Source organism: Ovis aries, chromosome 6, assembly GCF_016772045.2.
Source record: "Ovis aries strain OAR_USU_Benz2616 breed Rambouillet chromosome 6, ARS-UI_Ramb_v3.0, whole genome shotgun sequence".
Lineage (NCBI taxonomy): Eukaryota > Metazoa > Chordata > Mammalia > Artiodactyla > Bovidae > Ovis > Ovis aries.
The window spans coordinates 60,021,816-60,086,049 of NC_056059.1; the positions used below are offsets into that span (position 1 = coordinate 60,021,816).

Consider the following 64,234-nt stretch of genomic DNA (forward strand, 5'->3'; position numbering starts at 1 on the left):
TGTTGATAGCAGGGTTCTCTTGAAAACCACAGATCTGGAACACTGAGCCTACATTTGTGCATGACAGTATTATCCAGGGTGAAAGCAGCTGCCGCTAAAGTGGGGCTCTCTTGTTTGCTATTAAAAAGCAGAGATGTTACTTTGCCAACAAAGGTCTGTCTAGTCAAGGCTATGGTTTTTCCAGTAGTCGTGTATGGATGTGAGAGTTGGACTATAAAGAGAGCTGAGCACCAAAGAATTGATGGTTTTGAACAGTGGTGTTGGAAAAGACTCTTGAGAGTCCCTTAGACTGCAAGGAGATCCAACCAGTCAGTCCTAAAGGAAATCAGTCCTGAATATTCATTGGAAGGACTGATGCTGAAGCTGAAGATCCAACCAGTCAGTCCTAAAGGAAATCAGTCCTGAATATTCATTGGAAGGACTGATGCTGAAGCTGAAGCTCCAATACTTTGGCCACCTGATGCGAAGAACTGACTCATTGGGAAAGACCCTGCTGCTGGGAAAGATTGAAGTGGGGAGGAGAAGAGGATGACAAAGGATGAGATGGCTGGATGGCATCACCGACTCAGTGGAATAAGTTTGAGTAAACTCTGGGAGTTGGTAATGGACAGGGAGGCCTGGTGTGCTGCAGTCCATGGGGTCACTGACTGAGAGACTGAACTGAACTGAACTGAATTGATAGTACGCAAGCCTCTTCAGAACAGAAAGATGAAGACAGAGAAAGAAAAGGATTCATTCCAGGGAGGCCTGGAATGCTGCAGTCCATGGGGTCGCAAAGAGTTGGACATGACTGAGTGACTGAACTGAACTTGTTTGCTTCAAGACCTATGACTCACATAAAATATGCATATGCCCTTGTATCCAGGAGGCTTCACTGATTTATAGTCATATCTGATCCTTTTGTGCAGAGAGTGCTAACTTTGCCCCAATATTACAGTCTCCCCTTCTTCTATAGTGAAGTTATAGCTGCAGGCATGACTGCCCATCTAGGACTACACTTTCCAGTATCCCTTGCAGCTAGGTGTGGTCATGTGACTAAGTTCTGGCCAGTAGTGTGAAAATGGAATTGACATTTGAAACTTCCAGACTGCTTTTTAAAGAAAAGTCTCTTCTTTTTCTTACCAGCTGCAAAGTGAATGTGATGGTGGGAGCTGGAGCAACCATCTGATATCACAAGATGGAAGCTACGTGTATTAAGAATTAACAGCAAATATGCATTGGAGAAGGCAATGGCAACCCACTCCGGTGTTCTTGCCTGGAGAATCCCAGGGGCGGCTGAGCCTGGTGGGCTGCCATCTATGGGGTCGCACAGAGTCAGGCATGACTGAAGTGACTTAGCAGCAGCAGCAGCAGCAGGAAGAAACTGGGTCTCCAACATCAAGGAGTTACATACTGGCTCTGGAAAACTTATGCTCAGACTGTTATATCAGAAAAATTAACTTCCATTTTGTATCCCTTTTTCACAGCAGCCTCATCTGTATCTTACTTAACACAGCTGTTTGCAGTTGAGTCTGTGGCATGTGGCTTAATTGGAATTGAAGTCTAAAAGAAAAGAAAATGTACGATTTGGCAGATTGTTTTTCCTTATAAATGGGACCTATGTGGCCAGCATCAAGTTGCACGGAAGGCTGAGATGAGGCATAATATTGCTTTATGGTTAAATCAATATTGGAAAATCCTGGCCGCGTCTCACAGGCTCTGTTTGCAGGTGGTGCCACTTTCTGGCTGTGAATGATTTGTCCACAGGGCTCCTCAGGGGCTTTCATATCTACAGCTACACATCTCAGGTCCACAGGCTACATTCTCATCTCTTCCTTGTCTTTGAAGGCCACACTTGAGCAAGCAGCCCTCCCACCTTTTCTCGGCAAAGCTCTTGAGTGGAACAGAGTAGAAATTTCTTGGTTGGTACTATTCCGGCTCTCAGGGGTCCAAGAGAGGCTTCCTAGTGCTAAACACAAAACCACTGAGGATTCGCACAGTTTCGATTTGAGCAGACCCTGCTGTATTATGTGAGGGTAAAGGACTAGTTATAAAAATGATCTATGACAAAAAAAAAAAAAAGAACTTACTGCCTCCCCAGAGGCAGGAGCCAAAAATGACATGTGTTCTTTAGAATAATGAATAAAGGATTGAGTGAACTTTGGATAATAATAATGCTGAACAACTTAGTTTGTTGTTAATCAATCAGTTGTGTCTGACTCTTTGTGACCCCCAAGGACTGTAGCCCACCAGGCTCCTCTATCCATGGGATTATCCAGGCAAGAATGCTGGAGTGGGTAGTCATTCCCTTCTCCTGGGGATCTTCATGACCCAGGGATTGAACCTGGGTGTCCTGCATTGCAAGCAGATTATTTACTGTCTGAGCTACTTAGATTGCCCATGAGTCTCCAGACTGGGACTATTTGGGGCAACAAAGAGGGGGAAAAAAAAACTTATTAATGAGCAACAATGTGCCATGAATATTACATACATTTTCTCATTTAATTCTCAAAAATCCTATAGGATAGTATAACTGTTTTGTTTCTTCAAAGCAGAAATGCTAAGAAAAGGTAACTTGTCAAAGATTATATAGTTAGGACATAAAACAATCAGAATTTTGACATTTTTCGACCTATGTTCATTCCATATCATGTAGCCTCATGGATGCTCTGAGGCTGGCCTGATCAGGAGGAAGAGTCAAGCGTGATCACAGACAAAACTTATGGGGATGAAAGTATCTGGGTGAGGAGGGTAGCCTGGAATGGAGGCAGGCAAACAAGAAAAGGAAACAGGAGAGAGACAAGTTGGAGAGACTGTATACCTGCATCAGAGCATCCTAAGGTCCCCACAGTACAGAAGACCAAGATGAGTGCAACTGTCTGCTCCCTGAAGGAGAAGGGGTTCTGAAGAGGAAGGGTACAGATACACAAGGCGATGGATTACCTGGAAGCAAGAGGAGAAAAACCTGGAAAAGAACATTTTCTATGCTCCTTATATTGAAGGGTCTTGCTGAATAATTGGTTGGTATGTAGAGAAGGAATTACAATGTAATAGCCAGCCAGTTTCTGCTTATTTAGTGCTTTTCCCATTCCTGGCAAATTCTTTTGATTGACATATGTATCCGCCTTCTTCTTTTATATAGATGCTTCTATGTCCATTCACACTGTTCCTCAAGACCAAAAGGAAAAATAATTCCCAAAGCAATGTTCTGGGACAAGTAAAGCTATCAAACATCAAACAAAATTGCATCACTTTTTTCCTTCTTTAATCATCTCTTACCTTCTGCCTCTTCAGAGAAACAGTTCGTCTTTATTTTCATTTCGTGATAAAGTATTTTCTAACCACATCAGCAAAACTCCATTCAAAGTCGACAACTAGTTTTTTAGACATAAAACACATGCCAGTTCTGTCTGGCGCAAAGTAACTCTAACAGATCTAATATATTTTTTTATCACTCAGCCACTGATGAGTATCTGATAGTTCTAAGCTCCCTTAAAGTGAAAAGTGAAGTCACTCAGTCATGTCCGACTCTTTGCGACCCCATGGACTGTAGCCTACCAGGCTTCTCCATCCATGGGATTTTCCAGGCAAGAGTACTGGAGTGGGGTGCCATTTCCTTCTCCAGGGGATCTTCCCCAGCCAGGGATTGAAACCGGGTTTCCCGCATTGTAGGCAGATGCTTTACTGTCTGAGCCACAGTTTTCTTGCTGCTGAGTTGCTTCAGTTGTGTCCGACTCTGTGCGACCCCATAGATGGCAGCCCGCCAGGGTTTCTCCCAGCCCCCTGGGATTCTCCAGGCAAGAACACTGGAGTGGGTTGCCATTTCCTTAACATTAAGTCAATTAGTTAGATGGATAAAATTTTCAGAAGTGGAGACACTGCCTGTAAGATGTAGCTGTTTATATTTCAGAGATGGTGGGGAGGCAAACTGGGGTCACCAATGTCTATATTCAGGCTATAAGGAGAATGATGTCCTCTAACCTGGGTCAGTCAAGTTCTTTTTACAGAATGAGTCTCAGGTGACTGAATACCATTCTCCAGATAGGATCAGGGAAGGATATAAAATTGAAACATTAAGATGAAAAATGCATTTAATACCCCTAACCTAACAAACCAGCTTCCCCCATGGCTCAGCAGGGAAAGAATCCGCTTGCAATACAGGGAGACTCGGGAGACACAGGTTCGATCCCTGGATCAGGGAGATCCCCTGGAGAAGGAAATTTGACAACCCGCTCCAGTATTCTTGCCTGAAAAATCTCATGACAGAGGAGCCTGGTGAGCTACCAGCCAAAGGATTGCAAAAGAGTTGGACGTGACTGAGCACGCACAGGCACAGGCAAAATTAGCAAACATCTTATCTTAGCCTAGCCTCCCCTAAACATGTTCAGAACACTTAGATAAGCCTGCAGTTGGGGGAAAAACTCATGTAACACAAAGTCTATTTTATAATAAAGTATTGACTATCTCATGTAATTGACTGAATACTGTTCTGAAGGTGAAAAATGGAATGGCTGCCTGGTTACAGAATGGTTGTAAGTGCATCAGCTGTTTACCCTAGAAATTGAGGGGCTGATAGGAGCTGAGGCTCACTGCCCAAGCCCAGCATTATGAGGAAGGACTGAACTGCATATTCAGTTCAGTTCAGTTGCTCAGTCCTGTCCAATTCCTTGCGACCCCATGGACTGTAGCACGCCAGGCTTCCCTGTCCATCACCAACTCCCAGAGCCTATTCAAACTCATGACCATCGTGTCGGTGATGCCTCATATTGCTAGCCTGAAAAATATCACAATTTAAAGTTACAGTTTCTACTGGATGTATATCACTTTGCAACATTATTAAGTTGAAAAATCATAACTGGAACCATTGTGAGTCCAGGACTGTCTGTAGTTAGGAACTGGAAAGTACATTGACTCACCAAGTTCTTTGACTTAAGTCTTTTGGCTGCCTTGAACTAATAAAAACAGAAATGCAGCTTTTAGCGCCATGGACAATAGTTCTCCATTGCTGTGACCCTGGCCTAGTGGGGAGGAAATGAAATTAATTTGGGCAAAGACATGTCCTAGTCTGTCCTGTCCATTCTTCCTGTGGGGGCCCTGGCGTAAAAGCAAAGGGTTTTGCATGTTGAGCTAGAATATTAGGAAAGAGGAAACAGTGTCCAGAGCGGGACTTTGCGGTCACGGATTATTCAAAATATAACAACTTCCTTTTGCTTTTTCACCTTTTTCCTTTCCTTTTTCACCTTTTCTTTCTTTTATTTTTAAAGTGAAGTTCCAAGTAGAAAAGGCAATTTTTGCCAAGTGCTACAATTTACGCCGATTGGGTTCTGAACATTAAGGCCCTCTTTACTCTGGTGGTAATTTAAAATAGCAATAACGGAAGAGCCCTGAGTTATAGGTGCCTCGTTTAATGCTATGATAACCCTCTGAGACAGGGATTGTTCTCCCCTCCTGTGGATGGGGAAATCACAGCTCAGAGAGGGTATGTGGCTTGCCCTCAGTCACTCAGCTGGTAAGTGGCAGAGTCTGGGGTTTTCTCTTTCTACCGCACTGATCACTGTGACTCTCACGCAGTAGTCGCTTCAGATACACGTGAAGGTTTCTATTCCCAGCAGCCCTCTGGGCTCCATGTGATAAGCAGCTGTTACTCTGCTTCCCACAGGTGTGTTGTGAGGCTCCCCAGAAATTCAGTTCTTCCTCTCCCCATGCATCCAGAGCAAAGGGCAGGTGAATTTCCTAATGATCTCTTTAGAAGGATACAAATTCCCAAAGAGAATTTTATTGCTGACATGGAGTTGGTAGCCTTTTTTCACAAGGAATGCATTGTGGAATGCTCTGCTTTGGTGAAGAGGAGACATTCTTAGAAATGGAAGACAAAGAAGAAAAGGGAGGAAGTAGGGCAGAGCCAAAGGGAGAATGTTCATGTAGGATCAGGAGTATTGGCTCTTCTTTCTCCTCCTCTTTAGCTTTAGGGTTCTCTGCCTTCCTTCACCTGGGAGAGAGAAAGCACCACCGACTTTTAAGTCAAATAGACCATGGCTCTGTGAAAAAAGAGACAACGGGCCTCAAATGGAGTCACTTGTGCCAAGCCCATGTCACCAAATCAGAACTTAAAACTAACCTAATTACAGTTTTTATATCCACCAGGAATGTCATCTTAATTCCTGTTTGAAAATTTCTGGTGAGCACCAACGAAGGAATCTACCATGTAGATCCTTTTTCATCCCTCAGAGGAAGATAAGGCAATTGCTCTTTTCTTATCCCTTCCCCGTCTTGCCTGCAAAAGTCTTCCATTGTGTACAGCTCCTTGGAGGTCCTTTTTATACGCTAGATGTGGTGCTGTCTGATTCATGAATTGCTGGGTAAAGACATTTTGAAATTCAGATTTACTCAGTTGAATTTTGTTTCTTAAAAGTTCAGATCTCAGCTCTGGTGAAAACTCTTGTGAAAGCTATTTAACCTCAGTTTTCTCATCTATAAAATGGACTAATATTAGTATCTTCTTTGTTGGATCATTGGGGGAACTGAATGAAATAATGCAATGTTTCTCCAAGGAAAATATTTATATGGGTTTCTGATGGTACATTTTTTAATGTAATAATTAAGCCACATATAGATAACTAGCATGCTAAACCTGTCATTTCATAAGTCATATTACTTAGGGCAAGGCTAAATTTTTAAAAAATCCAATTTAAAATCTATTTCCAATTAATTATTTTTATTTTTTTGTTTTAACAATCCAATTTAAAATCTCTTTTGATACAATGTTGAATGTGTGATATAGACATTGCAAAAAGTATGTAGGGAGGGAACTCTGAGCCAGTATGAAAGCTGCTGGTCCAGCCTCCTCCCTTCAGGAAGCGACTCCTTTCCCACTAGTCTTGGTTAAGGAAGGCATCTTTGGACAAAGAAAAGCTGGAAGACTCAGGCTGGACAGGAAAGCTGAGTTACACTGGGGTCCTGGAGTTAGGTGCCCTGTGGAGTCCCTGGAATGTCGCCTCCTGCTGCTGCCCTCCCATGCTAAGTGCTGGCCCCAGAGTCCTGAATACAAGTCAAAGTTGACACTCAGCACCCCCACACCTCCCTTTCTGCCCCCTTTCTCACCTCTCCTCACCCTGCCTCTGGAACTCCCCCACCCCCATCAGTCCCACCCGGCCCAGGCCTACCCTTCCCGAAGTGTCACTTGCTCCTCTAACCTACTCACAGCTGCCCTTCCCAAGATTCCTTATAAATCATCGGAGGACGTTCTGATTCTCAGGGGTGCACCACCAAGGGTGACTTACCTTTCCTAGGGGACATTTGTTTTAAAAGAGGAACTGGTTTAGACCAAATGAAGTCAAATTGGCAGGAAGTACAGTGGCTGTATCACTATGATGGGGATCTTTCTTTGGCTCTCACCTTTCTTTATGAAACAGACCTTCTCTTTAAGTAGGCATTTAGATCCAAGAAGTAAAATCTTTTTCTTCCCAGGAAGTTCTGCCACAAACTTTCAAAACAGTTTTACTGCTGGTGTTAGAATTACAATATTTTGCTTGAGATTGAAAACCCAAAATAGCAATGGCTTAAAAAAGATTTTTGATGGCATCACTGACTCAATGGACATGAGTTTGAGCAAGCTCTGGGAGACAGTGAAGGACAGGGAAGCCTGGCGTGATGCAGTCCATGGGGTCACAAAGAGCTGGACACGACTGAGCGATTGAACAACAACAACAATAAAAGATTTAAAAACATTTCTCTCTCATGACAGGACTGATATAGATTCCTTCTATCTGTTTTTTTCACTTTCTTCAATGTTTGGCTTCCACCCTGTGGCTCAAGATGGCCGCTCCAGCTCCAGACCTTGGGTCAGCATTCCAGTTACTGGTCAGGAAGGCAGGTCCCATGAAGGGTACTCTCTAGTTCTTTAAAGCACTCACTACCTTCCTTTAAATCTTCTGGCCGGGACTTGGAAGTAAATTCATTGCACAGCATACTAGGAAATGTGATACTTTTTCCCCCTGAGCAGCCTGTGCCCTGCTAACATTTGATATTTTATTACTGAAGAATGGGAGAATGGGTTTTGGAGGCAATTACTTCTCTTCCACAAGCCTATTTCTGGGATTGTGAAATGTTCAGACGCAAGTAGAAATCCAGGACTAAAATCGGGCTCTCATACTTTTTCCTGCCATTGTGAAAATGCTGCTAGTGCTGGGATAATGCTTTAGGTCACAGCCAGGATGCTAGTTCCAGCTTTGTGCTAGCCAGTGTCACTGCCTTGAGAGAGAAGTGTAACATTCCGGGACCTCGGTGTTTCTAAAATAAGGTTACATAATTTGATTTCCAGGGTCCCTTCCTGCTCTAACATTATGACTTTATGTAACTGTCTTGGCGTCTGTAAGATCAAGCAGTTAAATAGAAAATAAATATGCTTTTTCCTTTTCTCTGTGGCCATTAAATGCTGCAGGTAATTAAGCATAGATTACCAGTCCCTGGCCACCAGGTATCCTTTTAGCCTTGCCAGCCTACCACAGGACTTCTTCCTGCAGGAACTGGCTAGAAATGGGGTTGGTGGCCAGGAGGCCCACTTTATTTTCCCATTGAGATTTGAAAGCAAGAGGGCTAAAGTGACGGAGAAGGAACTTCACGGTTGTAAAGATTCTGTTTATATCCGGTTGTAGCGGCTGCAATCGCCCAACTCAAACCGCTGGGACAGGAAGTACTTGCAGCCAATTGATAAAGAGGGTACAGTGCTGTGCTGTGAGCATGCTAATCTCGAGGAAATGGGGATCCCAAGGCACCTGGATTAGCCACAGACCAGAACGGCGCCCTTTTAGGGTTCCTTTCAGTTGCTAAGACACACTATGTTTGAAAAAACACCTCCTCCCCCACCTAGAGGGAGAAAAACATAAGCTGTCATTGCTTAATTTCCTTACAAATAATCAACCAGGCAATGGGTTAACATCCAAAATATACCAAAAACTCATACAACTCAACAGCAAAGAAACAAACAATCCAATTTAAAAATGGACAAAAGACCTGAATAGACATTTTTTTTAAAGAACACTTACAAATGGCCAGCAGCTACATGAAAATGTGCTCAGCTTCACTTATCATCAGGGAAATGCAAATCAAAGCCCACAGCGCAATATCACTACACACCTGTCAGAATGTTATTTTGAAAAGACAATAGCTAAATACTGGAGTGGATATGGAGAAAAGGGAACCCTTTTGCCCTGTTGGTAGGAATATGAACTAGTGCAGTCACTATGGAAAAGAGCATGGAGGTTCCTCAAAAAATTCAAAATAGAACTACGTATGATTTAGCAATCCTACTTCTGGGTATATATATCCAAAGAAAATGACATCATAACCTCAAAGAGATAGCTGAACTCCCACGTTCACTGCAGTATTATTCAGTTCAGTTCAGTTCAGTCGCTCAGTTGTGTCCGACTCTTTGGGACCCCATGAATTGCAGCATGCCAGGCTTCCGTGTTCATCACCAACTCCCAGAGTTCACCCAAACTCATGTCCATTGAGTTGGTGATGCCATCCAGCCATCTCATCCTCTGTCGTCCCCTTCTCCTCCTGCCCCCAATCCCTCCCAGCATCAGAGTCTTTTCCAATGAATCAATGAAGAGCATGAGGTGACCAAAGTATTGGAGTTTCAGCTTTAGCATCAGACCTTCCAAAGAACACCCAGGACTGATCTCCTTCAGAATGGACTGGTTGGATCTCCTTGCAGTCCAAGGGACTCTCAAGAGTCTTCTCCAATACCACAGTTCAAAAGCATCAATTCTTCGGCGCTCAGCTTTTTTCACAGTCCAACTCTCACATCCATACATGACCACTGGAAAAATCATAGCCTTGGCTAGACAGACCTTCGTTGGCAAAGTAATGTCTCTGCTTCTGAATATGCTATCTAGGTTGGTCATAACTTTTCTTCTAAGGAGTAAGCGTCTTTTATTAGCAATAGCCAAATGATGGAGACAACCTAAGTGTCCACTGACGGATGAGTGGATAAAGAAAATGTGATATATATGTATATATATCAGATGTGTGCACAGTCATATCTGACCCTTTGCAACCCCATGGACTGCAGCATGGAATTTTCTAGGCAAGAGTACTGGAGTGGATTGCCATTTCCTCCTCCAGGGCATCTTCCTGACCCAGGGACTGAACCTGCATCTCCTGTGGCTCCTGCATTGGCAGGCAGGTGGATTCTTTACCACTGAACCACTTGGGAAGTTCCGTGTATATGTGTGTGTGTGTGTGTGTGTGTGTGTGTGTGTGTATGGATAATTATATTATTCAGCCTTTGAAAAGAAGAAAATCTTGCTATTTCAGATTCATGTGGATGAATCTGGAAGGTATTATGCTAAGTGAAATAAGCCAGACAAAGACACATACCACATGGTATCACTTATATATGGAATCAAATAAAGAAAGTTGAGTTCAGAAAGAGGCTAGAATTGTGGTGGCCAGGCGCTGTGGAGTAGGGGAAATAGGAGAGGGATTAGTAAAAGTGTCAACTTTAGGTTTAAAAGAAAAAACAGAAGAGGAAAAGCCTGGAGACTTCCACAGAGCATAATACTAATTCCAGGGGTAAAGCTGGTGCTCTCTGTCACCAGTTGTTCCCTCTCCCAGTGAAAGTGTGGTGTGAGTGGAGTAGTGTCGATTCAGACCCACCGCTGGGAGCCCAGCTCCCTCAATACGCAGCGAGTGCACTAAGAAGTTCTGTCCATGCAAATAAGTGATGGTATGTCACCAAATGAAGTATTATGCAACTTCTACAAAGAACAGATCGATTTAGGTTGATGTAGAAAGATGTCTAAGATACAGTAAGTAAAACAAGTCGAACAATGTATGATGTCAAATAAACTAATATATACATATACTTCTATATTCATAGAAAATTTCTGATAGCAGTGGTTACTCTAGGAAGTGGTACTAGATAGACAAGAGAGGGAAATTTACTTTTCAATGTCCTGTTTAAATACTACATGAACAGGGAATTGCCTGGCAGTCAAGTGGCTGGGACTTGGTGCTTTCATGGCTGAGGGCCTGGGTTTAATCTCTGGTCCAGGGGGCTGGGGCCCCACAAGCCACACAACATGGCCTCCCCCCCAAAATCATAAATAGTTCAATATTTTAAAAGAATATTTTTAAATGATCAGGACTTTTGAAATCCTTTTTATGATTTTTATCCTGAGGAAATATATAGTAAATGTTTGTACCAACATCATCATGACAGCATTTATTATTATGCTGTAAGACTGGAAATAACCTAAATGTCCAGCATGAAGAGAATGGTTAAGTAAATAATGGAAAATGGACTAAGACTCTTGGGAATCCCTTGGACTGCAAGGAGATCCAACCAGTCGATCCTAAAGGAAATCAGTCCTGAATATTCATTGGAAGGACTGTTGCTGAAGCTGAAACTCCAATACTTTGGCCACCTGATACGAAGCACTGACTCATTGGTAAAGACCCTGATGCTGGGAAAGATTGAAGGCAGGAGGAGAGGAGGATGACAGAGGATAAGATGGTTGGATGGCATCACTGACTCAATGGATATGAGTTTGAGTAAACTCCGGGAGTTGGACAGGGAGGCCTGGAATGCTGCAGTTCATGGGGTCACAAAGAGTCGGACACAACTGAGTGACTGAACTGAACTGATAATGCAGTCATTTACAAAATCAATTTTCTGAAAATTTTAGCCAGATGGGGAAATGCTGACCCTCTACCAATGGAAAAAGCAAGCTCCATGTAAATTCAATATTAATATCAATGGGGTAAAAAATGCATCGGGAGAAAAATAGCCTAGAAGAAAACATTTCCAAATGACAATAGTCATTGCCTCTGATAGTAAGATTATGGGGGATTTTTTTCTTTCTGGACCTTTGTATTTTCACATTCTTTTCAATTTTTTTGTGCAATGAGTAGGCATTATTTTGTAATGTGAGAAAAAAGGAAAGTAAAATACTGAGAAAACTATTACATGCATTCTTGGCATGAGTCAGGAGCTGAATTTTTATGTTTAAATTAGTTTCAGAAACACAGGAGTGGTTTCTAGGCAACCTGCTTGGGAAATCATGTTCCTTTCCATTGTTGCTGGAGTGTGCGTGAGTGTCTCAAAGAAAATGGACCTCGAAGATGAACGCTTGCGAAAGCAGACTCCTGTGAGGAAAAAACAAGCTTTGTCACGGAGGCTTGAGTTTCTATGACCTCAGAGACACATAGGGACCCTGTGGTATTTTTTTTTTTCCCCTGGCCGATGAGTGCTTGATTTTAATGAGGATTGCCATAGGGAGGTAGAGTAGGACAGCTATTCAAGTCTCTGCAAGTGGTATGGGAAATTGGGGTGGGGAAACAGGGGCCAAAACCAATAACCGAGGTGGATGGCTTTGGATTCAAGACAGATTGCAGTTCAAGACGTGACAAGACTGCCTCATCATCATGTGAGCCATTTACTATCATTATAGACAATCCTGCTGAGCCAAAGGGCTTTTAATCAGAAGAAACATTGAAAACTGGAATCGGAGCCTAGAAACCCTTGGCCCAGCCTGATGGGCTGTGGAGGATGGGCTGAGTCAAAAATGATTTTGAGCCTTAAGGGAGCCGTGTTCTTTACAAAGGGTTTGTACAAGGTGCAGAAGGTGTTGTTCTCAACCCACAAGGTAGGCTTGTGGACCTCAACTACATTTTTTCAGCAAGAAAACAAAAAGCATTCTGCTTGGTAGATGGGCTCAGCTACTTGCTCCTACACCCCCTGGTGGTGGTCTTCTGTAATTACAAAAATTAAGTAAGGAAGTAAACAGCAGGCAGGGCCTCCCAGGGGGCTCAAAGATACAGAATCTCCCTGACCATGCAGGAGACGCAGGTTCCATCCCTGGGTGGGAGAGATCCCTTGGAAAAGGAAATGGCAACCCACTCTAGTATTCTTTCCTGGGAAATCCCTAGGGGAGCCTGGAGGGCTACAGTCCATGGGGTCTCAAGGAATCGGACACGACTGAGCCCACAGCACGAAAAGCATTTGGAGCAATGATAGCAGTTGACTGAGGGTTACTGCCTCTGACCTCGGCTCCCTCTAGACCTCATCAGAGTCAAGGGGGAAGCTTCAGATCAGGAGATCTGGCCTCAGGAGGTACAGATTCAATTCCTAATAGAAGGAGGAACTGGAGAGCAGGAATCCTCCATAGAGGATGTGAAGTAAGGAGCCTGTTCTGTCTCCAAACTTGTGAACTCATGTCCTGAATTCCCCCTAGTCATGGGCCACTGGATCTGGCCACCTGTCCTTTAAAGTGGCAGATGCCTAGAGGGAAAAGGAAAAGGGGGACTAATATATTTTCCTGCCCCTCCTCATGTGGGCTTCCCAGGTGGTGCTAGTGGTAAAGAATCCACCTGCAATGCAGCAGACATAAGAGACGCTCTGGGATAAAGAATCTGCCTGCCGATGCAGGAGCCGCTGGAGATGTGGGCTCCATCCCTGGGTCTGGAAGACCCCCTGGAGGAGGGCTTGGCAACCTACTGCAGCACTCTTGCCAGGAGAATCCCATGGACAGAGGAGTCTGACAGACTGCTCTCCATGGAGTCGCAAAGACTCGGACAATACTGAGCATATGAGCGCACACCTCATGTGATAGGCTTCAAGGGCAAGACCCTTCTCTTGCCATCTTTGTACTCCAGGACTTAGCACACGTGTTTGTGCAAAATGTCTGTAGTCTTGAATGATGTATGGAGTCCATGAGGTAGATAACATTACCCCTGTTTTTCCAGTGAGGAAACGGAAGTGTAGAGAAGTTCAACAATGCCCAAGCTGTGTAGCTAATAAATGGCAGAAGAGGAGCTCAAACTACAAGTTCCAAAGGATCTGTTCTTTTCTTTCTACCATGATGCCCCCTCCTGCCACCTCATGCCCTCTGGCTGGTCCAACCTGTCAGGTGAAAACCCCACTGTCTCTGTCCTCTGAGTCAATCCAGCCTGGAGGTCAACGTCTTCTTCCTTGTCTGAACTTCTCATTTAGCAGCAAGTCACCCCTTCAAGGCATATTCTTCTTATATTACTTGTTTAACTCTTTTACTATTATCCACTTTCCCTTAGAGGTTTGTCTTTTTCTCCAAGAAGTCCATAAGCATCTTGAAGGAAGAAGTAATTTATTCATTCTTCACTAAACTGTGCCCAGCATTCAGTAAATATCTGCAGGAAGAATGATTTTAGCGGCAGAATTCTGGTCAAAACATAACCTCCCAGGGCTCATTGGTACTAGGAAACTAGCAAATGATTTTAATTTTTATCTGAAAACATTCTTATCAAAACACCTAATTAATTGACTTTTTACTGCCCCACCCTACACACACTGAGGGGCTAACTGCCTAAGATAAGTTAAATCCAGATCTCTTTTTCTAGGAACTTGGCATCTTGAGCACACGCGTAGCTGTGCTGTTGCAACACTGGATTTGGGTCAAAGGTGGAATCTAAATTCAAATTCACCTCTTCCATTCTAACTGGAATCTGTTGGTTCCCAGGCCAGATACAGGATTCTGCTCCAACAAGCTGTGACACAGGTGGTCCTGGGAACAAGTAGCTGGCTTCCCTGCCAGATGCATTTATATCCAGATTTGTTTTGCCTTCCTCTTACGGCTGCCCTCCAGGGAGCCAAACCTGGCACAGGTACACACATAGTCAGGTTAAGATCCAAAGCGCTCAGCCCTCAACATCCTTGCACGGTGGGCAGCAGGCAGCACCAGTCCTCAGGGGAAGCAGGCCAAGACTGCCAGGGGCAAGTGTGGTGTGGGAGGCTGTCAGCTGGCATCCTGACAGGCTCTGGCCTCTCCAGTCATATATTTCATGAACATTTATTGGACACTTCTTGTTTGCCAGACACTGGGGATACAGTGACAAATAGGGCATTTGAGAGGTGTTAGTCTAACACGTATCCATTGTAAACAAACAACTGGATACCGATTAGATTAGAAGTGTGTGTGAGACAGTGATAAGAGAACAGACTCTGTAATTTCAATACCTTTAGATCACAACACTTTTGCACCCCATTTGATGTCCCTGAATATGTTCTGGTGTCTCCTAGCTTATAGTCTATGGAAACTTGATTAGAATTTGTATCCTACTGATGTGTGAAAATTGTATAAATCTTAGTTATGTTGAATCGGTTCATGGTGCTCTTCAGGTCTATCCTACCCTTCTACTTTTCTGTATATTCATTACTTTTTGAGAGTTTGATATTGAAACTCCAACTAAGAATCTGAATTTATCTGCTTAAAAAATGATTGTAATATATAGTGGAACTGTAAAAAAAAAAAAAAAAAGAAGAAGAAAAAAAGAGAGAGAAAAAAGTGTGAGAAACCTCAAGAACACAGAGGGAATAGTACAGAATTCTGCCCCAGGAGGCTGGGAAAACCTTCATTGATTAGGTGATTCTCAAAACGTCTTGAAGGAGAAGTTGTTCCTGGTTGGGTGAGGCAGGATGAGGGCTCCAGGCTGAGGAACAATACGGACAACAGCAGAGAGGCGACGAGGAATGTAGGGAAGGCGCCTCGGTATTAACACTGGGTGGGATGACCCAAGGTGAGAATATGAAGGTCCTCTTCGACTTAAGGCAGGTCTCCATCCTATGGATGGTGGGAGAATGTGGAAGGATTTCAAATGGTGAGGAGCTGTAACATAGATTTCAAAATATCTATGTAATGACAATGAGGGTTTCCCTGGTGCCTCAGATGGTGAAGAATCTGCCTGCCATGCGGAAGACCTGGGTTCAATCCCTGGGTTGGGAAGACCCCCTGGAGAAGGGAACGGCAGCCCACTCCAGTATTCTTGCCTGGAGAATGCCATGGACAGAGGAGCAAGGTGGGCTACGGTCCTCAGGGTTGCAAAGAGTGGGGCAGGACTCGGCCTCTGACACGTTCACTTTCAATGACCATGTGGGGCTAGAGGAGGCAGAGCCTGAAGCAGAGGGCCCAGTGATCACAGGCGGCCAGGCCACACCACCCTGTCTGTGCCAGGAGAGATAAGAGGGGCGCTGTGGCCTTAGCTGACGGGACTGAGGAAGCCTGGCTAGTGACCGGTGGGCTATGGTGGTTTTTGTGGGGAGTCTAGGACATGCCCAGTCTTGGCATGGGGAGATGGCAATGGTGGCCCCATTCACCAAAATCAGGAACACATGGTGGAGGTCAGGGAAGAAGAGCAGGGTAGTGGGTGAGTTAAATTTTGACCACATCTAAATCGCATGTGGGACCTCCAAGCAGAGCTGCCTAGTAAGTGGTTGGTATGTGGGAATCCGAGCTCCTGGAAGAGGCTGGTTTCTGATGGCAGAGGCTGGATCAGGCTTCTGTGTCTGCAGACATTCAATAAACATTGTTTTGAGAAGCTAATTAATGATTACAGGGCACTGGGAGAATAGAACGATGTTGCAGTGTAAATGTGGATGCTCTTACAGTAATGGACTGATGGTTGCAGAAAAGCTCAGGCTGAATAACACTAATTTTTTCCAGCTATAAATAGACCTTCTTCTGCAGTCGGGGTTTTCAATTGCACAGTGAAAAGAAACGCAGCAGTGGAAGCAAGGGAAAAGGGGAGAGACATCTTGTTTACAGGGTACAAATGGTAGCAAAGTCCAGCCACAGTGGGAAGGTAGGGGTCTGACTTGGTGCCAGAGTTTAGAGTCTAAAATTCTGGGTTCAAATATTGATTTCCCAACTTACTGTTTAGATGTCTGTAATAGATTATCAGATGTGTAATAGATGTTTGATAACTACTTGTAGAGATACAGTCACAGTTTTAAGCTCCTTCAAACCTCAGAAAAACCTCACCGTATGTCCTTTATTAAGCTTCCTTTGGAAACTAGTAAACTGAACACAGAGAGTTGAAGTGATTTATCCAAGGCCACTCAGCTCAAAAGCGGCATTTCCAATATTTGAAATCAGACAGTCTGGCCCAACTAGCGCCACCTGGGAAGCCCCAGAATCCTTTAAAAAAGAGGCAGTTAACTACTGTGTTATGCTGCCTTTCCATGTAAAAAAGTAAAAATAAAGGAAACATCACTTTGAGCTTTCAGTTTATCACTGCATGGATTTGGTAAAGGGCAAATCACCTAATTTACATTAAGGCCTAAATCACAGGTGGACATTTTCACTGTGTTCTCCCATAATTGATCCTTCAAGGAAGCAGTGTTCAATAATTTGTTCCAGATCTTCTTTCCACGAAAAGCTATGGGAGTTCCTATAATTGTGTGACTTTGTCTTTGCAGACCATAGCAGGCTCCCTGAGCAGCATTACCATTCAGTAAGAGATCTATTAAATGCAGTGTAATCTTACTGAGGGCTTTCCAGATGACTCTGTGGTAAAGAATCTGCCTGCTGATGCAGGAGATGCAGGAGACCCGAGTTTGATCCCTGGGTCAGGAAGATCCCCTGGAGAAGGGAATGCCAGCCCACTCCAGCACTCTTGCCTGGGAAACCCCATGGACAGAGGAGCCTGGCAGGCTATAGTCCATGGGGTTGCAAAGAGGCCAGCGTGACTGAGTGACTAAATAATAACAATTATAATGATCACGGGCTCACGAGTCAGAGAGACTCTGGTTCCATCCTGACTCTGCCTGGTTGTATTACTTAAAACTCTTTAAGCCTGCTTCCTCGTCTGTTCGTGGGATGATATTAATTAACTGCATAGGGCCGTGAGGGTTACCGACAGTGGTACAGAGTTCATGATCCAGGGTGAGAGTCATTAAGGGCGCTAAGACACAAATAGATGTGTGAAACGGGGAACATGCACTCTAGGAAAAAGGAACTGCAGAAGTCTTGCTTTGGCAGGGAACTCGGAGTGGCTGAAACACCAAGAGAATCAACAGGAGGCTGTCTTGTAAATTTATTAGGCAATTAGCATTCTATTAATTTGTCAACAATCAGCATTTCTCTCTCTATAGGACATATATAACTAATAAAGCAAAACTCATGATTTTAAGAGAATAATTTCCCTCAAACATTTGAACACTGATTGTGAGCCTAAATTAATAAGTTCTTTCATCCATTTAATTAAAATCACAACATGAGCACACTGGATTTTCATAAATGCATCAGAAATCTTAAAAAACTGACAAGATGCACGCTAAAATGGCAGTGGTTACAGAAATTAACATGTAAAATGTATTTAAAAATTGCTGCTACCATGGATTTAAGTTGGTTGTTCATCATATCCCTTGTTAGCCATATTTTAATTCTTATTTTTATTTTATACCTTCCTGGAATTTCTATTTCTATATCAGTTTATAGCAGCAATAATCATACACATCTCCCCCACCATGCCAAAAAATTTCAGTCCAGCCAAAATTGCAGATTTTGGATTATCACATGATTGGTTCTTGGTGAGGAAACCATACCTAGCAATTCAAACCTGCACAATTAATCTTTAGGTTGAAACTTTTAAAAACAATCAAGTCTCATTTTTGATGTCACAGAACTTTAACGTCCCTTTTAAGTTCTAATAGATTTTGAGTTTTGAAAACCAAAAGAAGCATGGGCTCTTTAAAGTGTCCACAGTCTGGTACACAGTCGGGGAAGGAGAGGATGGGATGAACTGAGAGAGTAGCATTGAAACATATATATTGCCATATGTAAAATAGCTAATGGGAAGTTTCTGTATGACACACAGAGCTCAACCTGGTGAGCTATGGCAACTCAGGGGGTGAGATGTGGTGGGGGATGGGAGGGGCATATGTATACTTAGGGCTGACTCACTTTCCTGTAAGGCAGAAGCCAACATAAAGCAATTATCCTCCAATTAAAAATAAATTTTAAAAAATGTCCCACAATTCAACCATCATAATATATTGATCTGATCTGTTACTGGCAGCAACTTGCATGTGCTTGGTTAATACCTCATTATAATGGTAGTGTCATCTAGAACCTCACTACTCAAAGTGTGGCCCACGGACCAGCAGCATCAGCATCATGGGGACGAAGATTCTCACTTCAGACCAGCAGACTCACAACCTGCATCAGAATAAGACATCAATCTCCCCTGTAATTTGACTGCACTTTAACACCGAGAAGCACTGATGTAAAGGATCCATCTGCTTGGGGATGACGGATCGTCTGCAGCTGGCACTCCTCTTCTGTCGTGCAATTCATTTATCCTCTTGGCAGCCACTATTGCTCCCCCTCTTTTCTTAGTCTGAGATTTCATTTTAACTGCTAAGATTTTCTGCTACATTGGCCAAGAGAAGCAGGCCTGGGACTGAATCCGAGGAATCCAGTACTGGAAGGAGTAGATGAGTTCGAGTTGTCCAGAAATCTAGGAAAAAAACGAGAGTGTGACTGTCATGGAAACCCAAAGCAGAGACCTTTCAAGGTTCTCTAGTCAGGTTCTCTTATCACACTGGTGAGCACATAGTAAGTCCTTACTCCATAAACATCAGCCGTTGTTCCTGTGATTATTAATAGTAGTAATTCAAAAAAGAAGAACAGATGCTGTGTTGAACAAGCTGGGGAAACCCAAGAAGCATCAGTACAGAGATTTCTCATAAGAGTAATATTCCTGGACCCTTTGAGAAAGGATTTATGATCCCTCCAGGGTATTGAATGAAGAAGAGCTGATCTGTAGAATAAACTCAGAAAAAAAAAATTAAGGTCAGAGGAAATAGTCTGTTCACTGGTGTGTTTACATTTATTTTTGGGGGCAGGATGAGCGGTGTGAAGGAAGAGGATGATAACACATCTAAGTACACTGACTTTTGCAGAATGGCACAACTTTTCCACCCCTTTGTAATCTGGACCCTGACCTTGAATACTGTTTTCAAATTTTCCTGCCCCAAAGAAACGAGATAGCTAGTCCTACAAATTCGATGAAGAGTCAGTTTCCCTGAGACCTGAGAGTGCTCTGCTGGAAATTAACTAGGGTAAGGAATGAGGACAGAATAACACAGGAACATTCCAGAAAGTATATTGATTAGGACACACTAACTCTAGTAATAATCTATTTCATAGCTTAAATCTGTTGGTAGGTTGTATTATCATAAGCATTTAGCTATTAGCCAGAAATCCTAGATAAACCGATGGATCTCTGTAGATATTGTGTCTGATGCTGTTGCATTTCAAGCTGTGTGTATGTGTGTGTGTGTGTGTGTGCGCGCGCGCGCTCGCGCGCCATCTCCTTAAAGTTGGCTGAAAACCAGATTTCACATGTGACGTTATCTTTAATACCCTGTGTGGGGACGTGCAGGGAGTTGACAGCGACACCTGGTGGCTGATAAGGTGAAGTACCCCGGCTTTGTTAGAAAAAGGATTTGAATTGTGTCTCAAATTTGGTTTTTGATAGAGAATTCTTCATTCCAGTTCTTTTTTGTAGAATTGCAGTTACACGTTTAAAAAATAGGCTTTGATTCTTTTAGATTATTTTTATATCCTCCAGCCTTTCTTTCCTAAAGAAACCATCAGTCAGGTGGATTGACTAGCACCATAGCTGGGCTAGGAAAGCCAGGCAAATGCAAATTTAAGGAGGTGCCAAAAACATCAGTAATGAATATAGATCACATTCTAATGCAATTAATTTAAAAAGTCAAAATTAATTAAAAAATTCTTTATAAATAAAAATACTAAAATTTTTAATACAGGAATCAATACTACTGATTTTTCCTTTTTTATCTCAGGTTCCAATATGTCTCCAAAGGCACTGAAAAGAGCCAACAAACTCGATGGCCTAGCCCCTCATCGGCTTCACGCATGTTCAGTGAATGCACGGCAACCACCCCACCTCCACCCATGGTTTCCTTGTCCCTCCTGCGTCACTTCCCTTGTCCTCTCATTCTGGTCAAGGGTAAGGAGCCTAGGTCAAGGGCAGTGATCAAGAAGAAGAAAAAATAGAGAACAGAAAACTTAAAGGTGGCCCTGGGGGAAAAATAGAGAATGGAATCTTCCATTTTTCCTGTTTTCCTTTATAGCACCCTCTTTCCTCCATGTTCTTCCCAAACCTGCTTCTCAGGAACAGGGCCTGAGTCACTCATTCACACCTAGCTGTGCTCTGCTGAGTGGGCCTGAGGTAGAGGAGGGCATTGTTCCAGTGAGAAAGTTCCTTCTTGCTGCTTTTCTGCTTTAACACGCTTGCTTTGTTCCCCTGTGGCCAGGACCAGGGCAGGGCATGGGGGAGGGAGAGGTGAGAGTCTGGAGCCTCAGGCCATGCTGCTTCTCTGGGGTGCATGTCTGCGGGAGCTAGTCTACCTCAAGTGGCCTGGAAGGGTGGGAGTTCAGTCCCCGCGTTTCCCCATTCTTCTTCCCGAGAACTGGCAATCCGGAAGTAGCCTGGTGGGTTCACAAGAAGAGAGGGTTCCCCTCCTGCATTCTCCTCATCTGCCTTCCACCTAACTCTGCCTGGTAATCAGACTGATGGTGACTGCAAATAGCAGGAAAAGATTGTGCAATTGGAACCACAGAAACTGCTGTGAAAAGAGGAAGTAAAGCTGGTGGGTTGAGAACTTACTGGGGTGAGAAAGGATCAGAAACTCAAGTACAAAGAAGAATTTCAAAAAAGCCCTGAGAAGCAAGTGACCTTGACAAGGAGGCCCAAAGAGTCTCATGGATGGGGCTGGTCAACACAGAATGAAGACAAACGCCAGAAGTAAGAGGAAGCCAAGAGGTACTCACGCTATACAATTGTGTAAGGTGTTATGGCTTTCCAGTATAATCCCCCTGGGGATTTCAGCAAGAAGCTCATGAGCCCTCTGACAAAGTACAGACATCAGAGCCGGCCCCAGTCCCCGGATCACTCACCAGGACGCATCGGATATCCTAGATCACGCATCAGCTGTTCTCCTGACCCAGAAAACTGCACATCCCCTATCACCTGCCATGGCTCCTCACGACCCTGGCTCCTCTCTCGGCAATGTCACGGGTCTCTTTTTACCAGTAGAGGTTTTGCTGACTGCTGGAGCCCATGTGATCCGCAGGGGAAACACTGACGTTTGTCCACAGCCTGCTATACACCAAGTATGCGCTGGCGCTTTATGTGCTTTCTCTTTAATCATCACAATAAACCTTTTGAGTAAATATTATAATTATCATTTTTACAAATGACAAAGTGAGTGAAGTGAAAGTCACTCAGTCGTGTCTGACTGTTTGCGACCCCATGGACTATACAATCCATGGAATTCTCTAGGCCAGAATACTGGAGTGGGTAGCCTTTCCCTTCTCCAGAGGATCTTCCCAACCCAGGGATCGAACTCAGATCTCTGAGACTCAAAGAAATTATGTGACATGCTCATGCTCACATAAATAGTAAATGATGGTCCCAGGATTTGAACCTGGGCTGCAGGACTCCTACTCTGTCTTTATGTTCTTTCTGTTGCATTAGGTCAGCAGAAACATTGGGAGATGGCTCCCCACCCTCCTCCTGCATCCAAGGCAGACACTGCTAATGATATTGGTGGTTGTTCCCTTCGATCTAGGACTATATATGAGGCACAGTCTACATACAAAGAAGTGGAAATTATGATCCATGTTATCAAGGGGTTTGCTTTGACACAGGTTAAAATATAATGCAGCTGTAGACTAGCAATATAAGGCCATAAATAACACTCCAACCTTGAGTGCTAAAGAGATTCTGACAAGCTTATGAATCATAGGAAATATATCCAGTGTCCTTTGTCTGAAAGCTGGCCTTTTCCCTGCTTCCTAATTCCTTGGATTTCCTTTCTCAGCCTAGATATTACTCATTTATTCAATCAATAGATATCTTCTCTGGGTCTAAGAGTACAGCACAGAACAAGGCCAAGTCCCTACTCTCAGGGAACTTAATTTCCTGTAGGAAGACAGACAACAAAGAAGCAAGCACACAGAGACAGGCACATACTTCAGCTAGGCATGAGTGATGAGACTGTGAAGCAGGGAAGATGGGCAGACGTGAGTGGAGTGTTGCTTTAGGTAAGGTCACCTGGGAAGGGCCTTCTGATAAGGTGGCATTCTAACTGAACCAAGAGGGAAGAGAGAGAGGGAGCCAAGAAGATATCACCAAGGGTCTTGCAGGCAGAAGGAACAGGAGGAACAAAGGCCTGTTTGTGGGATGGCCAAGACCAGCCTGGCTGGAGGGCAGTCAGTGAAGGGAGAGTATTGGAGGTAGAAAGTCAGGGCCTTGTAGTTGCTGGGAAGGATTTGGGCTTTTACTCTGAACAAAGTGAGAATCCACTGGGGAGAGCTGAGTGGAGGGGTCACACGGTCAGACGGGCACTTTAAAATGCTCCCCTGGGGTGGGGTGCCAGCACCATGTGGACCTAAGTAGCCCCTCTGCCTGTGTTCTAGGAGGTCCTCTTTCCTTCCCTCCGGAATCCCTTTTGTTCTGATTTCACCTGCATTTCCCCAAGCCAAATGGATGTGGGCACAATGGAGGGGCGGTGGGGTCACTATCCTAGAAACAGAGGAGGGATCTGGGTTGCTACTCAGTGATGCTGCTGGAGTCCTGCCTCCAGGGTCTCTCTGTCTCCTTCCTGGGCACCCGAGAGGGTCTCACGTGTACTTCTGAAACATTCCTCTGCTGCTCACTGCTCTCAGCTCCTAGCCTGGCTGTTGCCACAGGTTCTATCACCACTGCATATATCACCCATATCTGGGGACTCTGATTCCCTCCCAGAGGACTCTTGTGGTCACTGTGGAAGTGAGAACTGTCAAGCCTCCAGACATCAAACAGGACTGATGTGGGCTCTCCAGTTTCCATGTGTTTCTGTTCAGTGGAAAGTCTCCTTTTATGTAGGAGAGCTCCCTCTCTCTCGGAATCTGGTACAGGACCCCTGGGAGCCTGCACTGGAAGACAGGTGGGATCCAGTGGAACTGGCTGAGCTGCACTCAGTGTCAGCTCCAGACTCACCAGGCATCTACCTACAATCATGCTTGTGCCTTGTGGCTCTCCTTTCCCTTCAGGCGATGATCCATCTTCATCTGGAATGCTGATCCCTACTGCAGTTTGTTTGAGCCTGGTTAAGTGGATTTAAGGGTTTGATGACATATATTATGAGCCAGCAAACTCTGACCAGCCACCTATTTTTGTAAATAAAGTTTTATTGGAACAAAGCCATGCCCATTCATTCACATATTGCCTTTGACTGCTTTTACAACACAACAGCAGAGAGGAGTGGTTGCTAGAGAGACCATATGGCCTGCAAAGCTGAAAATATTTACTATCTGGCCCTTTATCTAAAGAGTCTGCCAACCCCAGTGAGAGAGTTAGATCTGCTAACTCTCAGAGCAGAAAAGAAGAGTAAGGGCTTCCCTGGTGGTTCAGTGGTAAAGAATCTGCCTGCTAATGCAGGGGACATAGATTCTACTCCTGGTTCAGGAATATACCACATGCCTGGGGACAACTGACCCAATGTGCCACAACTACTGAGCCAGCGCTCTAGAGCCTGGGAGCCGCAACAAGAGGAAACCCCTGCAATGAGAAGCCCAAGCACCTCAGTGAAGAGTAGCCCCTGCTTATCGAGACTAGAGAGAGCTCATGCACAGCAGCAAAGACCCAGTGCGACCAAAAATAAGATAAATAAATAAACAATGAATGAATAAATAAATCCTTGAAAAGAGATAAAAAGACTGTCACAAAATATGTAAAGATGAACTCCACGGTGGATTGACAGTAGTACTCACACTGCAATGAAAAAAGGAGGAAACAAGACCATGAAGCACTCATACTCTCCCACTCACGGTGCAGATTGCGTGTCAGATAAAATAATTATTCTCTAATCAGGTCTGTCAAGAACTTGGAAGAGAGAGAACGAGGAAGAAGCGCAGGGGGCAGGGACAGGGGAGAGAAATGAGTAGATGATAGGTGAATTGTGGCTATAGTTTATATGTTCAGTATTGTAAAACATGCTGGGGATGCATTTTTCCCCTTTCATCATCACTTGTTTAGTACTTTTTATAGTTAAGCACTGTTATCAGGGTGTTACCAAGTCAAATTTGGGTCCTCTCACCCGACTCAAAGCAGAGCCAATCTTCTGACACCAGGTTGTGCTAAAGAAAAGGGTAGCATTCATTTCGAAGTGTCAAACAAGGAGAATGGATGGATAAGGTGCGAAGACCTAAATTCCCCAGTGGCTTTCAGGGAAGGACTTTTAAAAACATCATTAGAGGTGAGAGTTCTGGGGTGTTTGAGCAGCTCATGAACATTCTTCTGATTGGCTGATGGTGAGCTAACAGAGTAGGAGTTCAGAAGTCAACAATATCAGCCTTCTGTCTCCAACCTCTGTGGTCAGCATGCAGTTAATGCCTTCCACCTGGTGGTGGTCTTACACCTACAAAATAACTCAAGGACATGGCTCAGGATATTATCTCTAGCCCTTGAGGAAGAACTGGAGATCCTTGATTTTGATTTAGGGCTAATATACTAATATTATATTTTGGGAACAGACAAGTCCTCTGAAATTTGTCCACAGAAGAGGATTTGGCTCATAGCAACTCTGAAATGGCCGAAACACTTTATTTTGGCAAGGAATGCTGCTTCTCAATACCTTGGCCGCCTGATGCAAAGAGCCAACTCATTGGAAAAGACCCTGATGCTGGGAAAGACTGAGGGTAAGAGAAGAGGGTGACAGAGGTTGAGATGGTTGGATGGCACCACTAAATCAATGGACATGAGTTCGAGCAAACTCAGGGAGATAGTGAAACATAGGGAAGGCTGGTGTGCTGCAGTTCATGGGGTCACAAAGAGTCAGACGTGACTTTACTAATGAATAACAACAAGCTGCTTCTCAAAAGATGCAGATATTGAAAGGATTTGTGTTCTCTAGAAATTTTCTGAATTGTAGGTCCCTGGGCAGGGCCAGAATATACTCCCTCAGATGGTGATATCACACAAACTATGGTGAAATGCTGTTCGGAATTTCTACCCATGATCCAGGAAAGGTAACTGCTGGCCTGAATATCATGAACTTCCCAATTTGAATAGTTTTGTGCTCTGTGAATCTGAATTAATATGCTAACAGATGAGACTATTCCAAAGTTAATGGACTCTCAGGAAATGGGATGTACCCTGGAGGTTCCAGATTTCTGGATGGCTGTGGTTTATTCATTGCCTGAGAGTATGTTTTAGAAAGTCAGTCTAAATTATGTCTGCTTGCCTTTTTACCCTTATTGAACTCCAAATGGTGAACTTAATGGATTACTTCTGCCACTAGTTTCTTACAAGTTATAGGACCACTATGTTAAAGACCTCTCTGTCTCTCTCTCTAATTTGGAGCTAATGGAAGCGTAGTAATTGGGTAAACGTGTGTAGGTCCCGACGAAAACACCTAGTGGTTGTTTTCTTTAATTTTAAAGTTTTCTTTCTTTCTTTCTTTTTGACTGAACTGGGTCTTCTTTACTTTGCGTGGGCTTTTTCTAGTTGTGGTGAGCAGGGACGACTCTTCCTTGTAGTACACGGGCTTCTCATTGCAGTGGTTGTTTTTAGAATGAACTTAAGAGGAGTTTGCTTTCTAGTTATTAACATCTTTGCCCCCTCAAACGTATTGGCTTAATTTGGTTCATGTTAACATTGACAGATGAGCCTCAGTCAATTCAGTCGCTCAGTCGTGTCTGACTCTTTGCGACCCCATGAACTGCAGCACGCCAGGCCTCCCTGTCCATCACCAACTCCCGGAGTTTACTCAAACTCATGTCCGTTGAGTTGGTGATGCCATCCAACCATCCATCCTCTGTCGTCCCCTTCTCCTCCCACCTTCAATCTTTCCCAGCATCAGGGTCTTTTCAAATGAGTCAGCTCTTTGCATCAGGTGGCCAAAGCATTGGAGTTTCAGCTTCAACAACAGTCTTTCCAATGAATATTCAGGACTGATTTCAGGACTCTTACCATTTTTTAAAAGAACTCCAAGTGACCAACTGAATGAACTGAGTTAATGGAAAGCAATCAGACTACCAAAGATGATTGCTTTTGAGGCGGCTTTCAAGCAGCTGGAGCAGTAGCTAACATCATGTGTGTGTTCACTGATCACTTATTCAGGGGCAGTTCCCAGTGATGGGTCATCAAAGACAGAAGATAGAGCATCTCTCCCCATAAGAAGAAGAGGCCGAGTTAGCGTGGGGAGCACCGTGAGCAGGGGTGGGTGGCCTGGATTCTGTCTCTGGCCAAGTGCTGCTGGAGGCAAGCCACTCGAATCATTAGACATCAGCTTCCTTCTGTGAAAATGAGGCACTTGACTCCATTTCAAAAGGACCTTCAGCCTCTAAGATTCCAGAGTGGATGGTTTTTTTCTAGGAGGGAGGGCTGTGCGTGGGCACCAGGAACTGTGTCATCTGATGAATGAGTCAGACTAAGGGCGTCAGAAAAGTCACATCTTCACAATCAACACAAGGGCACAGGCAATTAAGAAACACACTTAGCTGACGGCTTGAGTGTCTGTTCCATTTGGAGGATATATTCCTGAAGAGGGACAGGGTGACTCATCAGATGGCTGTAACCTGATGAAGTAGAGCTATCCAATTTCCTTGCTCTGATTCCAGGCAACTGAACGATCTTAATTTAGTTTTCCAAGGCAGTTTCCCCAGGCAAGAGAAGGGACAGACTATGACAATTGGAAACTGACATTCTTTTGTGTGAGCAGAATTAGATCACATAAGAGAAATGACTGAGTATATAAAGCAGCATTCAAATGCAAAGCACCATTAGTTATGAATCATTCTTATACATTCTTAGCATTTGAACTTTTTTTTTTAAGTGCTAGTAAACCATGGATGACTTGGTAAATGCAGAAATTCTGTATCTCCAAAGCTGATCAGAGGCGAAAATTAGTAATATTTACATGAAAGTTAAAGTCGCTCAGTTGTGTCCAACTCTTAGTGCTTTACAATTTACAAACGGTTTCTACATACAATACCCCAGTAACTCTGGGAGACAGGGATTATTTTCCCTATCTCTAGTTCAGGAAAGCTGTGTATAATGAGGACGGTTTGGACTAGCAGTCAAACCTAGGTCGTCTACTGCTGCTGCTCCTGCTAAGTCACTTCAGTCGTGTCCGACTCTGTGCGACCCCATAGATGGCACCTCACCAGGCTCCCCGTCTCTGGGATTCTCCAGGCAAGAACACTGGAGTGGGTTGCCATTTCCTTCTCCAATGCATGAAAGTGAAAAGTGAAAATGAAGTCGCTCAGTTGTGTCCAACTCCTAGCGACCCCATGGACTGCAGCCCACCAGGCTCCTCCGTCCACGGGATTTTCCAGGCGAGAGTACTGGAGTAGGTTGCCATTGCCTTCTCCGCGTGTACTGCTAGCCCAAATCAAAGGGCTGCTGCAGCTTCCGAAGTAAGCGAATGCTCTGTTCCCACCCACTGGTGCCCGCCACCCACCTACACGCGCGCATGCACACATGCAGACTCACACACCGCGGACTAAGTCCATGCTCAGTGGGACAACTGAAGGAGTGGTGAGCAGCAGGGGCAGAGAGGAAACCCCAAAGATCACAGAACTGCTTCTCTTTCCCTCTTCAAAAGGCACTCAAAGCGCTGAGGGCCTTTCTGGATGGGCTACTCAGACTGAATCTACTCACTGCAGGTGTAGGAAATGCCTGGTCTGCATAGGTGGTATCTCAGGTGTGTTGGGCTCCCACCTCTCTTCCCTTGAAAGATTGGTCTGGATATTCCTAGTGAATGTAGCTGGGGATTCTCAACTGGGGCAACTCCCCCAGGGCAACACTGCCTGACCTAACCCACCTGGGGCTCCTGGCATCTTACCTGCTGGAGCTGCTAGTCTCAGATTACTGATGGGGAGGGGACCTGGCAAGCTTGCTCTGTGCCTGGCAAGCCTGAGCTCCCCATCTGCTGTGCAGAGACAGAGACAGAGTGGCAGCTGTGTGCCCGGACCCTTCCCATTGCTGGAGAAGTAGAAGACTGCAGCGCCTAGCCGGGGACTTACAGAGACTTAAGGGAAAGATGAACTGGCCTCATTCCTGCATCTCCTTTTGCTGGATTTACTTTGCTGCCTCCAGACTGAGAGGTAAGAGGCTGGTGGGTGTGCAACTGTCTTAGCCCAGGGATCACTTCTTTGGTGGAATGTTGGGTGGGCCAGGAAAAGAACAGATGCTCTAACTGTAAGGAAGTATTTCAGCTTCTTACAGTCTCATGCTGACCCTGTAGGTCTGCCAGAGAAATAACTCCACTTGACCCAGAGCTTGTTCCTAGCTGATGGTAGGTAGGTAGGTAGATAGGTAGGATGGTAGGTAGGGATAATAGAACCAATGCTAGTCCTTGGTCTGTTGCTCTTTGCCTTGAAATACTCATAACACTGAAGCTTGATCCAGATCCCCCTTTTTGAGCAGCTGTAGAACCAGCAGATGGAAAATATGCTCAGAAGTTGTTCAATGACCTTTTTGAAGACTACTCTAATGCTCTTCGTCCAGTAGAGGATACAGATGAAGTTCTGAACGTCACACTCCAGATTACACTTTCTCAGATTAAGGATATGGTGAGTAACATAGTGTTGACTCTTCTGAATGGTTAGAATGAAACTAACAGTGCTTTCTAAAGGGAATGTCTTACCTGGGAATTTGAGAGAAAATGAGAACAGACAGCTCTGTGTGCAAGCTGGAGGGAGAAGGGAATAGAAGGGAATAGAAGCGAATTCCAGGGGAGGAACACTTTCTACAAAATTAATTGCACTAAATTACCTGAGTCTTTCCATGAACATTAACAGTCTTAGAACATCTCAAGAAAGTTGGTTACACATTACATGTTCCATTTCTATGAAATGTGCAAAGTCAGCAAAACCATAAAGACAGAAAGAGGAGTTAGGTTGCCAGGAGCTGTGAGAATGATGGGGAAATAGTGATTGCCTGCTTGATTGTCATATGATTTCTCTTTTGGGATGACAAAATGTTCTGGAAGCAGAAAATGGGGATGGTTGCATGACATTGTGAATAAACTGGAAACCGCTGAATTGCACACTTTAAATGGTTAAAGTGGTGAGTTTCATGCAATATGAATTTTGTCTTAATTTTTAAAAGATGTTTTAAGATGACATACATTAATGCTCATATGTGTTTAGTTACACAGTTATGAAACTTCAAAATCTTTTTTTCTATACATTGTTGATGTTTGCTGACTTTTTCATTCAAAAAAAATCATTCATCAGTTGATCAATTTTCGGAGAAATTTGAGCAGTTGACCTATGCATCTGATGATTTAAATATTTGTCCACTTGATGCTCCAAACACTAATCAAGCAGGAAAAATATGACCTTGGCAATCAATCAAGGAGATAGACTCAAAAAAACTCTTGCTTACTTATTGGAAATAGATTAGTGTTCTTGGAATTCCTGTTTTGAAGACAGGTGTTTTACAAAGTGTGTTTGATTGAGGTGTCTACTGGACAGTTATATCTGGGTTAATTTTGCAGGATGAGAGAAACCAAATTCTGACTGCCTATTTGTGGATCCGCCAAATCTGGCATGATGCATATCTCACGTGGGATCGAGACCAATATGATGGACTGGACTCCATCAGGATCCCCAGCGACCTGGTGTGGAGACCGGATATTGTCCTATATAACAAGTAAGTGCAAGTCAGTAGCTTCTCAGGAATGAACTTGTTGATTAGACAGAATGTAAACATAATGGGGCCTCCCTGGTGGCTCAGTTGGTAAGGAATCCAAGTGTAATGCAGCAGACCCAGGTTTAATCCCTGGATAGGGAAGATCCCCTGGAGAAGGAAATGGCAATCCACTCCAGTATTCTTGCCTGGAAGATCCCATGGACCGAGGAGCCTGGCAGGCTACAGTCCCTGGGGTCACAAAGAGTCTGACATGATTTAGCAAGTAAACCACCATCAACCACCACCACCGCCACCACCAAACATAATGGAAGAGGGAAGTTTGAAACATGCATGAAGTTAAGTCAATTCATGTTCCTAGATCCTGAACTGATAGTTATAAAACCTCAGATAATAAAATAATAATGGTCATAAAAATCTTAGAGCTACATTCTCCCTTTCAGGTGAGAAACTGTATTGGAAGTCATGTTAGTTTTCTAGGGCTACTGTGACAAAGTACTACAAACTGGGTGGCTTAAACCACAGGAACTATTGTCTTGCAGTTCTGGAGGCTAGAAGTATAAGATAAAGGTATTGGCAAGGTTAGTTCCTTCTAAGGCGGTGAGGGATCAATCAATGTCTCTGCCCTAGATTCTTGGGTGGTTGCTGGCAATCTTTGGTCTCTTGACTTATACAAGCATCACCCCAATCTCTGCCTTCTTCTTCACATGGCATCGTGTTCCCTGTGTGTTGTCTGTGTCCATATCTCCCCTTGCATTGACGACACCAGTCATATTGCATTAGACGCCCACCCTACACCAATATGACCTCGTCTTTTTTTAAAAATTAAAGATAAGTTTATTGCTTTTCTTAACACAAAAAATTTACAGATTTACTGTTTAAAAAAGATAAAGTTGTCTAAATTACCCTGATAGCTCAGTTGGTAAACAATCCGCCTGCAATGCAGGAGACCCTGGTTCGATTCCTGGGTTGGGAAGATCCCCTGGAGAAGGGATAAGCTACCCACTCCAGTATTCTGGCCTAGAGAATTCCATGAACTGTATAGTTCATGGGGTCGCAAAGAGTCAGACATGACTGAGCAACTTTCAGTTCAGTTTCAAGACAGAAGTAAAAATTACTCATAATCTCAAGAATATGATCTCTTCTTTTAAATACATTTAACTACTAATTACAGCTGCAATGACTCTGTTCCAAATAAGGTTGTATTCTGAAGTGCCAGGGGCTAGGGTTCAACACATGAACTTTTTGCAGATGCAATTCAGCCCATAACAGTGGTGCTTCCTTGTCTGTGATCATATATGGAAAATACATGATACTGTTAAGATTAAGGGGCTTCCCAGGCAGTGCAGTAGTAAATCTGCCTGCCAATGCAGGAGATGCAAGAGAGAAGGGTTCAATTCCTGGGTTGGGAAGTTCCTCTAGAGTAGGAAATGGCAATCCCCTCCGGTATTCTTGCCTGGAAAATTCCACGGACAGAGGAGCCTGGCAGGCTACAGTCCACAGGGTCACAAAGAGTCAGGCACAACTGAGCAACTGAGTACATTAAGATTTAATCAGAAGGAACCAGCTAAAAGCTGGCCCATGGATTTTGGACTTTGTATAGAGTGGAAGATGAACTGAATCATGAGATCCAGGTGGCCTTTTCCTGGTCTAAGAGCAAGGGGTTTTAGTGAGTGGGCAGGTAAGGCTTAAGTTTCTAAAATTGTAAAGTGTGCATGAATCACCTGAGGAGCCTGCTGAAATACAGATTCTTACTCAGTAGGTCTGGGGTAGAGCTGGTCGTTCTGCATTTCTCTGAGCTCCAGATGGTAGTGCTGCTGGTCCATGGCCTGCAGTTTGAGAATGAACCAGATCACTCCGTCACAGCTCAGGCTCAGCTGCTCCACCTGTTGTCAAAAGGGCTCTCTCCCTTTTTATTCTGGAACTCAAGTCTCTCAGAGTTAGGAAAAGTCCTCTTTGAGCAGAGTGAGATGAATGAGGAGCAACTTGGAGAGGGGGACTCTCCGAGGGAACTCACTCTTCTACTGGGTGTGAGTTTCCCTTCAGGATGCCACACTGGTTGGTTGCAGCCTGAATTTTAGTTTCAGTCCCTACTCAGCTTGTCCAAGGGTCACAACTTTGTGAATCATACCTCTGACCCTGTTGACTATTCCCCACTCTGAGTGGCCAGAGGTATCTTCCGTATGCACCTTGCTAAGTCCAAGTGCTAAGCCTCTTTCAGTCATGTCTGACTCTTTGCGACCCCATGGGCTGTAGCCCACCAGGTTCCTCTGTCCATGGGATTCTCCAGGCAAGAATATGGGACTGGGCTGCCATTTCCTTCCCCAAGTACTGGTGCCTTATTACCACGGTTCCCACCCTGCGCACCCCCCTCACAGCACACACGCGCATTCACATACATAGAAGGCAAGAGAATGGGCCAGGATGTCCATCACCTCCTCCTGGAGAATAAGCAGAGGACATGCTTTACATAGAACACTTACAGCACTCTGTAAGTTCCGAATTCTCCCTGAAAAAAAACAGAATGCTGGTTCTCCTTTTCCTCTTGCTTTGATTGACTGAAGCAGTGACCAGCTCTTATTGAAAGTCTTCTCTGTGAGTGGGAATGGTGACTTAAGTTAAGTCTGCCCCAGATCTCCTTTATCAGAGAAGCCAGTTAATCACTCGTGAGCTCACACGGACCTGTGGTGGCTTTGGTAAATTTTGACCCCATTCTCCATCCTTCCCCTCCCTGCCCAGATCACTGGCCTCCTTGAGATGTGTGAGTCTGGTCCCCACACTTTTCCACACAGACCTTTCCCGCTATACTGATTCATCAATTCTTTTCTGTTCGTCTGGGTTAACTCTTTAGTCTTCTTTGCTCTCCTCTTATGGACGGTTCTGTTTTGAATCCTGTTTTCTCCTGTGTATTCTCCTTCTCAGTAACATCAGAGTTTTGCTATCAATATTTAGAGGAAACCCTAAATGTAGCTGTGATTGGATGTCATTTGCATCCCTTTGAGCAGCTGAAATGAGAATAGAAGAGAGTTAGAGTATCAGGCAAAGGAGGGACCCCAGTGATAGCTGTTGCCCTTACCCTGGTCCTTCTAGCTGAATTCCTGGACCTGTAGAATCTTCTGATCTCAGATATAATATCAGTACTTCTCAGAAACCAGTACCAACGCTTGTAGACCCCAGAATGGGCTTCCTGAGTGGTGGTAGGGAGAATAAAGAGGGATGTAAGGCAGGTGATCCAGTTGTGTGTGATAAACATAGTTTGGGCAGGAAAATGCTGAACATCTAGAGTCACCATTGGTACCTGAGTCCATGGGTTAGATTATCTGGGGTGAGTGAGCAGGATGGCGATGTGCCTGGAAGCTATTTCATGTGAGGAGCAGTTGAATTGATTGATGCTTAGTTAGAAAGACAGAGGTCCTTAGGAAGACTTGATGGCTATCATAGGCAATCAGAGAGAAAATAAGGTGGAGGGAAAAGAGGAAATTCCTCCAGAGGACAAAACCCAAAACAACAAGTAGAAGTTAAAGGGTTTTTAGATTGCATTTTAATTCAATTAAAAGAAAAACTAATAATTTGAATAATGAGTTTTCCTAAGAGGTAGTGAGCTCTATAACAATGTAATGACTCAAACAGATATTGGCTATTAGCAGTTTGGTAAAGGAATAAATAAATTGAGGCTCGAAGTTCTGGTGGGGTTGTTTAGTATAGGTCTGTGGGCAATATAATGGTTGGTGTAAGAGACTGCAAGGATTCCTGACATTTTTAAATTAGGTAAAGAGTGGATTACAGAAATTTCAGATGTGTGTTTATTATGAGATAGTTTTAATGGTTGGATTTTAATGAACAGGTTTAGCACTTGGATTTTAGACCTAATGAGAAATTAGGTACCCTGCTGAAATCAGAAGATTTGTCTATAATTTAGCTTTAAGTTCTGCTTACGTAGCTTAGATGAAAGAAAGCGTAGGAAAACTTTCAGATGAGATTGGATATACATATGTCAGATTTGTTCAAATTTTACATTTTAAATGTATGCAGTTTATTGTATGTCAATCAATAAAACTCTTTAAAAAGAAAAAAAAGATGAGATTGGTAGTCAAGGAGGGAGAAGAGGAACAGGTTTGGAGAAAAAGGTGTGGATTTATTGTGAGACCTGTTCACTTTGGGAGACCAAAGGAACTTTCACATGGAGACGGCCAACAAAGAGATTGCAAAGCAAGTTTAAAGCCTGGAAAGAAGGTCAGGGATAGAGCTGTCAAAAGCCCTTTAAGCCCTTATAGAACTGCTCAAGAAGATTTGGAAGCATTGGTGGGCCATAGGAAACCATTGCAAGTGCTGAGCTGTAAAATAATGTGATCAGAGAAACCAGGGAAATAAAACAAAGTACTGGTCATGAAGCAATTAATAGTAATGTCTTCAAACTCCTCCTGAGTAGCTGGGGTGATGTTTTCAGACAGTGGGCTCCTTTGCTTCTGGGTGGGTTGGCCCAATGAGAAACACTGTGAGCAGCTGGAGGGAGAAAAGTAAGGTTGGGGCATGTATTCCCTTGCTCCCTTCCTAGAGTTATTATCTTTGGCTGGCTGTGTCCTTTGACAGAAGGCATGTCTCCTATTGGAGAAGGAAATGGCAACCCACTCCAGTATTCTTGCCTAGAGAATCCCAAGGACAGAGGAGCCTGGTGGGCTGCTGTCCATAGAGTTGCACAGAGTCGGACACGACTGAAGCGACTTAGCATGCATACATGCATTAGAGAAGGAAATGGCAACCCACTCCAGTATTCTTGCCTGGAGAATCCCAGGGACAGAGGAGCCTGGTGGGCTGCTGTCTATGGGGTAGCACAGAGTCAGATGCGACTGATGTGACTTAGTAGCAGCAGCAGCGGCGGCAAGTCTCTTATCGTGCTGACCCTCTTCTGCCGCTTTTCCCTCCAGGTACTGGTAATTGCACCTTCCCTTCATTTCTTCAGGCCCAGGAATGGTAATAACTGTGGTGTTACTAGTCCCAGAGTGGTTGCCCTATACTTATCTTAGTACAGTCCTTTTATTAAATCCTCCTCAAGCTATCTAATTTGAATGTGCCATCCATTTCCTGCAAGGACTATGACTAATAGAATCATTCTAGCTCCAGATATATTCTCTCTGACTCCCAGATCTCTTATACCAGGTAGGATAGGTGAGTGATGCTCCAGTTCTCAACATTTGGATAGCTAATTATATATACTTTTTATTTTTACAGAGGGTAGGTTCTGTCATTTTCAAAAACGCCATTTTGTTGTCTTCACAAGACCCACATTAAAGATCCCCTCTTTAGACTTCCATTAAAAATTGAGCACCACAATTCAGCTGCAATGCTTTGATTAGAGTGGACACAATCAGACCATTGCCTTGTGGTACCTAAAGGTTAATAAGTAGGAAAAAACTTGTAAAACATGTCAGTTCTTAGATCTAATACATCATCTTCTAGCAATTTAACCTAAGGAAAGAGTCAGTGGATAAATGCAACAGTTTGATGACAGGGATGTTCACTGTTGCATTGTTTGTAAATGTAAAAAATAGAAACAACCATAATGCTGAGCATCAGTGAGCTGGTTAAATTACTGCGGCACATCTCTAAAAAGGAGTATAATTGCATATAATTTAGCTATGAAAATAATGTTGCAGAAGATTATGGACAAATGACCACCTACATTTAAAAACTGTCTCAGTCTTGTTTTTGGTAAACTAACTTTTTTGTTTCAAGATAATTTTATAGAAAAGTTGGAAAGATGGCACAGAGTTCCTGTATACTTTTCACGCAGTTTTCCTTAACATCATGTCTTATATAACCATAGTACATATGCCAAAACTAATATAATACTATTAGTGTTGCTAGTGGTAAAGAATCTGCCTGTCAATGCAGGAGACAGAAGAGACGCAGGTTTGATCTCTGGGTCAGGAAGATCCCCTGTTGTAAGAAATGGCAACCCACTCCAGTATTCTTGACTGGAGAATTCCATGGGCAGAGGAGCCTGGTTGATTACAGTCCACGGGGCCGCAAAGAGTCAGAACGACTGAGCACACAACTAATCTACAGGCTTTATCTGGACTTCACCAGCTTTTCCACTAATGTCCTGTTTTCTGTTATAGGATCTAATCCAGCATATCACATTACATTTAGCCATAATATAGTTTATAGGGAAAAAATTGTAAGGAACACTGAGAAAAATATGCATTAAATATTAACAGAAATGGATCAGTTAAGGCTGAAAGCATTGAAAACTGACTTTGTCTACCTTGTCAAAAAAGGAATTTGTAGGAAGGATATGCTACAGCTCACTGAATTAAAGGAGAAAAATCATTGATAAGGCCTTGGAAAGGACAGACTAGGACTACTCCATAGTTCAAGACAAGGGGCTATTGAATTTTTAAAAAATTTTTAAATAATTGATTTTTCTAGGAATCTATTATCAGATTGACTCTTTTTTGGTCTTTGGGTCACTCTGCTTAATATTTAAACCCCAGGGAGTATGAATCAGTTGGACCTAGCTCAGGTCACAAGCCAGCCCCTGGCCAGGGGAGCCTAGGGTACCTTGATCATCATTTCATCTGCCTTACAATGGTGGTGGAAAAGTCATTCCCCAAAACGAAATAGAAATTTTGTACCCCCAAAATGCCAGCCATAAATGTTGATAAAGCAAAACCAAGATATATCTAGAATTATTATCTTTTAATTATAGATGAATAATTTTTTCCTCTGTGTTTTTCAGATGTTCTACAATAAACATGTAAAATTCTTCCAACAGCAACAAAGAGCTACCTTAATATTCTTGTGCCCAAAGTTAACAAAATCATTTAAGCAGAGCCTCTCTGTCAGATTTTAGCCTCATTTACTTTTTGTCTGGGTGTTTGAATCATTATACCTGGACCAAGAGAATGGCATTGGGAACGGAGAGGAAGGGATAACAGGCAGAGAGGCTTATTTGTTTAACTTTGGTTGCCCTGGGCTGCACGTGGGCTCTCTTAGTTGCGGTGAGCGGGGTCTACTCCTCGTTGGGGTGCACTGGCTTCTCACTGCAGTGGCGGCTTCTGTTGTGGAGCACAGGCTCCGTGTGCACAGGCTCAGAGGTTGTGGTGCATGGGCTTAGTTGCCTCAGAGCATGTGGGATCCTCCCAGTCCAGGGATTGAAACGTGTCCCCTGCATTGGCAGGTGGATTCTTAACCACTGGACCACTAAGAAAGTCTGGCGGAGATGCTTTAAAGGAAGAATCCAAGAGAACTTGGCCCTAACTAGTTATAGGAGGTAGAGAAGAAGGGCAAATTAGAGTTGATTTTGGACTTTCAAGCCAGTGTAACAAGAATGGTGGTCCATTGCCAAAGACACTCAAGTGATGGGAAAAGGGCAGTGAGCTGTCTGGGTTAAGGAACTTGGTGAGTTGTCCTGGTAAGCAGCTCTCATTTTCCTCCTCTGACCTCCAGGGCTGACGATGAATCTTCTGAGCCTGTGAACACCAATGTGGTCCTGCGGTATGACGGGCTGATCACCTGGGATGCACCAGCCATCACCAAAAGCTCCTGTGTGGTGGACGTCACCTACTTCCCCTTTGATAATCAGCAGTGCAACCTGACCTTTGGCTCCTGGACCTACAATGGCAATCAGGTGGACATATTCAATGCCCTGGACAGTGGAGACCTCTCTGACTTCATTGAAGACGTGGAGTGGGAGGTGCACGGCATGCCTGCTGTGAAGAACGTGATCTCCTACGGCTGCTGCTCTGAGCCTTACCCGGATGTGACGTTCACTCTCCTTCTGAAGAGGAGATCCTCCTTCTACATTGTCAACCTGCTCATCCCCTGCGTCCTCATATCTTTTCTGGCTCCCCTGAGTTTCTATCTCCCAGCAGCCTCTGGGGAAAAGGTCTCCCTGGGAGTAACCATACTGTTGGCCATGACTGTATTTCAGCTCATGGTGGCAGAGATCATGCCAGCCTCAGAAAACGTCCCTCTGATCGGTGAGTTAAAATCTCTTACACTTTTGAGTCAGCTTTCTGGTGACTGCAGTTGTATCTGTGCCTTTAAATTCATAACAATTAAGTCAACTACAAACTCAACACAGGCTCATTTAGTGTCTTCAGTTGGCATCTCTGAATAGTGATGTGGCTGTTCAAGACAAAGCTGGGCTTGAGGTCTCCAGGTTTACCCAAAAGAAGAATGAGAGCCGTGTTGTTTAGAGCAGTGGTTCTTGAAGTATGGTCCCTGGACCCACAGCATCAGCCTCAATTTGGATATACAAATCCTCAGGGCCCACTCTAGACCTGCTGACTAGGGTCAGGGTAAAGCCTGCAAACTGTTTTCACAAGCTTTCTGGGTGATTCTGATGAGCTTTTCGTTCAAGTCAAAAAACCACTGGCTTTTAGGCTAAGGCCCTGATTTTGAAGTCAAAGAAATCTGCATTTGAACTCTGACTTTGCCATTCCTTCCTTGATCAACCTTAAGCAATTTACTTAATCTTTGAGTCTCTACGTCATCATCTTCAAAATTTGTGTAATTGCTACCTCACTGTGCCATTGCTTAGCACAGAGCCTGGCTTATGGTGAGGACTGAGCAAACAGTGACTGTTAGTATCTTATATCACAAGTGGTTTCTTCTTGGGAAAAATGGTAAACACGATGGGAATGATGAGCTAGATTTTTAAGCCTACCATCTACCCTTGATAGAATAATTCTCAACCTTTATTGAGTATAATAGGTGTGAGGGAGACTGTTATAAGTACAGGTAACTGGTGGTCCAGTGGTTAAGACTCTGTGCTCTACTGCAGGGGTGCGGGTTCAATCCCTGGTCAGGAAAGTTCCACATGCCATGAAGTTCAGCCAAAGGAAAGAAAAAGAAAAAAATACAGGTTCTCACAGCAAAAGAGGTTTTTAAAAAAGCAGTCTTGGACAAGATTTGGGAATCTGAGGTGATTCTAAAGTAGATCACATTTTCAAACATCTGCAATAATGAAATGTTCCTCCAAGGGTAGACTGTGGCTGCCATCACTGCCTTCCTTTTCCTTTACCTCTCTTGTTGTGAGATCCCTCCTAATACCTTTAATACCTACTTCCTGCCACCAAGGATAACACCCAGATCCACCACCTCTGCCTCAATGACTTATGTTGTAATAGATGCTTTCAGGAGAAGGCGGTGGCACCCCACTCCAGTACTCTTGCCTGGAAAATCCCATGGATGGAGGAGCCTGGTAGGCTGCAGTCCATGGGGTCGCCAAGGGTTGGGCACAACTAAGCGACTTCACTTTCCCTTTTCACTTTCATGCATTGGAGAAGGAAATGGCAACCCACTCCAGTGTTCTTGCCTGGAGAATCCCAGGGACGGTGGAGGCTGGTGGGCTGCCGTCTATGGGGTTGCACAGAGTCGGACACAACTGAAGTGACTTAGCAGCAGTAGCAGCAGCAGCAGATGCTTTCAAGAATCAGAAGCTAGATCTAGGTTTTAGTTCTGTAAAGCAATCAGTAGGAGGAAATTTCAGAACACCAAGAGACTTAGTGACCAATATAAAAGAAATATTATACTGCCTTTTCTCTCCTGAATGTAGTATTACCCATCTGAATAACATTCAGATGTTATTACGTTGGTTTCTCTATTTGGAGATTTCTTCCTTGTTATGTTTCTTCAAGCAAGCTACACACACACACACACACACACACACACACACACACACTCACTCACACACTAGCACTCGCACTCATGCACCTCTTTTTGAGAAATAGACACAGAAAGTTCTCTCCTTTCTCATCACCACTAATAAAGAGGAAAGGGTGTGTTGGTTCTTTCATTACTTTTCCTAAGGCAGAAATGATTGACAGTGATGACATCCAATCATAACCCTGTTTGAGGCAGGATCAATAGGCAGATCCTGCTCTCTGCTTTACCAGCTAAATTCAACAGGAAGCTGGCTCAGTTTCTGAAGAAAGATGTCTTAAAACATGACTCATGAATTTTACAAGCATTACTTTTCCTGTCTTTGTGATAATATAAAATGTATCTTTTTAGGAAAGGTGCACACAGATCTTTCTTGAGAGATTTAATAGTCACAATGTGTTATTTGTAGTACCTATGAAATAGAGTTCCAGTTTTAAGAAATGTATTTACATTTTACTTCATTAAGTATAGCATTTGATCCAGGCTTTTGACCCATATCCTTTACAATGTTCCAGTTTTAAGAAATGTATTTACATTTTACTTCATTAAGTATAGCATTTGATCCAGGCTTTTGACCCATATCCTTTACAATGTTAAGAAAGATTTTATTTTTAGTTTACTCAGAGCTTTTAACAAATAATAAACAGATGATGAACATTATCAAATGTATTGTTTTCATCTGTTAAGACAATCATGTGAGTTTTTCTTTTCCTCCGTTAGTATTGTGAATTACAGTTTTCTGTGGTTGAACTAAATCCTTCTTTATCTTGATGAGTTATCAATTAAAGACACCATAGGATTTAGTTCAGAGAAGGCGATGGCACCCCACTCCAGTACTCTTGCCTGGAAAATCCCATGGATGGAGGAGCCTGGTAGGCTGCATCCATTGGGTCACTAAGAGTCGGACATGACTGAGCGACTTCACTTTCACTTTTCACTTTCATGCATTGGAAAAAGAAATGGCAACCCACTCCACTGTTCTTGCCTGGAGAATCCCAGGGATGGGGGAGCCTGGTGGGCTGCCGTCTATGGGGTCGCAAAGAGTTGGACACGACTGAAGCGACTTAGCAGCAGCAGCAGCAGCATACTAGTCACCATTAATGTGTACAACTTCCAGTTGTTTATTTGTGAGTCAAATATGAAGACAGTTTTTCCCTCTAAATATATATTTATTTATTTGGCTGCTTTGGGTCTTAGCTGTGGCACGTGGGATATTTCATTGCAGCACATGGATTTTCTTTTTTCTTTTTTTGGATTTTCTAATTGAAGTTCGTGAGCTTAGCTTCTTCTCTAAATGTGGGATCTTAGTTCCCCAACCGGGGATAAAAACCACATCCCCTGCATTGCTAGATGGATTCTTAACTGCTCAACCACCAGTGAAGTCCCTTGAAGACAGTTTTAAGCTAACTTGGTTGCTGTTATTTTCCTAGGCAAATACTACATAGCCACGATGGCCTTGATCACAGCCTCCACTGCTTTGACCATAATGGTGATGAATATCCACTTCTGCGGGGCTGAGGCCAGGCCAGTGCCACCCTGGGCCCGGGTGGTCATCCTGAAATACATGTCCAGGATCTTGTTTGTCTACGACGTGGGTGAGAGCTGCCTTAGCCCCGACCAAGACAGGGAGCGAGACTGTCTTACGAAGGTATATGACAAACTTCCAGAGCCTAATCTGAAAACAACCAGAAATAAAGACCCTTCCAGAAAGAAGGAAGTGAACAAACTCTTAAAGAATGACTTGAGGTACCAGGGTGAGAACCTGGAGGATGGGGACAGCTACTGCGCACGGTACAGAGTGTTGACGAAGAATATTGAATACATCGCCAAGTGCCTCAAAGACCACAAGGCCACCAGTTCCAAGGGGAGCGAATGGAAAAAGGTTGCAAAAGTCATAGACCGATTTTTCATGTGGATTTTTTTCATTATGGTGTTTGTGATGACTATTTTGATCATAGCAAGAGCAGATTAGTAAGCATTTGATATGTGGGAATAAATCAATATACGTCCCTGTGATCTACTTTAATGCTCTTCCAAATCAGAAATATCTATATCCATATTTACACACAGATACACAAATATATATAAATTAGGGGTTATATTGTCTTTACTTTTTATTTTTAACTTCAGATCAGTATTATAGCTGTCAGTTTAAATTTAGCAGGAGGTTCAAAATTTCCAGGGCAAGACAATGGAGGAAATAGAGAAAAGTGAAAGTGAAGTTGCTCAGTCGTGTCCGACTCTTTGTGACCCCTGGACTGTAGCCCACCAAGCTCCTCCGTCCCTGGGATTCTCCAGGCAAAAACACTGGACTGGGTTGCCATTTCCTTCTCCAATGCATCAAAGTGAAAAGTGAAAGTGAAGTCGCTCAGTCGTGTCCGACTCTTAGCAACCCCATGGACTGCAGCCTATCAGGCTCCTCTGTCCACGGGATTTTCCAGGCAAGAGTACTGGTGGGTTGCCGTTGCCTTCTCCTAGCTCCTACTAGAACTTTTGAAAAAAGTTCAAAAACTTTTGAAAAAAGAAAAATAGTCATATATTCCTTAGTGTTAATTTAAGTCTCCATGTTACCTTTCTCATTTCTCTGGTGCATTTCAAGCTGTATTTCAATTGATGGAATAAAAACATTTTGCACCACATAAAGAAAGGCTAAAGATCGGCAACTCAGTGGGGGAAAAGAGCTTTCTTTGTATTGATGATGTCATATATGTTGGTTATATTTTATACGAACCTTAAAGATGAAGTCATTCCTACATTTAGCCTTGGGTTTAAGCAAGATCACCTGCAAACTGGGCTGATTTTTTCATTCATTCAGTTATTCACCAAACATTTATTTTCTCCTACCTATAATAAAGCTACATGATTCACATTTGAAGTGGGTATTGTACCAAATCTTATGCACGGGTCTGATCCTTGCTAATCTTCGCCACAATTTTGTGAGCTAGGTGGACCAGTGTTTCTAGTCACCTTTCTCAGAGGAAGAAGCTGTCTCTGAGGAAGGTGGGTGTAAGTGACCTGCCTCCAAATCCACCTCGGTGGTAAGTAGAGCTGGGAGATAAACCCTTGGCTCTGTGAGTCTGGGCCAGGACTGCTAAAGCCACACTGCTTTTTGGCTGAGACAGATCATGATTTAGAATGGTAGTGATTGAGGGATTTTTTTAAAGATTTTTTTGATGTGGATGATTTTTAAAGTCTTTATTGACTTTGTTACAATACTGTTTCTATTTTATGATTTGGTTTTCTGGCCATGAGGCAGGTGGGATCTTAACTCCCTCACCAGGGATCAAACCTACATCTCTAGGATTAAAAGGTGAAGTCTTAATCACTGAGCACCAGAGAAGTCCTGATTGAGGGATTCTTGTTCTTAATTCTGAATTTCTGCTCTAAATTACTGTCTGTGCTTCTCCAGTTTTTTCCTACTTTGAGTCAAATATGTCTTCAAATTTCCTCACTTGCATCTTGATTAAAATAATCCAAGTACTAATACACATGACCTAACTTCCAACCCCTCAATTATTCTTTTACCAACAAAAAACAAATGAGCCAACATGGAGAGAAGACAAGGGTTAAGCTAGAAAAGAAGGATGGTATTTGGTTTAAACATATACATTGTTTTTTAATCTTGTGTTTACTTATTTGTAAAATATCTGTTGTGTACCTACTATATACTGAGTGCTATGTCAGCTTTGAAGTGATCAAATACAAAATGTGATTTCAACCCTTTGGTTTCTCATATGGTGCTTTGTAGTTCAGTAGAGGGGACAGTTAAGAAACCAGACAAATACAACGTAGTGTAAAAGTGCTATCATAGCAGCATGGACAATATGCCATGGAACAACGAAGATTAATCTGTTTGAGGGAAAGCTTGGGAAAGACTTTGTAGGGGTGTACCGTTTGAGCTGGGTTTTGAAGATTGCATAGGCATTTGCTAAACAGAAAAAGGAGTGAGTTGGGGTTAGGAAGATTTGGGGAAATATAGTTTAGAATCAGATTATTTTTTTTCTTTAACTATAGAAGTACTTTTATAAGTTACAACTGCATTTGGCAATAAATAATAGAAAACCCAATGGACTGTGACTTAAGCAGATAGAGGTTATTTATCTACACAAAAACAAATCCAAAGTTACAAAGTCCAGGGGTCTAACCATCTTCCCTTTGTGTTGTTTGAAGGCACAAAATTCTAAATTTGCAGTAATTTATTATAACAGCAATAGAAGACTAGTACAGTACCCAATGAGCAATTTTATGTGTATAACTTTTTCTGTATTTTAGATCATTTGACTTAGATAGATATATCTATAGCCAGATTGAGGCAGCCCTATTGAACCGTGTGTCCAAAAATGTTGAATTTATCCTAAAAACGTCTGAGAAACATGAAAGAATTGCAATCACGGAGTGATAGAGTCACACTTGTATTTCAGAAGTGAGATTGGGGTGGGAGTCAGAAGATTGTAGAGAAAAGAGAGACCTACTGAAAATTTTTAAAAACCAGTTCAGGGAATTGATAGTGAAGGCTTAACCCAAGACGGTGGGAATAAGAGAATGAATCACGAAGTATTTATGACCTAGACTGGACAGGACTTGGTGACCTGTTGGATGTGGGTTTGGGGAGACGGTGACATTGAGAATGATCCGAGCTTTCCATCTCAAACAACTGAGGTGAGGAATAAAGAAGGACCAGGTTTTGGAGGAAAGAATTCCATTTAGGATGTCTTGAGTTGGAAATGCTTGTGGGGCATCCTGGTAGAGAAATTCAGGAAGTAACTGAAGATGCATTTAGAACTTCAGAGAAAAGTGAAAACTTCACTCAGGTTAGTTGTTAAAGTACTCATTAAATGATTTCAGTGGGTAAGACACATGTTACACACAGTAAGAGAGTCAAATGAACAGAAATGTATTATTCATCAGGGTTCCAGAAGCTTATAACTGTCCCGCATCACTAAAGCTATTCCCTGCTGTGCTGGCATTTCTGCATTCACAAATCTAATTCCCCAAGCACACTGAGGTCCTCTCCAGGTCTAGGGCCCAGAAACTCTGTCATTATTCTCTTTGTATCCTTTGTGATAAGGATATTCTGTTTTTATTTTTTGTGGCAATAAAGGGTGTAGTATGAGGTCATTAGCCATTAAACACTTACTGAAAGAATGAGAGAGTAAAAGGAAGACTTAATAGGTTCCCACAAAGTGCCAAAATGTTTAGACTGTTAACGAGCCCCCATCCTATGCAATGTACAAAAATAAATTCCAGATGATTCAAGACATAGATGTAAAAATAAACAAAAGCAAAAGGCATGTAAGAAAGCCTACTTGACTTTCTGAATAAAATTCTCCACCTCCATAAAATTTAAGACATGGTTACTGCTTTGAAAGAGGAGTCTAAAGGATTCCCTGAAATGGGTGAAGGGTGGGGACCAAAGGGACTGGGGTGGTCATTCTGCTGAGGAAGTGACTTTGAAGATGAGCTCTGGTCATAAGAGGGAGTTAACCAGGATAAGACTTGGGCAGAGTGCCAGGTTGCAGGCAGTGGAAAGGTCAGAATTCAAGCTCAAGGGCAGAACAGAGCTTATTATTATTTGAGAAAGAGAAAGGAGGCCCTCGGGGCAGAGATGGAATCAGTGACCTACAAAAGAGGAGAGTGCAAGGTTAGCGAAGTGAGCAAGGCTGGGTCACCAGGGCCTGGTGTTTTAGAAACACCAACGGCTTTACTGTCTGACGGTCTTGGTGCAGTGAGGGGTGCCTGGGTTTGTTGAGGTCCCAACCTTTGTTCTTTCTCCTTTTTCAGCCTTTGTGTCTACTTTCCCATCAGTTCATTGCTCAGACCAATACTTGCCAACACAACCATGAGCAAACCTGGCAAATAGACTGTCTTGGTCAAACTGGAAGCACAGGTTCCAGAATATTTTGAGCAACACTGGTGGGGCCACTTGTCATCAACTCCAGAGGCAAGCAAAGAGCTCTCTGCCTACTTCTTCCTTCCTATCAGATTACACCTTTGAAATAGGCTCTGGCTGTTAGAACTCCATGAGCTTGTCAGTATGCCCAAAGTTCTCTAACTTAAAAAATAAACTCTGCAACAAAACCTCACTTGTCTTTGTGTATTTTTATCTCTCTACTCTTCCCAGCCAAGGTCCCCCACCCTCTTGCATCTTTCAGGGTTCCACCAGGACACAAATGATGTTCTCAAATTTGGATAATTCAAGGAAGGATTAATAAAGGAGTATTTACAAAGGTGTGGGCAGGATGTAAAGAAACACAAAGGGTGGTAGGAAACACTAAGACTAGCAAAGCAGAGCTATTACCACTCTGGGGCCTGAGAGGAGGCGGAAGTGGTTACCTGAACCCAGCTGGAGAAGGCTGTGAACTTCGGTTGAGTGAATGCAGCAGACCCTATGGGCAGGGAGTTGGGGGAGTCCAGGAGTCCAGGGAGGTGGACTTATCTCCACCTCACTCTCTTTCCCTTCAATCTCCTCCCAAGGCTCACCACTGGCCAGACTCAACACAGTCATGGAAACTTAATGATGTTAGCATATATCTGGGACAGACGGCACAGTGGTGAAGGGTAGAGCACGAATCTGAACAAAGGGAAGACACCTGGGGCATTCTCTCACTCTTTGACTTCACTCTACAATTACAAACTGACTTTCTTTCACTGCACTCAACTGAAACTACTTTCGCCGAGTTCATTATTTGGGAATTGCCAAATCTGCTGGATGCTTCTGAGACCTCTATGCTGCTGTCAGCACAACTGACCACATCCTCCTCCTTGAAGCTCTCCTCTCTGGTCTTCTGGGCTACCACTTTCTGCTTCTTAAGTGGATTGTTCTCAAAAACCTTTGCTGGCTGCAATCCCCTCTCTTCTGGTAAATGTTGGTGCCCTTCACTGTTCCATCCTCAGCTTTCCTCCTCATGGTTTTTACTACCACGTATGTGCTGATTATTCTCAAGATCGCTTGTCCATCTTGCTCTCCCTTTAGCTCCAAATTCAATATACTTTTCATGTCAACCAAGTATTGCAACTTGAATGTCTCACAGACTTTCAAACTCAATATGCCCCAAATAAGCTCATTATCTACGCTACCATCGAAGTCCACTCCTCCTCCTCTGTTCTGTGGTATTTATCTGTACCGTCATTAACTCTACCACCTAGGCTAGAAATCAGGCGGTCATTCTGGATAACATCAAACCAATCACTCATCCTGTTGATTCTACCTGCTAAACGGCCTTCAAATCTGTCCTCCTCCCTCTAGGCCCCTGGCAGTTGCCTTATTTCAGGTCTTTGTCATCTTGGCCTGGACTGGTGCAGTAGTACTTTAACTGGGCCTCTTGTTTATTTTCCTTCTGTTCACTCTTCTTCACTGCTGCCAAACTAATCTTGTGACTCTTGCACCTAAAACTTTCAAATGGCTAACCAAACACCTACAAGTTGAGTAAAGTCCAACTTCCTTAATATGATACAGCAGAGATTCAAAATGTGTGTTTTTTTTCTTTTCCACTGCTCTAGTAATAGATGTTCTTTTGTTCACCCCAGGAGTATAAATTATCTTCTTGGCCTGGAAAGTAACCACCTTACTATCTCTTACAAGAGAGTCGTGAGAGTCTGAGACCCTCTGGGAGCAATCAAAAGAAGACTTGAGTGTCTGATGGTTAGAACAGAAACAAGCAGACTGACTTCCTATCCTGGGCATGTGATTTAGAGTGAGCTAGACATGTACTCCCACCTGAGACCTTGATTCTTAACGTTTATCTGGAAGAATGAATACTAAATACCAATAGCCAAGAAAAAATATGCAAAAGGAGACTGGAGAGCGCTGACCTGAGAAGATATTGAAGGCAAATAAAATTGGGATTAGGCTAGGAGCAGACAAGAACAACAAACAAACAAAATCAGTAGAAATGAGCTGAGAATCCAGAAACGTATCCCAGTGTGTGTGACTATAATATATGATAATGAGGGTAGTTCAAATCAGTGGGGAAAGGCTATCCATTAAAAAAAAAATGGGGCTTTATCTTAATATTAACTCAAAATGGATTAAAGACTTAAGTGTAAAAACAAAATCAAAACATATAGATTCTGTAAGAAAATGGTGAAATAGGATGTCGCCCACTCATATCCCCATGCAACAACAGTAATCTGACAGCTTTTCGTGGACGAAAGTGCCTTTGTGGGAGCACCGTGGACCCAGACAGGAGACTGGGAGACCCTGGTGGAGCCCAAGGCTGAGGAGAGCCATTTGAGAAGGCAGGCACGTATCCAGGTGGCAGATCCACCAACTGTGGTCCTTCTTATAGACGCAGAAACAACCTGTGGCCTCAGCCGCAGCCCCACGTGGCCTCGGCCCTGACACCAGCACCATCTGACGAGGGCCTTGGCCAGAGATAGGGCCATCTGTGTCCCCGTACATAGGCTTGCCCACCTGAGTTGGACTGCAGATGCTGAAACAGCCTATGTCTGGGTGGCAGCTCCTCTCAGCCATGGCCAGGAATACTCCTGTTTGTTCAGGGGCCCGCAAGGATACACACCTGTGTCTCCTGAGGCCTGATGACCTCAGTCCCACCATGATACTGAAACAGGCCTATGCCTTGGTTCCAGCCCCTTTCAGCTGCCATCAGTCAGGAGCAGTCCCGTCCACCCAGGGACCCAGTGGGAGACACGCTTCTCGATCCAACGCCCACCAACCTCGATCCAACTGCGATTCTAAAGCAGCCCTGTGACTTGATTCAGCTCCTCTCAGCTGCGGTCTGGGACTGACCCTGTCCTACCAGGGACTTTACACCTCAAGGAACTAGAAAAAGAAGAAGAAACTAAGCCCAAAGTTAGCAGGAGGAAGGCAGTAACAAATATTAGAGCAGAAATAAGTGAAACAGAGACAAGAAAAACAATAATACAGGTCAATAAAACTCAGGATTGGTTTTGGAAAAGATAAAATTGACAGACTTTTAATTTTTACATTAATCAAGAAAAAAGGGCAAAGGACTCAAATAAATGAAATTGTAGATGAAGGAAAAGGCATTACAGCTGACACCACAGAAATGCAAGGAATCACGAGCCCACTATGAACAACTATATCCCAACAAATTAGACAGTCTAGAAGAAACAGAAAAATATCCTAGAAACATACAACCTACCAAGTCTGAATCCTGAAAAATAATCTTAAATGACCAATAACAAGTAAAGGGGATTTGTTTTTCAGGTAACCAAAATACTTCCAACTAAGAAAGCCCATGGGCACAGATGACTTCACTGCTGAATTTTACCAAACATTTAAAGAAGAATTAATACCAATTCTCTTCAAATTCTTCCCAAAAATTGAAGAGGAGGGAACTCTTCCAAACTCATTTTATGAGACCAGCATTACTTTCAAACCAAAGCCAGGTAAGGACCCTACAAGACAATAAAATTTAGGCCAATATCCCTGATGAACATGAATGCAAAAATCCTCAACAAAATACTAGCAAACTCCAGTCAACCATGTGTTAAAAGGATCATGCACTATGATCAGGTGGGATTTATTCTTGGGATACAAATCAATAAGCATGATATACCACCTTAACAGAATGAAGGATTAAAATCTTCATCTTCAGTGTTCTAGTCACACATATGAGAAAAACAGCAACTATGTATCACTTGTAAATTAACTTGAAGGTGGTGATCATTTCGCAATGTGTGCATATATTAAATTATCACCTGGTGCACTTTTTAAAAAATCACATTGTACTACCTAAATACATGGAATTCTTATTTTTAAACTATACTCTAATAAAACTGGGAAAAAAAAAGAAAATTTAGGGGGCTACATGTAAATAGCACAGGTTTTTTTCTTAATTGGAGGTATACATTGATATGGGTTTCCCAGGTGGCTCAGTGGTAAAGCCAACTTAACTTAATGATATCTGCAAAGACCCTACATCCAAGTAAAGTCACGCTTATGGGTATGGGGATTATGACTTCAACACTTTTTTTTCAGGGCACAATTCAACCTATAATAGTCATGTAGTCAATGCTTGATAAAATAATGTTTTAATTTAACTGAAGTCACAGGTTCTTCATATTAAAAGAAATAGTCATAGAACAAACAATAAAGTTCTAGTGATCTAAGGGAAAGTGTAGCAAAAGCAACATGTGTGCTGATTTGTAGCCAGTAATTCATGCCAATGGAGAGGGTGAAGTAATTAAAATAAGAAGATATGGGAAAAGCAAGGATGGAGATTATTACAGATCTTTTTCTTTTGTACAGGTTTTCTTTCCAGGTCACAGAAATCCAAATATAATAAAACTTCTCTTTACACAGAATGTACCTTATTCATATTTAGAAGTAAATGACTCGCCAGAGATTGAAAGTGCAAGGATTAAAACTAGAACACACATTCTCAAATCGGGGATGGTGCAGTCTCCAGGGGACACTGCAGAATGGAGACGTACCTTTGATTCAAAAAAGATAATACCATACAGTTATTGTTTTCATTCATCAAACCATAGGAAACAAAACCAACTAAGTCTTGGCTGGTAGGGATATAAGGGATTTAGATAGATTTTGAAGGGGGGCTGAGTTAACTTTGTAAAAAGTTGAGAAACATCGGGCAAGAATAATTCAGAAAATCATAAACTACAAGAGTTCAGCCTCTTCATGGAGACAATGAAAGTCTGGTTCTTCTTTGAGTCTGAGGGCAACAGCATTTTGACAGACTGGCTGTGAAGTCTCCTTTCTGGCTATAAACCAAAGAAAAGTCTTTGCCCTGTGTCTGGCCTGCAGACTGTCATTGCACCCTGATTACTTTACTCATTTATCAACTGATAACTCCACTTGCAGATACCAAGTTTAGAACGTTGACATATAAACCCAAAGCCAGTGAACTTTCCAGATCTTGGAGATTTGAATCAGGGCTCCTCCCCGACCCTTGAGAGTCTTGGGCTGAGATAAAATGAATTCCAGGCCAAAGTTGATGCTATGGTACTTATTTTCTTGATAATTCAATAATAACTGTAGTAGCAATTAAATTTAGTTGCAAGGGCCTAAATGTAGCCCAGAGGAGTCCCTGTAATCCAGAAAACCTACCTATAGATAGAGATTTGTCTTGTTCTGCACCAGTCACGTTGAATTCTTCATGGTTGATACCGGGAAAAGTTATTTAAGCCTATCTGAGCCTTCATATGTAATTTAGCTATAGAACTGCATGTAGCAATTGAGATTCTCACATCAGATAACTGGACCAACGTTCAGAGACTAGCTGCTAGGCAGAGAGCTGGCCGACATCCAGGTGTTCTTTGACCCTAGGAGTGGACTCCAGGCATTCCAGTCCCTGCACCCGCTTGTAGGGTCAAAGCTACAGAACTCAAGATTCTCTGTTTCTTCAGGGAGACCAGTCTTACCATTGATTCAATGCTTACTAGAGAATTAGGCAGTACCTTACACTGTTTTTAAAAATGCTCTGCAAATGGAGCAAGTATTACAAAATTTTTTGCAATGAGAAATAAAAAGAATAGCTTTCCTTACTTGTATCAGGAAGCAAAATCTTTCCCAGAAGCCCCGGCAGTGTTCTTTGTATTATATCTCATTGGCCAGAACTTGGTTACATGCATACCCCTAGGCCAATCACTGACAGAGCTTAGACCACACCTTTGCATAACTGGTTTTAAAACAATCAGATTTTTTTCCCCTGGGCTCGGCAGAGGTGATGGGGGGTGTTGGTCCACTTTCCTTCACCACATTGTTGCACTCCCAATACTGAAGAACAGCAGGGTTCTGTTGCCAAGGAAGATTTTGGTTGGTACTCAACAGTGTAGACCATAACAACCCTGGGGAAAAAATAGAAAACAGGGCACCAATTAATCCAGGTACTTGCATACCATTCTTTATGCAATAAGGACAAATTAAAATTTGTCCCTTGTCAACTTAGACAGCAGTCTTGAATAAGAAACATAAACTCTTATCTGGGTCCTTGCATGTTGCAAGTGGCCCAGCTGAACACCCTACCAATTCTGAGACCAGCCGATAGAAATACAAAGTTGGCTCCTAGAGCCAGTTAAAATTCTGAAACTTAAACCCTTTACTAATTTTTCTCAAAATTTACCTGGCTTGATAAATTGAAAAAAAAAAACTTTAAAAATGAAGGAAATATTATACCAACATGAAAATCAGAAAAGAAAAAAGAACTGAAGATAAACATTGAATAAGACTTCAAAACTACATTCATTAAGTCATCCTTAATGACTGTGAATGGCCAAATACTACCAAGTTATTAGTGACAGAGAGCTTCCTGGTGGCTAAGTGGTAAAGAATCCACCTGCAATGCAGGAGAGGCAGGAGACGCGGGTTCAATCTCTGGATTGAGAAGATTCCCTGGAGAAGGGCATGGGCAACCCACTCCAGTATTCTTGCCTGGAGAAATTTATGGACAGGAGAGCCTGGCAGGCTACAGTCCATGGGGTCACAGAGGTGGACATGACTGAAGGACTGAGCAGCGTGAGTGACAGAAATAATACAAAATGAAAGACACTGCCACAGAGGTTAAAATGTTAGGTGCTAGTCAATGCAGGGGATTCACTCTCTTCTTTAACATAAAGATACATGTACCAGATATGTATAATTCTATTAATAGAAAATCTGTTTCACCTGTCTCCACTAAAATGAAAGACAAATACTTACTAAACATTGCTTTGAAGAGGTGCTCAATTTTTACCCTGTCTAGCGTACCCAGTGAGGCAGTGGGTATAAAAGGGCTTTGGCATTCAGCAAGCTGGTCTTGAACACAGGTTGCTTACTTCCGCTTCTGTGAACTTGAGCAGGTCCTTAATCTTGCCATGTGTGCATACTAAGTTGCTTCAGTCGTGTCTGACTCTGTGCGACCCTATGGACTGTAGCCCACCAGGCTCCTCTGTCCATGGGATTCTCCAGGCAAGAATACTGGAGTGGGCTGCCATTTCCTTCTCCAGGGGATCTTCCTGAGCCATGGATCTCGAATGTCTCTCATGCCTCCTGCATTGGCAGGCAGGTTCTCTACCACTAGTGCCACTGGGAAGCCTGAATTCTTGTTGACTCTCAAATCCTGAGTTGTAAAATGGGAACAACCACTCTCAGTGTTGCTGGTCTTGTCAAGCGCCTGATAAAGTCTAGCAGATATAGTCAGTTTTAACTTCTTATTAGGGACAGGGTTTTCAGTATGTGGTCCCCAGACCAGCAGCATAGCATATTTAGGAATGTGCTAGAAATGTAAATCCTGAGGTTCCGTCTAAGAGCTACTGAATCAGAAATTCTGAAGTGGGCCCAGCAATCTGTTTCAACAGGCTCTCCTGGAATTCCGATGTGCCACTCATGTTTGAGAAGCACTAGCGGAGGAAGGGCAACAAGCCACACTGCTTGTTTGATTTCTTACTGTGTGATCTTGAGCAAGTTACCCAGTTTCCCTCCACCTCAATTTCCTCATCTGCAAAATGAGGACAATGGTTATATTTGTCACATAATGCTGCCGTGAAGATTGAATGAGTTAATATATATGAAGTGCTTAAATAGCCCACAGGGTTAAACAGATGACAGCTGGTAAAATTAATTACTAATAGTCCTATTATAGTTCTTGTTCTGTTACGAATATTCTCAGGCCAAAGGTCATTTGAGATGAGGTGACAGACCCACTGTGATGGTGTTTTAGTATCCCTAAACCTTCGTCCTGTTGTGGGACTTCTGCTCTACTCCCATCCACACTGGTTTGAGGCAGCGGTCCCCAATCTTTTTGGCAGCAGGGACGTTTCAGGGACAATGATTATTCCATGGGTGGTGTTGGGGTGGTGTTCAGGTGAGCAGTGGGGAACAATGGGGAACAGCAGATGAAGCTTCACTCTCTCACTGGCTGCTTACCTCCTGCTGGGCAGCCTGGTTCCTAATAAGCCACAGATTGATACCTGGTTGGCTAACCCTGGGAGGGAACTTGGAAATGATAGGAGTATACAAAAAATGTGTCTTTTCCAAGAAATCAGTAAGTCTTAGTCTAACCCTATTTAGACATTGAGAGAACAGATTGAATCATGTCTGAACTGTTAACTGCTGCGATCATGTGGGTTCAATCAAACTGAACTGGTTCTCCTGAGTTCAGTCATTTTATTTCTTAACAATTTTGTTTCTTTATTTTATTTTTCACTGTGCTGGGTCTTTGTTGCTGTGTGAGGTTTTTCTCTAGCTGCAGTGAGTGGGGGCTACTCTCTAGTTGCAGCGCGTGGGCGTCTCATTTCAGTCGCTTCTCTTGTTTTGGGGCATGGGCTCTAGGGCATGCAGGCTCCAGCAGTTGCAGCTCCCAGGCTCCACAACACAGGCTCAATAGTTGCAGCACATGGCTTTTAGCTACTCTGCGGCATGCGGGATGTGGGATCTTCCCAGACCAGGGATAGAACACGTGTCTCCTGCACTGGCAGGCAGATTCTTTACCACTAAGCCACCAGGGAGGCCCCTGGTCTTTTTTAAATTTAAGAAGCAATTCATTACTGTACATCAATTAATTACACCTCAATAAAGTTATTAAAATATTCTGAGAAAAAAAAGAAGTAGTTCATAGAAGAACAAATACTGTATGACTCCACTTAAATGAATACCTCTAGGTGTTTTGGGGAGAACAGCATTTTGCCAAACACTGGCTATAAAGTCTCCTTTCTGGTTATAAACCAAAGAAAAATTTTCTTTGCCTTGTTTGGTTTGAAGACTGTCATTGCAGCCTAATTACTTTAGACATTTACAGGCTAATAACTCCACTTTAGGTCTCAAGTTTAGAAGGTTGATATATAAACCCAAAGCAAGTGAATTGCCTTGTTTCAAGATCTAGAAGATTTGAAACAAGGCTCTTCCCCACCCCTGAGAACTGGGCTGGGTTGAAATTATTTCCAGGCCAAACATTTTTTATGTCCATTGTGATCTCTCCCCTGAACTTCACACCCATAAATACAGCTACCTTTTGGATGTCTAATAGGGATTTCACATTTAACATGTTCAAATACCAAACAGAGATTCTGATATCACCCCCCCACCCCCGACCCCTCACTACAAACCTTAGTCTTTCCCCCCCATCAGTAACCAGGAACTGTTTCCCTGGTTGTTCAAGTTAAAATCCTTGAAGTCATCCTGACTCCTGTCTTTTTTCTCCTACTCAGGATTCATCCCATCCAGTCAGCTCTGCTGCTGCTGCTGCTAAGTTGCTTTAGTCATATCCGACTCTATGCGACCCCATAGACGGCAGCCCACCAGGCTCACCCGTCCCTGGGATTCTCCTGGCAAGAACACTGGAGTGGGTTGCCATTTCCTTCTCCAATGTATGAAAGTGAAAAGTGAAAGGGATCGCTCAGTCGTGTCTGACTCTTCGCGACCCCATGGACTGTAGCCTACCAGGCTCCTCCGTCCATGGGATTTTCCAGGCAAGAGTACTGGAGTGGGGTGCCATCGCCTTCTCTGCAGTCAGCTCTAGCTATCCTCAAAATGATCAGAATGCAATGCCTTTTAACTACCTCCACTGCTATTACCTGGGGACTTCCCAGGTGGCTCAGTAGTAAAGAATTTGCTTGCTAATGCAGGAGATGCAGGAGATGTGGGTTAGATCCCTGGGTCAGGAAGATCCCCTGGAGTAAGCAACGGCAGTCAACTCCAGTATTCTTGCCTGGAAAATTCCATGGACAGAGAGGAGGCCTGGCGGGCTTACAGTTCATGGGGTTGCCAAGAGTCAGACATGACTGAGCGACTGAGCATGTACGCACGCATGTCCTACTATTACCTGGCCCCAGCCACTATTATCTCTTGTCTGGATTGTTGTGATAACCTTTAACTGGTCTTCTGGTTTCTGTGCTTGAATCTATTCTCAGCCCAACAATGAGAACAATGCTGTTGAAGTGTAAATCAGTTGCTGGGGGCCGGATTGTGCCTCCCCAAATTTATATGTTGAAAGTCTAATTCCTAGTACCTTAGAATATAACTATACTTGGAGATAGAGTCTTAAAAGAAATGATTTCAGTGAAAACAATGCATCCAGGTGGTCCCTCATCCAATTTGACTGATGTCCTTATGAGAAGAAGGAACTTGGGCACAGAGAGAGACACCCCTGTGACGGACATTCACAGAGGAAAGGCCAGGTGAGGACACAGCAAGCCTGAGGAAAAGGCTTCAGAAGAAACCTAGCCTTCCCACACCTTGATCTTGGACTACAGCCTCCAGAAAATAATGTGAGAAAATAAATTTCTGTTGTGTAAGCCACTCTGTCTCTAGTGTTTTCTTATGGGAGCCGCAGCAAACTGATACATCAATTTATACTCTCCTCTCCTCAGACCCTCCCACGGCTTCCCACTGCATTACAAGTTAAAGCTGAAGTCCTTATAAAGATCTACAGGGCCTTTATCATCCAGCCTTCACGTCCTTTCTCTTATTTTACTCTTCTTCCTCTCTCCCTTGTTCATTCTGTTCTAGCCACTCAGCCTTTCTACTGATCCTTGAAAACAGCAGTCACACTTTGGCCTCAGGGCCTTTTTACTTTCTGGCATCTCTACTGAGAAACCCCTGCCCCAGATACCTGCATGACTCACTCCTTCGTCTCATTCAGTTTCCTGCTCATTCCTGGCCACCCTGTCAAAAGGAGCACTTGTTCTTCCCCATCTTTAAGGCCCTCCCCTCTCTGGATTTCCTTTTCTTTTAGTACTTATCACTACCTAACATACATTTTATGTGATTTTTAAATTTTTCGCCTCCCACACTAGCATGAAATCTCCTAGAGGGTGGGTTTTGTGTTTACCTTGTTCACTGCTGAAGCTCCAGGGCCTGAACAGTGTCTTGTATGTAGTACATGCTCAATATTTATTTTTTGAATGAAGAAATTATTTATTAGTGTGATATAATTGACATACAACATGATATTAGTTTCAGGCATGCAACATAATGATTTGATATTTATATATATTGCAAAACGATCATCACAATAAGTCTAATTAACATCTATCATCTCACATGCTACAATTTTTTTTCATGTGATGAGAACATTTAAGATCTACTTTCTCAGCAACTTTTAAATATACAATAAATATGAATAAAGTATTTGACAACCAAAGAACCTTTTCTAAAATATAAATTTATTTAGTCATCAATGAGGCAGAATATTTCTTTCAAAAGTTTTTAAAATTACTTACATTTACTCTGTCGGTTTTGCCTACTCACGTTCTCCGGCCACTGAAAAAATCATGGTCCAAAGACAATGTTTCCTCTATGCTGATTTTTTTTCAATCTAAATTTTTTACTTTGTATTGCAGTATAGCTGATTAACAAATTCGGGACATCCCGAGGGGCTCAGGCATACATATGCATGCATCCATTCTCCCACAAACCCTCTTCCCATCTAAGCTGGCGTATAACATTGTGTTTTCTCCCCAGAACATGACTAACTGGTAGAAGTTATACATTAAAGAGACCAAGTTTTTTGTCTGCCATATTTTATAACATATATATATTGGTTTTAGCTAGCCTTTTTATAATTTTTTAAACAAAATAATTTATAGTTAAATCTGTTGTGAGTTCTTCCTCTGAGGCAAGTTTAAAGTGGCAGCTTTTTATAATTCTGTCAGTTTCTCAGAAAATCTCTCTTTATTTCCAGAGACTCATTCATCTGAAATTCACTCACCTTGGGCAGGAGACATTAAGCTGTTTTCATTCAAGGAGTGACTGTAAAGAGGTTTTATAGTGTTGACTGCAAATGGTTTTGCCCTCACGACAATGTAATTGTCAGCCAACGGTCATTCGATTTTTGCATTGTTTAAAGGTGTATTCCGGAGAAGGCAATGGCGGCCCACTCCGGTATTCTTGCCTGGAAAATCCCATGGACGGAGAAGCCTGGTAGGGTGCAGTCCAGGGGGTCGTGAAGAGTCGGACACAACTGAGCAACTTCACTTTCACTTTTCACTTTCATGCACTGGAGAAGGAAATGGCAACCCACTCCAGTGTTCTTGCCTGGAGAATCCCAGGGACGGGTGAGCCTGGTGGGCTGCCGTCTCTGGGGTCACACAGAGTCGGACACGACTGAAGCGGCTTAGCAGCAGCAGCAGCAGCAGCAAAGGTGTATTCAGGGCCCAGTCTCACTAGACAGGCCTTGGGTAAATGGCTGGTGGTCTCTCTGAGAACCTACGTGCAAGGTCATTTCATTTTTTTAAGCTTCGTCTTACCCATCTTCAAATGCCAGTCACCGCAATAAGTAGACTCCCCTACTCTGATCCCAAAGGGCTTTGGGGCCTCTGGCAAAAAGATGAAGAAATGGAGGTACAAAAATGCTTAAGCAACATGCTACAATTTAAATACTTCCTAAGAAGGTAATAGTCAAAATGTTTAATAATCAGCATGGTGCTGATTGTTGTTGTTTAGTTGCTAAGTCATGTCGGACTCTTTGCAACCCCATTGACTATAGCCCACAGACTCCTCTGTCTGTGGGATTTCCCAGGCAAGAATACTGGAGTGGGTTGCCATGACTTCCTCCAGGGGATCTTCCCTGCCCAGGAATCAAATCTGGGTCTCCTGCACTGCAGGCAGATTCTTTACCGACTGAGCTATGAGGAAAACCCTGTGGTGCTGATAGAAAGCATAAAATAGACACTAGCAGAAACTGACCAATCAGAATAGATAGGGCATGACTTCTAACCAATCAGAACAGAAGACACTGTAAACAACCAAAATGCCCCGCCCTCACCACCAGGAAAAAGCTCTTTTTCAGTAGGGCCACGACTTGGGCTCCAGAGTCTCTGCTCTTGAATACACGCTACTATACTGTCTCAACACCAAACTTTCCAACAGTGAAATCTGATTGCCTGTTTCAAGCCCTCCTGTTCTTTAGTAATCTCCTTCTGTTCCTCCTAAGCCTTCAGCAGCAATCTGTATCCAAGTCTGGGTATAGCAATATCATGAAGGGAGAGGACAGACTGAAGCTGTGTGTACACTAGAACAGATATGTGTACACTAGTGTTGGGGTGTTTGGGGTGAACCGCCGCCTGAAGAAAAGTTACGTGAAGCGGGGGGACAATCCATGAAACAGCCTGGAGCAGCTGTCCACAGTGAGGAGTAACAGCATTTTCTCTTCCCCAGGATCTTGAGAAATTTTTGGAAGGAAAATACATTTCCTGCAAATATAGAAGATGTGTTTTCAAAATACGATGATGCTGACTGTTATTAACGGAACTGGTGGGTGGAAACATCGGGAATGCTTGGCATGGACATGAGGAGAATCCAGGGAAAGGTTTAAGAACATCATCTTTGGAGTCGGATAGAACTCAAGGCATGGCACTGACATTTATAGGTGAAGTGACCTAAATCAAACCTCCTCACCTAAATCGTGTGTATGTGTGTGTGTGTTAGTTGCTCAGTCGTGTCTTACTCTTTGCAGCAGAACTGTAGCCCTCCAGGCTCCTCTGTCTGTGGGATGTCCCAGGCTAGAATACTGGAGTGGGTTGCCAAGGGGATCTTCCCACCCAGGGATCTAACCCACCTGGGAGGCCACTCCTTAGTCTATAAAATAGATGTAATAACAGTGCCTAACTCCCAGGGCAGCTGTGAGAGTTAAAAGGATATGTGTTTCCAGTTGTTGAGCACAGTGACTGGAATGTTCAGGCAATGCAAGGCATCACTGCAGAGAGCAGTGATATCATCACCTTCATCATTACCACACTCTGAAGTATTTTGAGTCCTTAAACACATACACGTATCCACAGAAGAAAAACCCAAGGTAGGAATGCTTGCATATTTCCACCTAATCTCCAAATGGCAGAGGAAAAGAAAGCAGTGTGGCAAATCAGGAATGTGAGAGGCCAAATTTGAGAGCTGTTGAGAAAGTTGCTGTGGGCAGGGTAGTGGGCTCAGAGCTCAGGAGATTCCTAAGGAGTTCATGCAAGGAAATTACCAAAAAAAAAAAAAAAAGGTGACAGCTTAATTTGGGTTTAGGCAAGAAGAGAAGCCTTTGGTACAAGGGTTTGGCCACAATCCAACAAGAGAGGAAGTAGTTAATGGTGGTTATAGAAGACAAGGCAGGTAATGAGAAGCACTTTTTTTTTTTTTAAGATTTAAGAGAGCATCTCAATCTGTCAGACTTTATCCCTTGCCTTTTCATTCCCCCTCTGGGAATATTAAGGTGGTCAGGAAGTAATGCTAGTTAATTCCATATTTTTACACAATGTTTTGATTCAAATATTTTCAAGGTGATTTTGGTTGGCACTGATGAGGTGAGGGCAGGTCAAGTAAGGCGAAGTGAGTTGAGGAAAGTGAGGCCAGGTGAAGCCAAGTGAGGTATGTATTCTCCTACCGTGTGGGAGAGAGTGGAAATTAGTATGACCTCTCTGTAAAGCAATGAGGCAATGTATCTCAAAATGCCTTAAAATGGTCATTCATTTGAGCAAAAACTTTGGAGTAGTATTCTACAGAAATGATCAGAAATTTTGCCAAGGAAGGCTATTGTGTTGTATTTATTTCTAGCAAAAAGCTAATACGACAAAAAACTATAAAGAAACATAAAAATCTGAGCAGTGGTAATATCTGGGTATTTTGATTATGAAAAATTGTTTCAGTTTATTTTTAAGATTGTCCTAAATTTTTCCAATATGTTGCTTATAAGAAAAATAAACTCATTAAACAAAAATCCACTTCCTCCTTTCAGTTCCTCCTCTGCCTCCCTCCCTCTGCAAACTCAGGACCTAGTTATTCTGGTAATATCAGGCACAGAATGATGCATTGTAGGTTCTGTCCTTGATCCTCTCTTCTTTTGTTGATTTTGCTGTAGACTGGGATTGCATGGCCTTCCTCCATTGTGGATAGACCCCTGCCGGATATGTTCTCAGTGTCACTGATCCACAAAAACTCTGCCACATTGCTTCTCATCAAAGCCAAACTGGGCAGCGCAACTTGCCAGTGGCATTTGCTCAGGTTTCATTCAGCATATGCTGCTTAGAGTTCATCTTGTTTCAGAGGAACTGGGAAGGGCTAAGGAAGAGCGAAGGAGAGAGAATCGTTTTCCGATTCATTAATATTTCTCTTTAGGAGATTAAAAGTCATACCTGATGTCCTCGGCTGGGTATATCTTGGCTGTTGATAACCTGCTTTTTGAGTCTCCTAGATCAAGAAGAAGACAGCATGGTTGAGCTGCCAATTTGCGGAGGAGAGGCTCTTTCACTAATTCATTCATCCATTTGCAACTATTTGTTGAATTCCCCTTCTGGGTCAAGCATTGTTCTAGGTTCTAAGAATATAGCTGTGAACAAAGCAGGAAAAAATCTCTGCCTTGATGGAGCTTCTGTTCCAGTTGGGGTGAGAGTCAATGACCGTCAACAGTGCAATGAAGAAAAATTCAGCAGAGTAACAAGAGGTAGAGCAGGGTGGGGTATGTGTGTTTATGTGTGTGTGTTTCTCACCTATGTTCAGTGGCCAGCTGCTGAATAGCAAGACTGGTGTCAAATTCGATTTCTTCAGGGTTGGAACTTTATGAGGAAAGAGATGGGGGGGCGGGGCAAAGGGAGCTGAAGATGTATGTATGGGAACGATGACAGTTTTCTCCTGTAGAATAGGATCTGGGAAATTTGGAAGGTCAGAACAGGAGGTCAAGAGATAGGACTACTGTAAGTCCTGGTGGGATAAAAGAAATGTTGGAGTGAGAGTCAAGAGAGAGAAAACTGGAAAAAATAAAAGTGGGCAGTAGTTGAGATGCTTAACATTAACCCTGTGAGTAGATGTTAGACAGAGTCTAAGGTAGGACCATGGCTGTGGTTGAGGTAGGATGGAGAACACAAGTATTGAAGGAGAGGAGGAAACAATGAAAATGAATAGAGGGCTGAGCCTGGAGTCAGGATCCTAAGTCCGAGTCACAGCTTAGTTACTGACTAGCTGTAAGCTTGAAAAAGTTATTCGACCATTCTTAGCCTTCATTTCCCTGACTGTAAAATTCCACTTCAATGAACAATGGGAAGTTTTAAATGGTATTAATATATGTGACAGTATTTCAAAACCAGGAAAATGCTCTCTGTATGTTAGGGATTGTATCCACTTGCCGAATGATGCAAGATAACTTTTCCATAGCCAGTGAACCAAAACAAGAATCAATAGAACTCCAGACTTTCCGTTTCTGGGACACTGAATAATCTGAATGACTACCAAAGGAAAATAATAAATCAGTCAAGTGGATGATTCGTTAGGACTGTCCTGTTGACAGTCTTTCCAGTTCTTTTTCTGTGATGAATAGTTCTAGATGTATGGTGTCTAATGACTTAAAATCTTTTTGGAGGTGAGAGGCATGGCTTTGAGGGCAGGGAGTAGGCACAAGAACTAGGAGGAGCAAGGTGGTTAAGCAATTCAACCTTTCAGTCAAAGAAAATTGCAATAAGCTGCTTTGTTCAGTTGTTTTAAAGGAATTTGATTTACCCTCAAATAAGAGTGTCAGACTTTATTTTGGGGGGCTCCAAAATCACTGCAGATGGTGACTGCAGCCATGAAATTAAAAGACGCTTACTCCTTGGAAGAAAAGTTATGGCCAACCTAGTTAGCATATTCCAAAGCAGAGACATTACTTTGCCAACTAAGGTCCGTCTAGTCAAGGCTATGGTTTTTCCAGTGGTCATGTATGGATGTGAGAGTTGGACTGTGAAGAAGGCTGAGCGCTGAAGAATTGATGGTTTTGAACTGTGGTGTTGGAGAAGACTCTTGAGAGTCCCTTGGACTGCAAGGAGATCCAACCAGCCTATTCTGAAGGAGATCAACCCTGGGATTTCTTTGGAAGGAATGATGCTAAAGCTGAAACTCCAGTACTTTGGCCACCTCATGTGAAGAGTTGACTCATTGGAAAAGACTCTGATGCTGGGAGGGATTGGGGGCAGGGGGAGAAGGGGACGACCGAGGATGAGATGGCTGGATGGCATCACTGACTCGATGGACATGAGTCTGAGTGAACTCTGGGAGTTGGTGATGGACAGGGAGGCCTGGCGTGCTGCGATTCATGGGGTCACAAAGAGTCAGACATAACTGAGCGACTGAACTGAACTGAACTGAACTGAACAACCATTAGGATGGGCTTCCCTGGTGGCTCTGTGGTAAAGAATCTGCCTGTAATGCAGGAGCTACAGGAGACAAGGGTTTGATCCCTGGGCCGAGAAGATCCCCTAAAGGAGAGCATAGCTAACCCACTCCAGTATTCTTGCCTCAGAATCCCATGGACAGAGGACCCTGGCAGGCTATGGTTCATAGGGTCACAAAGAGACACAACTGAAGAGATTTAGCACGCATGCACAAACATTAGGACAACAATGATGGGAAAGACAAACACTGGGAGAAGGAAGTGCTTGTTTGGAAGGCATTGCTGAGAAAAGCCATTTAGCACACCTGCTAAAGAAGGCCCTGTGATGGAGGGATGCAGAATCATAAGTATTTTAATATCTGTAAGCACCATGTTCCTTCATTTTCTTTACTTCCTTTGACTTGTTGTTGTTCAGTCACTAAGTTGTGTCTGACTCTGTGATCCCATGAACTGCAGCACGGCAAGGCTTCCCTGTCCTTCACTATCTCCCAGAATCTGCTCAAACTCATGTTCATTGACTCAGTAATGCCATCCAACTATCTCATCCTCTATTGCTCCCTTCTCCTCTTGCCCTCAGTCTTTCCCAGTGTCAAAGTCTTTTCCAGTTAGTTGGCTCTTCACATCAGGTGGCCAAAGTATTGGAGCTTCAGCTTCAGCATTAGCCCTCCCAATGAATAATCATGGTTGATTTCCTTTAGGATTGACTGGTTTGATTTCCTTGCTGTCCAGGGACTTTGACTTAACCCCAGTTCTAATAATGCAGACCTTGCTTGTGCCCTCATGACCAGACTCTAAACTTCTACTTTCCATTTTAAGAATAGGTGCCTGGGACTTCCCTAGTGGCCTGGTGGTTAAGAGTCTGCCTTGCAGTGGACTCAGGTTCCAGAGGAACCCAAGGATCATCTGAGCCAATTGCTTAAAGTAGCCCGCCTCTAAAAATCATTGCCAGTTCAGTTTCCCAGATCCTAGGAGAATATGAAGGACTTCCCAGGGGGCACTAGTGGTAAAGAATCTGCCTGCCAAGCAGGAGATGTGGGTTAGATCCTTGG

At 43.2% G+C, this 64,234-nt stretch overlaps 1 protein-coding gene and 1 long non-coding RNA gene across 2 annotated transcripts; one reads left to right on the forward strand and one right to left on the reverse strand.

Moving 5' to 3' along the window:
• Positions 1-17,817: 17,817 nt before the first annotated feature.
• On the reverse strand, positions 17,818-21,859 carry LOC114115305 (uncharacterized). Its single transcript, XR_003589682.3, has 2 exons — positions 21,729-21,859; positions 17,818-19,257 (listed from the first exon to the last, which is right to left on the reverse strand). It is a non-coding gene; the product is annotated as an uncharacterized LOC114115305 (long non-coding RNA).
• A 6,903-nt stretch (positions 21,860-28,762) lies between these two features.
• CHRNA9 (cholinergic receptor nicotinic alpha 9 subunit) lies at positions 28,763-45,384 on the forward strand. The gene is made up of 5 exons (XM_015096450.4): positions 28,763-28,925; positions 29,248-29,393; positions 30,323-30,477; positions 37,924-38,456; positions 41,574-45,384. Exons 1-5 carry the CDS (start codon positions 28,862-28,864, stop codon positions 42,113-42,115), a joined length of 1,440 nt encoding a protein of 479 aa, XP_014951936.1. The 5' UTR covers positions 28,763-28,861; the 3' UTR covers positions 42,116-45,384.
• The last annotated feature ends 18,850 nt before the right edge of the window (positions 45,385-64,234 follow it).

Coding starts and splice junctions, on each gene's coding strand:
- CHRNA9 (XM_015096450.4), top strand. CDS start 28,862: ATGAACTGGCCTCATTCCTGCATCTCCTTTTGCTGGATTTACTTTGCT. Junction 28,926..29,247: donor TGCTGCCTCCAGACTGAGAG/GTAAGAGGCTGG, acceptor CTTTTTGAGCAG/CTGTAGAACCAGCAGATGGA. Junction 30,478..37,923: donor GATATTGTCCTATATAACAA/GTAAGTGCAAGT, acceptor TCTGACCTCCAG/GGCTGACGATGAATCTTCTG.